This window comes from Arachis hypogaea, chromosome 19 (assembly GCF_003086295.3).
Source record: "Arachis hypogaea cultivar Tifrunner chromosome 19, arahy.Tifrunner.gnm2.J5K5, whole genome shotgun sequence".
Classification (NCBI taxonomy): domain Eukaryota; kingdom Viridiplantae; phylum Streptophyta; class Magnoliopsida; order Fabales; family Fabaceae; genus Arachis; species Arachis hypogaea.
Genome location: NC_092054.1, coordinates 53,308,869 through 53,380,957, shown reverse-complemented (window position 1 = coordinate 53,380,957; position 72,089 = coordinate 53,308,869). Strand labels below are relative to the sequence as shown.

General features: G+C 36.1%; 2 protein-coding genes across 3 annotated transcripts; both read right to left on the bottom strand.

Annotated features, from left to right (window-relative positions):
• Positions 1-19,028: 19,028 nt before the first annotated feature.
• Positions 19,029-22,864, bottom strand: LOC112775834 (cysteine synthase). Of its 2 annotated transcripts, none has more exons than XM_025819729.3 (11): positions 22,690-22,864; positions 22,083-22,139; positions 21,859-21,968; positions 21,525-21,582; positions 20,917-21,180; positions 20,694-20,831; positions 20,555-20,606; positions 20,024-20,103; positions 19,720-19,779; positions 19,504-19,584; positions 19,029-19,337 (listed from the first exon to the last, which is right to left on the bottom strand). In XM_025819729.3, exons 2-11 carry the CDS (start codon positions 22,122-22,124, stop codon positions 19,245-19,247), a joined length of 978 nt encoding a protein of 325 aa, XP_025675514.1. In that variant the 5' UTR covers positions 22,125-22,139; positions 22,690-22,864; the 3' UTR covers positions 19,029-19,244. The 2 variants fall into 2 exon arrangements, with proteins under 2 accessions (XP_025675514.1, XP_025675515.1); XM_025819730.2 differs by having other exon boundaries at positions 22,622-22,841.
• A 34,426-nt stretch (positions 22,865-57,290) lies between these two features.
• Positions 57,291-60,715, bottom strand: LOC112779527 (uncharacterized). The gene is made up of 4 exons (XM_025823826.3): positions 60,428-60,715; positions 60,121-60,330; positions 57,801-58,158; positions 57,291-57,694 (listed from the first exon to the last, which is right to left on the bottom strand). Exons 1-4 carry the CDS (start codon positions 60,449-60,451, stop codon positions 57,489-57,491), a joined length of 798 nt encoding a protein of 265 aa, XP_025679611.1. The 5' UTR covers positions 60,452-60,715; the 3' UTR covers positions 57,291-57,488.
• Positions 60,716-72,089: the final 11,374 nt, after the last annotated feature.

Sequence of the window (72,089 nt, the reverse complement as noted above, 5' to 3'; positions counted from 1 at the left end):
AATACCACAGACAAGGTTTAGCCTTTACCTTACGCACTCAAGCTGTCGCCCAATGATGACATTGAGCTCAGATAGAATGGGAGTGGTTGTCAGACACGCGTTCATAGAGTTGAGAATAATGATGAGTGCATGGATCATCATCTTCTCCAAATTAAACTGCGAGTGAGTATCTTAGAATAGAATCAAGCGTGATTGAATAGAAAACAGTAGTAATTGCATTAATCCATTGAAACACAGCAGAGCTCCTCACCCCCACCTATGGGGTTTAGAGACTCATGCCATCAAAGATACAATATGGAATGTAAAAATTTCATGAGTTTCTAAATGAATCTCTAAAAGTAGTTTTTATACTAAACTAGTAACTTAGGGTTACAGAAAATGAGTAACTAGGTGTAGATAGTGTAGAATTCCACTTCCGGGGCCCACTTGGTGAGTGTTTGGGCTGAGCTTTCAAGCTTCCACGTGCATATGCCTCATATTGGAGTTAAACGCCACCCTGGGTGCCAAAATGGGCGTTTAACGCCGAAAAGTATGCCAGTTCTGGCGTTTTACGCCAGAAAGTTTTTGGCTGGCTTTTAACGCCAGTTTGGGCCATCAAATCTCGAGCAAAGTATGGAATATTATATATTTCTGGAAAGCCCATGATGTCTACTTTCCAACTCAATTAAGAGCATGCCAATTGAGCTTCTGTAGCTCCAAAAAATCCATTTTGAGTACACGAGGGTCAGAATCCAACAGCATCTGCAGTCCTTTCTCAGCCTTTGAATCAGATTTTTGCTCAGGTCCCTCAATTTCAGCCAGAAAATACCTGAAATTACAGAAAATACACAAACTCATAGTAAAGCCTAGAAATGTGATTTTTTAATAAAAACTAATAAAAATATAATAAAAAGTAACTAAAATATACTAAAAACTACCTAAAAATAATGCCAAAAGGGGTATAAATTATCTACTCATCAGGGGCTTAGGATAGCTCTGCACTGGGAGAAATGGTTGAAACACTAAGTGTTGCACCATTATCTCAGAGAGAGAGTTGGGGAGAGGCATCTTAAACAACATGTGATCCTCCCCTAGTTGTAGGATCAGTTCTCCCTTAACTACATCAATGATAGCATTTGCAGTGGCTAAGAAAGATCTTCCAAGGATGATGGATTCATCCTCTCTTCCCCAGTATCCAAGACTATGAAGTTTGCAGGAATGTAGTGGTCTTCAACCTTCACTAAGACATCCTCTACTAAGCCATATGGCTTTTTCATTAACTTGTCTGCCATCTCTAGTGAGATGATTGCAGCTTGTACCTCAAAGATGCCTAGCTTCTCCATTATAGAGAGTGGCATAAGGTTTATGCTTGACCCTAGGTCACACAGAGCCTTCTCAAAGATCATGGTTCCTATGGTGCAAAGAATCAGGAAGCGTCCAGGATCTGGAAGCTTCTGAGGTAGCTTCTGCTGAGCCAAAGTATTGAGCTCTTTAGTAATCAATGGAGGTTCTTCCTCCAAAGGTTTTGTACCAAATAGCTTGGCATTCAGCTTCATGAGAGCTCCTAGGTACTGAGCAACTTGCTCTTTCCTAGTGTCTTCATCCTCATTAGAGGGTGAGTGTTCATCAAAACTCATGCATTACAAAAGTGCATGCAAAGGAACTTCTATGGTCTCTATATGAGCCTTGGCTTCTTAGATAGGGATTTCTTGAGTGGGTATTCAGCACTCAGAGGGTGTGCCTTTGCTGGCGTTTAACGCCAGCTTTGATGGCTCTTTGGACGTTGAACGCCCATCCTGTACACCCTTACTGGCGTTAAATGCCAGTTCCCTTACCATTTTGGGCATTCAACGCCCAGCAAGGATGTTCTGGCTGGCGTTCAACACCAGCTCCCCTGTCTGTTTGGGCGTTGAACGTCCAGTAAGGGGTTCCTCACTGGCGTTCAGCGCCAGCTTTGCTGCTTGTTTGGGCGTTAAACGCCCAGTCGGTGTTTCCTGGCTGGCGTTCAATGCCAGCTCTACTGCCAGGATGGGCGTTGAATGCCCAGTGAAGGCTTCCTCACTGGCGTTCAGCGCCAGGCTCTTAGCCATTTTGGGCGTTGAATTCCCAGAGAGTTCTTCCTCATTGGCATTCAATGCCTTCCTAGTCTCCCCAGATTCAACCTCTACCTCAGTGGTGATGGCCTTGCACTCTTCTCTTGAGTTTACTTCAGTGTTACTAAGAAGAGTGTCAGGAGGAGTCTCAGGGATCCTCTTACTCAGTTGACCAATCTGTACCTACAAATTTCTGATGGAGGATCTTATTTCAGTTATGAAACTATGAGTGGTCTTAAAGAGGCTGGAGACTAGAGTGACCAATTCAGAAAGGCTCTACTTAGGAGTCTCCATATTCCCTTGAGAAGATGGGAATGGTGGTTTGCTGTTGAACCTATTCTGGTTCCTTCCACCTTAATTATTATTGAAACCTTACTGAGGTTTTTGTTAATCCTTCCATGAAAGATTAGGATGATTCCTCCATGAAGGGTTGTAGGTTTTTCCATAGGATTCTCCCATGTAATTCACCTCCTCCATGGTGGGTTGATCAGGATCATAAGCTTCTACTTCAGAAGAAGTTTTCTGAGTACTGCCAGTTGCAGTTTGCATTCCAATCAAATGCTGAGAGATCATATTGACCTGCTGGGTCAAGATCTTTTTCTGATGGATATTGTTGTTTTGCCAACCCCTAGGCGTCTTCCTTTTAGGGCCTTCCTCTTTGGTGGATGGTGTACATCCAACACCAAACTTACGTTTGGTCTTAGGAGGGATTGAGTTGATTTCAATCAAGGGGGGAGGCTTGAATGCTGAATCCTTTATGCAAGTGCCTCCCTTGAGAGCCTTCTTTTCAGAATTGCTGCCTTTTAGACAGGCCACATAGGGGATTTTGTTCTCCAATAACTCTACAAAAGAGATATTGAGTTGCAGCTTCTTGGGGGATGCTAAGAGATAATTCAGTTACTCATCTTCAAGGTCTCTCTGCATGTCAATGAGAAGTGGCTCTTGAGATTCTTTCATCTCTGTAAGCACGTGCTCAATGGCATTCTCAGGATCCTCCTGGTTCTTGATTACCTTCAATCCCTTAGTAGCAGGCTCCTGAGGTTCGCCTCCTTGGTGAAGACTACTGTCTCATCTTCTTTTAAGGTCTCCTTCCCAGAGAGCATCAGGCTCTCTATGAAGGCCCTACAGGGATGCACCTCCTCAAACAACTCAGTGGGAGAAGTATTAACCAGCTCAGGTGTCCACTGGTCGTAAGTGTGAGTGTCTCCTTGAGGGTGGTCACCACCCATAGCACTAGGAGCACTATAACTTTCAGCAGGGGGTGTGGCTACAGTCTCCCTGTCTAAAACCTTTTGTGGGTGTTCAGCGCCCAAAATGGGCGTTCAGCGCCGGGAAGGGGGTATTGGTTCTATCCTTCTTGGGTGCTAAACGCCAGACTCGATGTTTAGCGCCATTTTTGGCAGTGATTCTGGAAGAAAAGCATAGACTATTATATATCGTTAGAAATCTATGAAAGTTGGCTTTCAAACGCCGTTTATACCATTTCAATTAGACCTCTGTAGCCCAAGTTATGATCATTGGAATGCAAGGAGGTCAGAGTTGACAGCATCTGCTATCCTTTCTTCGTTGTTGCACAAAATTCTGCCAAATTCGCCCAAAATTCATTTGAAATCATAAAAACACCACTAAAATTCAAAGTAGCATCCAAAGAGGATTTTCGCACTAAAATATAATAAAACTTAATAAAATCTAACTAAAAATAACTAGAAAATGCTAGGAAAAAGGATATAAGATATTCACTTATCATCAATCTACACTATTTTCACATAATATACACCATATTCAATCACTAGGACTTTATAACATTTTATGAACACATAGGAAAAGGGTCTCTTACCTTTACCTACTGAAATTGGTGATGAACCCAGCAATAGCTCATACTAATTGAGAAGGATTTTGAGACAAATGCGTGGCGATAAATGGTAGTCAATCGAAGCTCGGGATTGCAAGTTATGGTCGAATGAAGATGAAGATGAGTGTTTTAATTTGTATCCTAAATATTTTTACTTTTTTAAATTACAAATTCTAAATTCTTAACTTTATTCACTTATAATTAATTTTCTCACGTGTAGTACTAGACAAATTTAAGCCGGTACAGATATTTTAATCATCGGCACGCGCTTTTTTGCAATTAGTTATGTTTTACACTCAAATTTTATTTCCTAATTTAAATTTCCACAGGCAAGTCTCAAATTTATAAATTATTAATTTCTTATTCCTTATTACTCACATTTAATTTATTAACTAATTATTAATTTATCTTATAACGAGTTTTAAATCCTACATATCTAATTAGAAATTTTTTCCTCAAAATTTAGTTACCTATGGATAACTCCGGATATTCCTTCTTCATATCTCTCTTGATCTCTTTTTTCTTTCCTTATTCAAGACTTCAACAACATTTGTAGCTCCTTATCATCTTGCAGCTTTCCCTTAATCTTAGCCTTAAAGTCACTTATAATTCGTAATTGGTTCAGTCTGACACCTCCAGCCTCTTTCTTAACACCCAATTTAAGACCCGCAAATGTACTTAACAGCTCTTCTCCCTTGAGTATCATCCAAGCCACACACAAAGATTTTCTGCTCAAGATATCCGCCACCACATTCTTTTTTTCCTAGGTGATAGTTCAATTCGAAATCATAATCCTTCAACAATTTCGACCATCTCCACTGATGCATAATCAATGCAATCACAACCGCAGCAAGCTCTAAGTCACGAGTCAAATAGTTCACTTCATGCGACATTAACTGTTGCGAGGCACAAGCCATAACGTTTTGGTGTTGCATCAGCATACATCCTAAACCCTTCAATAATGCATCGCAATAATCTTTGAATGGTTTAATAGGTTCAGGTAATATGAGTACTGACTCTCTAGTTAAGCTCTCCTTCAGAGTTTGAACATTCTCCTCATAGTCGGACGTCCATATAAAAAGTGCATCCTTGTGAGTCAACTTAATTATAGGAAATGCAATCTGTAAGAATCAAAGCATCACAACTCCTCTTGATGTTGCATACTTACACGTTTCATTTTTTGCTTCCACGAGTCATGTTCTAAGGAGCCAACATCTCGAGGATTACATCTAGGAATTGCACGCGATGCCGAACTAAGCTCGAGTTAATTTTGAAAGGATACTAAGCTCAAAAGAAGAACGAACAACATGAATGATAGTCACGAGACGTTTGGAGGATACCTTGCATTGTGATCAAGCGAGGTCGTAGAAAAACAACGAAATACACCAGAAAGAGAATAGTTTGCCATAGGAGTGATAAAACATGTTTTCTCCTAATTCATCCTGTACATTGGAATTTGATTATATCCTGAGTCCGCATCTATAAAGGATAGGTATTTGTAGTCCGAGGCTGAGTCTACCAGAGTATTAAAACTGGGTAGAGGGTAAAGGTCCTTGGCACATGTAACAACCTAGATTTCCAGTAACGGACTTCTCAAGTTTAAAACATTGGGAAGTCATAAAATCTGAGTTACACGGCTAAATTCAGTTTGACGAGTCGATTTCAAATATGTAGAAATATAAATCATAATATTTTTATTATAATAATATTTTAAGATAATAATATTTTAGCATATTAATATTTTATTATAGTGATATTTTATGATAATAATATAATAACCGAGCCCAATAATCTACCAATATATATTAATGCTGGCATTTTTGTTACTAGTATCATTTATACTATTAGCTCATATATTTATTTTCATAATATAATTATTTGTAATCTAATATATCTAGTTTTAGTAAGTATCTCCTTAATGATATTTTATTATTAAATTTTGATAAGTCACCTTATAACTCCTATGGCCTCATCACATCCAACCACCTCTTGCTTGCTTTCCTTTCTTTGTATATAACCTTGAGAGCCACTTCCTATTTTCTTCATTTTCTTTGTACGTTACTTGGAGAAAGGAGAACGAGAGAGAAAAGTTAAAAACTCCATAGTCGTTGAGCTTTTGAGGTTCGACCCTTTTGGTTCTAAAACTCTAATAAAGGTTCTAAACCGATTAAAGTGTTCGTCTCTTCTTTCTCTCTAAAACCATACCCGATTTTTTAAGATGAGGAATCTCTTCTCAACTTTATGACAAAGGCTCATCATCATGAGTTATATGTTTAAAAGTTTTTTTGATATCATCGAGCTAGATATCATCGAGAGAAAATCAATTTTTGTGAGCTAACGCCGAAAGATAAGGTTTGGTAAATTAAACATGAATGACTTGCGTTTTTTTATGATTAAATGTTTGATATTTGAAATTATGTTTACGTGATGTTTTGGTGTTCCCTGGAAGCATAAAATAATTTGGTCATTTGGCGCCCCACGGTTAGAGATTTTGGGCACTGGGCGCCCTCAGTATAGTGTTGGATGCCAACCATGCATGCATTTTGGTGCTGGGCGCCCATTAATTAAACCCTCGAAGGTGCTGGATGTCAAAAGTTGGCGTTAGGTGCTTGTGACACGTAATTAACTTTTCATGAAGGCGTTGGGTGCCAGTTGTGGGTGCTAAGCACCAGACTTTATGAATAATAAAAAGTGAAACGACGTTATGAGAATAATAATAATAGGAAAAATATAATTTATTAAAGTTACAGAGGTAAAAATCTAGTTAAACTATTAAGGAGCTAAGGTAATTAACTAAAATGTCGGTAGGATAAAATATGATTAATCAATGCTTGTGGATTAAAATATAAGTAACTAAAATTTTGAGAATAAATGTAATATGTAGGTGTAATATTAAGATGTTAAAAAATATAAAAAGAAATTAAGTAAAGGTTGAGGTAAATAACGTAACATTTAAGAACATAACGGTAATTATAGTAAAAGACGTAGAAAAGATAATTTAGTAGCCTAAACTCTAAGGATTTCTTCATAAAACACTTAGGGAATAGGCTCGAGAAGAGGTTTATAATTGGCTATAGTGCTAAGGGAGGACTAAGAATACTAAGTAAAAATGTAAACACAAGAGACAAGAGAATTAAAAGTTATAAAGTGAATTATTAAACCCTAAAAGACTAAGAAAAGTGGAATCTATAAATCGGAGTTCGCTTATAGAAACTGGTGATTGTTGTTTAAGCCTTCGGATTGAGTACAAGGGCGGGGACGCCCGTGGGATTGAGTTGCATTTCCAGAGGTATAATGTGCATACTCAGCTAGAGATCTATTCCTGCAAAATAGTTAATTACAGAGGTATTGCCAACATGATTAATTCAATTCTGCTCTTGAAAAGCCTTGCTCGGATCAACTGCTGGGTTACGTTGAGAACGGGTAGAAACTGACATATTACCTCATGACTTGCACTAGGACCAGACATGCATTATACTTGTTTGTTGCATATTTTTCTAATGTGCATTTTGCATGTGTGTGCTTTCTTTGCTGTATTCAGTTTTTTGTATAGGTCATGAGCCCAAATAAACAGCAAACTTGTGGCTGATGAGGCTGGGATGAATTTCAGGCATGTCAGAGGCTTTCCAGGCAAAGAGGTCAGAATTTTCTCGTAGGAGCTTAACGAGCTCTTGTTTCAGTTGTCCTTCTTGGTTGGCCCCCACGTTTGTTGTCTTCTCGACCTCGTCCCTGATTTGGATCTCTTCAATTTTTTACTTCAGGTTGGGGTCTCAATTCCTCCCAAACTCGGACACCTCCGAGCTCTATGGTGTTGACTTTTTTCCCTTTCGCACACCTTTGTAGGTTCAGGCTTTTGTTATAACACCTTCTTACCAATTTCTGATCTTTCCTTACAGTGGCTATTCCCTCAGAAGTAGAGAACTTCATGCAGCAATGGGAAGTTGAGACTACTACCGCAAGTCAATTTAATATTGTCTGACCTATCAAGGCATTGTAAGCAGACGCCACATCCACCACAATATAGTCTATGCTTAGGGTTCTTGCTTTTGTATCCTTACCAAAGGTGGTAGAGAGAGAGAGAGAGAGAGAGAGAGAGAGAGAGAGAGAGAGAGAGAGAGAGAGAGAGAGATGAATCCTAGAGGTCGAATAAGAGTGTCTCCCAAACCGAAGAGGTGTCCAATATGCTTTTATATCATTTTTCTCTAGGCCCAGCTTGTCAAAAACTAGTTTAAATAGAATGTTAGCCAAACTCCCTTGATCTATCAAGGTTCTGTAAAAGTTTGTATTGGCCAAGATTATTGTGATTACCACAGGATCGTCGTGTTTGGGCATTACTCCTCGTGTATCTTTTTTGGTGAAAGTGATTGTAGGCAGGTCGGGTGTTTTGATGGCCTCGTTGACCTGGTAGACCTCTTTTAAGTGCCTTTTGTGGGAGGATTTGATTATCCCTCCTCCTGAAAACCCTCCAACAATCATGTCTACATGCCTTTCAAGAGTTCGTTGAGGTCGGTCTCGCTTGTCTCTATCTTCATCCCTCTTTCTTTTGTTATGATCGTCCAACCTCTCAGCTAGATACCTATCCAATCAATCTTCTCTAGCCAGTTGTTAAATGACATTCTTTAAATCATAGCAATTGTTGGTGGAATAGCCATATATCTTGTGATATTCACAATATTCTGGTTGATTTCCCCATTTCTTACTTTTAATGTGTCTAGGAGAGGTATCTTCTCAGTGTGACAAATTTCTTTATATATATCGACGAGAGAGACTCGTAGTTACTATAAGAGTGGTATCTCCGAAGCCTGTCTGAGTTGTACTTTTATTTTTTCTTTGTCTCTTTTTCTTTGCCCCGGGCTTGATGTTGACTCCTATGTCCAGAGAGGCTCCCTCAATCTTGTCATTTCTTCTATGTTGATATACTTCTCCATTCGCTGTTGCACTTCATATAAAGAGATTGGATGTCTCTTTCATATGCATTGAGGGAACGAGCGTTCTCTTAGGGCATTAACTAGCTCCATAATGACTGCTTCGGTAGGTAGGTTTTGAATCCCCAAATACGCTTTGTTGAACATTTTTATATCGGCTAGCAAAGATTTTTCAACCTCTTGTTTTACCCTCAAGAGACTCGGAGCATGCTTATCCTTATCTTTCTAAATAGAGAATAGGGTAATAAAACTCCTTGTCAAGTCGTCAAAGTAGGTGACCGACCTTGGTGGTAGGTTGTCGAACCACTTCATTACCGCCTTGGTTAACATAGTCGAAAAAGTCTTACAGCGAATTACGTCCAACGCATCAACCAAATACATGAATTTAAACATTTTAATTAATTTATAATCTTATTTAGTTGAATAAATTTATATATAAATTAAACTTATAAATTAATGAGACAAACTCACTCTCTCTGTGCATAGCAAAGGACCTATAAAGCATAAACATTAAGTTGTCATGTCTGCATATTGGATATATTTTGAACACGACACTCATTTGATACTCGTTTGACACGTGTCAATGTGTCCAACTTTATTATTAACCAGTATTGTTGAAATGAGTTTTAAAATATTATATATTATTATTTATTAAAACCAAACATTATTTTACATATTTTATATAGTTAAAAAAATTAAAAACATTAATTTATATTTAAATATTGATAAAATATTAAAAATATTTTATATTTTATATATATATATATATATGTCATATTTTTATATCTTACAACAAATTAAAATTTATGTGTCCTATGTGGTGTCATGTCCATATTAATGTTTGTGCTTGATAGGCACAACATATACTATTAGCTCATAGAAGATAAAATGAAAGGAAGAGAGATAGGATAGTAAGCTTGAGTATCAGAGAGGGGATAAAGTGAGAAGTGGGTACTAGAGAGAGAATGTAGTTGTTTAAGTGTGAGACGATTCTGTCTGATTTTTTTAAATATTATAATTTTTTTTTAAATAATGTCTAAAGTAATTGGCTAATTTTTTTGTTTATGAAAATGAGATGAGTGATGTACTCAAATATTATAATTTTTTATATTTTTTAAAGTTATAGAAGATAGATAAATTAGAGAGTCCAATTTTCGTACCTCAAAATTTTTTATTTTTTTTAAATAGAAATGGATAGTCTAATTTCAAAAATTAAAAGGTCTAATTTTTATATTCTATAAATTAGATGGTCTGATTTTTGTACCTCCTAAAAATGGAGAGTTTGATTTTTTTTATCTCAAATTAAACCTTACTACGTTTAAGATTAATACTCTAATAATTTATAATTCAAACAAATAGCATGTTAATCTAATATCAAAAATAGAAAAATAAAATCAATTTTCAAAAATTTTTTAGTTTTTGGTCTCAATTTTTTTAATTAAAATTTAATTATAAAATTAACTTTCAAAGATTATCTTTGTCAGATAATACAATCGTCATATTAGTTGTGTCTACCCGAGTGCCAGTGGGTAACATTTGTTTATGTAGAGCGTTAACTCTTCACATGCTCATAAAGTATGATGTGTATGATAATTAATAATAGACAAATTAGTTCCTATACATAGTATGAAACTGTGTCCATTTGCAATTATTAGAAGTGTTGATATTCACAAGAATTAATGTCTTTTTCAAATTTTTTAGGTAGCGTTTGTTTTGAGGTACTGAGATAGAGACTGAGAGATTAAGACTCAGTATTGTATTTGTTAGTTCAGAGACTGGTATTAAAATTTCTGTCTCTGTCTCTAAAATTTCAGTATTTCAGTACCTCCAAAAAGTAGGGACACAGGGGACTGAAATTTTTAGAGATAGAGACTGAAACTTTAATAACATTTTATACCTAAAATACTTTCATTTCAATTAATTAATTCCAATTTTACTCTTTGTGCAAATTAAATTAGAGTTTTATTCTTGTTTTAATTCCTGTCTCTCATTTTGCACCAAACAGAATACTGAGATTTATTTCAATTTCTGTCTCTTAATCTCTGTCTCTCAGTCTCAGTCTTTCCGTCTCTATCTCTCCACCAAACGCTACCTTAGGGATTAAGTTTTAAAATTCTTTAGAGACATAGTTGTCTTTTTAATAAGCTAACGGGACTAAAATGTCTAAATTATTATTCTTCTCAGTATTCAAGCAAGGAAAAAATGAACCTATTACCTATAACCAATTTCTTTGTGATTTTTAGATTTTAACGATCACAGATATAATCTAAAAAAGTACTTTTATTTTATTTTGATCAAATTCTATTTTATATTGTATTTAGACTTCACTTCCTTCTTGATTGCTTGAATATTGATAGAATTACAAAATAGATATTTTAATCCCTATTAGATAATTAAAAAGAGAACTAAGTTTCTAAAAAATTATAAAATTCTCAACTTAGTCCTTAAATGACGTACTTTTGCTTGTTATGTATAGGATTAATTAGTTTATTATTATACACCTGGTAAATTGACCTTTCAAGTGGCTGAACGCGAGTTAAATTTTATTTTAGTTTTTAAAATTGACTAGTTCTACTAATTTAGTTCATAATTTTTTAATTTTTATAATTTGGTTTCTATATTTTAAAAGGTATACTAATATAATCTCTTGTGTATTTTCAGTCATCGGAGTTTAACATCGTTAGTAACGTAGCTCAACCCTTATCAAGATGGACATATTAAAATGGCGTCGTATGCATTTTGACACTAAAAAAAACACTAAACGACGTCGTTTTATGATTTCAACAAAACTAAAACATTAAATCCCTCTCTTTTGATTACTTCGTTGCCTCCTTCTCTATATATTGAACTTCAAACAAAAAAAACATTAACTCTTCCATGGGTGAAAAGAATTGAAGATTGTCAGAGAAAAAAGTATTTGTGGTTACCTTGAACCCCTTTTCAACCTCTACAGTGTCAATACACACTTTGTAAAAACCAAAAGGTGACCACAAACACTTTCTACTCCAGCAACCTTTAATTTTTTTTTCACTCGTGGAAGAGTTAAAAATTTTTTTGTTTGAAGTTCAGTCGAAAAGGAGATGACGAAGTGATCAAAAGGGAAGTGTTTAATATTTTAGTTTTGTTGAAACCCTAAAAAGACGTCGTTTAGTGTCTTCTTTAGCGCCAAAACACGGCGACGTCGTTTTAATATGTCCAGCGTGGCAAGGGTTGAGCCACGTCACTAACGGTGTTCTGCTCTAGTGACAAAAAATACACGAGGAACTACATTGGTGTATTTTTTTTAATCTGGAGACCAAATTGTAGCAATTGAAAAGTCATAAACTAAATCAATACAACTTGCCAACCTTAGGGACCAAAGTGGAGATTAACTCGGCTAAATGTCCTTTCACTCAGATGAAACTAACATAAAAATTGTATTATCTAACAAAGATAATAAAAAACAATTTGGTAATTAAATTTTTTTGTAAACTATAAACTACAAAATCTTTGAATACTGATTTAGGACATTGTTCAAATCTTGGCCTAAAAACATAAAGTCAGGTCCAACAAGGATAAAGGCCCACCCAAAAAAGGTGGCCTCATCTGCTTCCCGACCTCATAGAGGTCGGACATGACAAGGGTGACTCAATCCTACTTATCTGAATAAGTAACAACCTAATGAAATATTTCCTACTATCTCTACTTTATCTAGAAGATAGATTCCAACAAACTCCTAAGATAAAGGAAACGATTATCTACCTGCAAAGGTGGAACTACTCTAAAAAGGTGGTTATCTCTCCATTATAAATATAATCACCTACTAAGGTATATTCAAAATCCAATCTACCAAAGAACCTGCTTAAAATCTTTGCTAACTTAAGCATCGGAGTCTCTTACAGGTACCACCCCCACCTCTTCACGAGGAATTCAAATCGCGGTACCTCGGCACCAGCACAAGTCGGACGTTGTCTCATAAGGAGTCTAGACCTCACGTTCAGGCTCAAATCACTATTTCAAATAACACTCGAAACATTGACACCGTTGTTGGGGACCTGGAAGTCTACATCCACGTATGGTGGACAACCAGTATGAAAACGGTCATACAGCGTCTGATGACCCAGCACTGGCATTACCTCCACCCTGAGAGAGAACAAGCGCCCCTACGGAGAAGGAACGTCAGAAAACCCTCATCTGCGGCGGATTCAGTCGGAGGTCCACCCATCTGAAGATGAAGAATCTCTACATCCGACGGAGATACTAGGGTTAGTTCACAACCATCATAGCTGATTAGAACAACTCGAACTGGAGGCTGCACGACAGTGAAAAGTAGAAATAGAATTTCAAAAAGAAGTGCGATGACAGAAAAAGATGGAGAAAAAGCTCTTGAAGTTAAAAGCCGACCTCCGAAGATGGAGCAATCGGACAGATCGGGAGGAAAGCCCTCTTGGAGGTGAAGATCCGTTTGTTAAAGAGATCATGCAAGCCAGGGTTCCTTGAAATTTCAAAACCCCGACATGGATCTTTATGATGGAACGACCGATCTGAGGCATCATGTCAACAATTTTGAAAGTCGGATGTACCTATCTGATGCCTCTGATGCAACTCGTTGCAAGGCTTTCCCAACAACTCTGACTAAAGCAGCAATGAAATGGTTTGATAGCTTACCACCCAGGTCAGTAACTTGTTTTGATGACCTGGTAAGGAAGTTTCGTACCCGATTTTCAATTCAGAAAGACAAAGTGAAGCATGATCCAAGCCTGCTTGGGGTCAAGCAAGAAGTCGGAAAAATACTTTGAGATTATATGGAGAGATTCAATAAAGCCTGCTTGAAAATACAAAACCTACCTCCTGAAGCGGTAATAATAGGGTTGGTTAATGGACTTAAAGAAGGGTCATTCTCCCAATCCATATCCAAACGATACCCGACTTCTTTGTATGAAGCACAAGAGCGGGTAGAAAAATACATCAACATGGAAGAAAATTCCAGACTTCGAGAGCCAACCCGGGGACCGACCTTCCCTACCAAGCTCAGGACAAGGAGAAGAAAGCTAAGAAAAATGATGAGTATAACTTGGAAAAGCCTCAAAGATACTATAACTACACCCCACTCCGAGTTTTCCTCATAGATGTTTATAGGGAGATATGTCACACCAAAAAATTTTCACCTCCTTGGCCCATTAAGCATAAAAAGGGTTGAAGTCGGACAAAATATTGCGAATACCATAAGCTCTATGGACATTGTTATGACTTAAAGAATGTCATAGAAAAGTTGTCCATGGAAGATATGGTACAAAGGTACTTGGCCAAAAGATCGAACAATCAAAGAAAGAGGAAAAGAGATTATCAAGACGGAGGATGGCAAGATCGTCCCCCGCAAACTCCTGAGAGGCACACACATATGATAAATGAAGGGTTTGCAGGAGGAGGAATCCCAAAATCCTCACGTAAAATGAATCTTAAAGAAGTATATCAAGTCGAGAAAAACAACAGAATTCCCAATTTACCTACAATTTCTTTCACCAAAGAGGATACACAAGGCATGACACCTGGCTATGATGACCCAGTAGTTATAACAGTGATCATTGCCAATGCAAGTCTCCATAGAACTTTGGTGACCAAAGGAGTTCGGCAGACATACTGTTTAAGCCCACTTTTGACAAGCTCAGACTAGAGAAAAAGGATCTGAAAGCATATCCAGATAACCTTTTCGGGCTGAGGGACACGCCAATCTAACATCTTGGATTCATCTCGCTATATACCACCTTTGGAAAAGGCACAAGGTCAAGAACGTTAAGTGTCGACTACATCGTGGTCGACATCATGTCTACTTACAATGCCTTAATAAGTCGGGCTACTTTAAACTGACTAGCAGCAGTTGTCTCTACACTTCACTTATGAATGAAGTTTCCAACTACAGAAGAAATCACCACCATAAAGGGAGATCAGAAGTTAGCAAGAAAGTATTACAATGAAAGCCTCAATTTAAGAGGTAGTACAGGTGGTAAAGAAGTCAACACTATTGAGTTCGGCGGTGTCCGAACTTGAGAAGAACTACGTCCCCAACCTGAAGAAAATATAGAAAAGGTGCAAATCGAGGATTGTGCTAAAAAGAGAGCGAGTATAAAGGCCAACTTGGAGGAAGGTCTAAAGGCACAGCTCGTTGATCTCTTACAAAGGAACTCTGACCTCTTCACCTGGAAAGTTTTTTATATGCCTGGTATAGACCCCAACCTCATGTCTCACAAGCTCGCCGTATATTCGGGCTCCCGACTAGTGCACGAAATTGACTCCACAAGTTTCGCACGGTGATGAGTCCATATTTGACGATAATTTTTGCTTGAATTAGATGGATTTCATCACATAAACTCACACTTAACCTAAAAATAGCATACTTTTGTGTTTGATCCCTAAATTGAACCTAAATGTGAAAACATGCATTTTTGTGCTTAAATTAGTGATTTTAATTCCACTTTTATGTCATTCAATGCCGTGATATATTTTGTGAGTGATTTCAGGTCACACAGATAGACTGGCAAGTGCACCGGGTCGTCCAAGTAATACCTCAGGTGAGTGAGGGTCGATCCCACAGAGATTGTTGGTTTGAGCAAGCACTGGATACCTTGCAGATCTTAGTCAGGCAGATAGAAAATATAGTTGTCATGAGAAAACGCATAAGACAGATAAATAAACAAAGTGTTACTAGATAGGTGTGAAATCAATGGTGTGAGAATGGTTGAGGCTTCGGAGATGCTTCTTCCTTCTAGATCAACTTTTCTCACCATCTACTCCAACTTCTGATTGATTCATTCCATGGTAGGCTGTATATGATTAATGCCAGGTCAGCTGTCACTAATCTCCTCTGCTTCAGATCAAACTCCGGTCAGCGGTCATCCAATCTAAACGGGGTAAAGCTCCTGCAGTCCATTTCCTTGGTGATCCTACTCAAAGCGCCACAGGCAAGGTCGAATCTTCTGGATCAGAGAATGTTATGTCTTAGTTCTAGCCTATACCACAAAGGCCCTAATCACCCCGCACCTCGGCTGAACTGATGTCTCAAAAAGTCCCCAAGAAAGCCGTGGATTAGCCGTCTAAGAAATGTATAATCAAGCTTGTGGTTCAGTACTATCCCGTCAAGGACTCGCAAGAACCATGTGAATAGGGATGACGGTCAAGTTACACTCCTAATTCATTAGGATGAAGAACGAAGATACATCTTAGAATAGAAGCAAGCATAAATTGAAATAGAATAGTGATATTATTAATCCATAAGAATCAGCAGAGCTCCTAACCTTAACCTTATGAGGCTAGTGACTCATACTGTACAAAAAAACAATGAAAAACGTGTAAAGTGGGGAAATAAGAAGATCAAAAGTTCTTAAACAAGGGTGATCTCCTCCTATATATACTAATCTGCTAACTAAGGATTACAGAAAATAAGATAGACTAGTCTTGTAGTGAGAAAATCCACTTTTCGGGCCTACTTGGTGAGTGTTTGGGCTGAGCTTGAGGGAATCCATGAGCTAATGCTCCCTTTTGGGCGTCCAACGCCAGCTTTGGACTCCTGAATGGGCGTTGGACGCCAGCTACTCCCCTTTGGGCACTGGACGCCAAGAATGGGGCTGGTAGCTGGCCATGAACGCCAGTTTGGGCCTTCATTTTCAAAGCAAAGTATGGATTATTATATATTTCTAGAAAGCCCTGGATGTTAGCTTTCCATATCCGTTTCGAGTGCGCGATTTGGACTTCTGTAGCTCTAGAAATGCTCCTTCGAGTGCATGGAGGTCAGATCCTGACAGCATCTGCAGTCCTTTCTCTGTCTCTGAATCAGACTTTGCCAAAACTCCTCAATTTCAGCCAGAAAATACCTGAAATCACTATAAAACACACAAAATCAAAGTAGAATCCAAAAATATTAATTTTGCACTAAAACCTATGAAAATATAATAAAACTTAAACAAAACATAATGAAAACTATATGAAAATGATGCCAAAAAGCGTATAAATTATCCGCTCATCACCGACCTATTCAACAAAGGCAGCGGAAGCTCGGTCCCGAAAGAACTCAAGTTGTGGAAAAACAGGTGCAGGCCTTATTAGAAGTCGGATTCATAAAAGAGCTAAAATATCCTATATGGCTAGCTAATGTAGTTTTGGTAAAAAAAGTAAAATGAAAAATGGAGGATGTGTGTTGATTACACTGACCTCAACAAATCCTGTCCTAAGGATCCATGCCCTCTCTTGAGCATCAATGCCCTGGTTGACTCGGCTTCAAGATATCGGTATCTGTCCTTTATGGATGCGTACTCGGAGTACCATCAAATCCCAATGTATAAACCAGACCAGGAAAAGGCTTCTTTCATCATTCCCAAGGATAACTATTTTTATGTAGTAATGTCTTTTGGATTAAAGAACGCTGGAGCCACATACCAATGACTGATGAATAAGGTGTTTTGCTCCCACCTAGGAAAGCTCATGGAAGTATATGTGAATGACATGCTCCTCAAAAGCAAGGACGACTTCACTCTTTTGTCCGACCTCTCTGAGATATTGTCCACAATAAGAAAGCATGAAATGAGATTGAACCCTTGAAAATGCACCTTCATATTGGAGGCCAAAAAATTCTTAGACTTCATGCTCACTCAAAGAGGTATAGAGGTTAACCCAGACAAATGCGTAGCAATATTAGAGATGAAAAGCCCGACTTGTCTCAAAAAGGTCCAACAACTAAATGGAAAGTTGGCAGCATTGTCTAGATTCTTATCAGGATCAACATTGAAGTCTCTACCTTTATACTCAATAATCAAAAAAGGAAACCAATTTGAATAGACCTAGGAATGAGCATGCCTTTCAGAATTTTAAAGCATTTATGGGCCAACCTTCGATATTGACCCGACCTGTTGCTGGAGAAGAGCTCATCCTCTACTTGGCAGTTGCAAGCTAAGCTATAGCCTTAGCCCTGGTCCAAGAAGATGAGAATGGACAGAAACTCATATGCTTTGTTAGCAAGGCCCTATAAGGGGCAGAACTAAACTATCAAAAGATAGAAAATTTTGCATATGCTCTTATTCTCACCTCTAGAAGGCTCCGACCTTACTTTCAGTCTCACACCATAAAAGTCCAAACTAATCAACCCATGAAACACATTCTAAAAATTTAATCACAATTGAATTAAAATTGTAAACTCATACACAATAAAAATTATAGTCAATAATAATCAATCTACCATGTTATCATTTTATCAATATCTTTACTTTTCAAATTTTTTTTCTTTACTTTTCAATTTTTTTCCCTCTAAATACATAAGTTTGTCAATTTTATATTGAAATGCTTTCATTTTTCAATGTTCCGTTTTATTTATTTAAAATGGGGATGACAAAATTTCATGAGGCGCAAGGATTCCTACGAAAACTGCTTCGAATGGGGATCCAACCGTAAAAAAATTTTTCTGCAGAAACAGGAATGGGAAGTAAAATTCTACCGGGACAAGTGCGGAGATCCCCGCTCCCTATTAATCCTCAAAATTTATAAATTTACTTAATTGTCCTTAATAGTTTATTTCTCATGTATGTTTTTTAGCATTTCACATGCCATATAGAGAGACTCTAAATTACTAATCCTCATTTGTATAACCATTCTTCAATTCAAAGATCTCTAGTGCTATCTGTACTCCATCCAACTTTTCTACAGCCACTCCCTCGTCCACTGCTCTATGCTCAATGTCGCCGTCACCCCCCTCCCCCCTCCCAAAACCGTGTCGGCTCGAAAGAAGTCACTATCTGCCATTTAGCATTTTTGTATAAAATCTTCCCGTTTTTGTATATGATGAAAACTTACAGCTCTATTCTTATAAAAATTAATTAGTTAGAACCATTGGAGAAATGGAAAATGGATCCATAGCAAATAGGAATGGGAGGCAATATTCCCCCACGACAAAGGTCAAAGACAGGGACTAATAACAAATCTGGGGGCAAAGATGGGAAATGGGGAGACATCTCCACCCCCACCCCATGCCGTTGCCATCCCTAAAATACACTTATTTGATACCGTCGCAGTTGTCTATGGTGATGAGGCTCATTTACAGAGATTCATACAAGAAATAATGGCATTTTCTGATTTTAGTTTTTGAAACCATTTTGTTAAAGATTATGAAGAACCCCCTACAAAACATAAATATGGATGGTTAACAGATAAATTCCGTGAGGTAACACTGCCTTTTATGAATGAGTTCAAACATCTCAAAAGCACCACCTGAGACGGCATTATTCAATTGAAGTCAATTTACAAGGAATAGGAGAGCTAATCATGTTCCAGATAAATATGGCAAAGGCATATCAAAAGCCAACCAAAAGCTTCAACTTGAAAAGCTCTGACAAAGCCTCCTACTTCAGATTTAAGCACAATTTTCTAAGAAGTTCAGGGCTCGAAGACCATGTTCTCTGTTTCTCGCTTCACGGATTCAAAGAGCACAGACGAAAGATAACGCTCACCAAAGCTTGGGAAGACCACCTATTCAGGCACCCGATGAGTGTGTTAGTTCTCGAATATGGCATATTTAATAATCCTTATTCAATATAATGAGGAAACCAGGAGGTTGATTCAAGAAAACCAATTAAAAAGACAGCTATAATAACTGCATTTTAATACAAGATGAACAGAACGAGTGCAAACTTACAACAATGAGTTTTCCAGCATTTTCAGGCCTCTTTGCAATCCTAATTGCAGCAGCTGCAGCAGCACCAGATGATATCCCCACCTGCAATTCATGTTCATCAAAAACACAGAATAACATTAAAAAATATTCCCTCTAAATCATGCAAGTAGAAAAGGCTAAGCATCTAAACAAATTTGGGGGAGGATCCCCTTTGAAATATCTTTCAGGGGAACTTACCAACAGACCCTCTTTCAACGCTAGAAGTTTCGCAGTTTCAATAGCTTCTTCACTAGAAATCTACAAAAACAAATAATATTATGTGTCACCATCAATCCGAGTGAAAAAAAAAAGTATACAGGACTCTCACATCACATTGCTAGGTCAAATTATCAGAACTCCTGGCCCTGTCTATGCAATGATTTAAGGTCCTTCTGGTCTTCCCAAGGAAAAGTTGCATCAGATTATTACACATAAAAACACAAACACACACACAAACTAAACACACATTATTTAAATTTAAATTAAAAAATAGATGCCTTACTTGGATAACTTCATCAAGTAAATTGACATCCAAAACACCAGGGATGAAGCCAGCACCAATTCCTTGGATCTTATGAGGACCTTGTACACAAACAATGCATTTGTCAGGGGAATGATAACTAGAAAAGGCATTTGATAAGTTTCAATACAACCATACAGATGAATGTAGACTAAAAGGTTAATAATCTTGTCCTCTATCTTGTTTCATCTCTTCTCTCGGTCTTAATGATATTTTTTTTATCAACAAAGAAAAAAATGGAAGTAGTACAACATTTTCTTTTTATTTTATACGAGAGGAGCGCACATGCTGAGCTATACATGAGCTCATGAGTTTACAAGTGTTTAAAATGCTTCTAAAGTGTAAAATAAGAGAAGCAAAGTATATGAACAAGAACTCAACAATAAGATGTATCCCTCTATACAGACTGTGACCAACGATACTCTCCAAAGAACTGTCAAAACACCTATATGTTTATTTGGGAAACAGAGACCAATGGCATAAAATGAAATTCAGAAGAGTTAAGACTCTTACCAGGTTTCCCTCCAGACAATACTGGACTTTCAACTGGTTCGATACCATAGAGCTAAAAACAAGAGAATAGGTGTAAGTCAAACAACGGATAGACTAGAAAAATAAAACTGATAATATGAATGAAAATTAAAAGCCTAACCTTAATATTAGGGTTCTGCTCTTTCAGATATTTCCCAGCACCCGTTACTGTACCTCCAGTCCCAATCCCAGAAACAAGAGCATCAACTTTACCACCAGACCCCTTCCAGATCTCTGGTCCAGTGGTTTCATAGTGGATCTTTGAAGAGGATGAAGAGAGCTAGTTAGTTAATTCTCTTCAACCAATTGATTCTCAGAATACAATACAAGGACAGAATTATTACCTTTGGGTTAGCAGGATTTTCAAACTGCTGAAGAATATAAGCATTTGGGGTCTTTGCTAATATCTCTTCGGCCTTTGAAACAGCTCCTTTCATACCTTTTGCTGGATCTGTGAGAACCAACTCGGCTCCAAAAGCTCGAAGAATGGTTCTTCTTTCAAGGCTCATTGAAGCTGGCATGGTTATAATAAGTTTATAACCCTTGGCAGCAGCCATGAATGCCAAACCAATGCCAGTATTTCCACTGGTAGGCTCAATGAGGATACTCTACAATACAAAAAACAATTTCAAGCCTGTTAATTCTTCTTTTATTCATCCAACATCAAAACAAAAACTTCCCAAGTACGAATTGCTAAGGATGGTTGAACGGCAGCAGTGTATTGATAAATTGATATCAATTCACTGAGTATTTACTGAAAAACTCCAATTTCAACATTTTAAAACTGGAGAGCAACAAAATATCAATTTCAGAAAGAATTACATAAAATCTACCATCTACATATAATAAAGCCTAAACAAAGGGTAGAACGAAGTTTTTATGCGATATGAAGTGTCGGTGATAAATGAATTGAAATATCAGAGCAGGAAAGAAGGTCAAAACCAAAACTTACTTCACCCGGATGAATTAGTCCCTTCTCCTCAGCATCTGCAATCATGCTATATCCTATCCTGCAAAGGAAAAACTTAAACATTAACAATATATGGACAACAATAAGTTCCTTGATGCCAATTAGAATATATCACCTATTAGAACCTCAAAAATTGAACTAAGCAATCTCAACAACACAAAAGACTACAAAATTAACAGCTCGGTAATCTCAACAACACAAAGATCACTATAAAATTAAAAGTTAAGTCACCTCAACAAAACAACATAAAAGGACTAAAAAACCATACATTTGCAGCCCAACACTTTCAGATATAAGAAAGAAGATTTCTATATACCTATCTTTGACACTGGAGCAGGGCTCCATCATTTCCAGCTTAGCAGCGATTTGGGCGACACACCCATCGACAACATGGTTGAGATACACCAACGGAGTCTTCCCAATTAACTGTGATAATAAACAAATAAATAACTAGCAACATTTCCCAATCATATAGATTTCAAGCTAAAATGTTTTGATTATTGAGACAGATAGCAAGGTGCGGTTTAACATTTGACTTACTTCAGTGACATCTTTTGCAATGGTTGACTTCTCTTCCGCCATTTTTGAACAAAATCTCTGCAAAAGAATCATAAAGTAATGTAGAGATCTTAGTAAATACCACTAAACAGATTTATAAAAAAAATCATAATTCATCATTACTCATATTGACAGCCTTGACTACTTGTATTTCTATATCTAAGAATCCTTTGAATTTTCGCGTGAATGAGATTACAATCCATCCATCCTTGCGGTAAAGAAAACAGTAAAACCAATAAAATCTGAGATCGAACAGCCAAGTTAAAAACAAATTAGATCTTTTCAAATTACTGTTGAGTCCACGGAATGATCAATGAAAATGAAAAGAAAATGTGGTAAGTCTAAGCTTAGAAGCCTAAAACGTTGAAACTTCTCATCATCGATTAATTAATCCAAGTAAAGTGCACATGAAATTTTCATTTTCACTAGGGCTTCATGACTTGATTACATGACCAGAAAAAGAAAAAGAAAAAAGCGGCTACATGAGATAGCTAGTAAGAGAGTAGAGAGAAGTGATAAACCTCTAATAGGAACAGAAAATGGTGACGATGAAATTGAGCGATATGAATTTTGATGAATCGGGTCTTACCTAGGTTGAAGGGTCTTTCTACAGAAAGAGGAGATAAGATTGAAAAGAGGAGAAATTGGAAAATCCGAAAATATGAAGATGAAGACTTGGTAAAGTTTTTCTCGGAGACACTATGGTTACCGAGTTAATACTTAAATTTGTCTATAGAACGATTACCTGACGTGTTAGCTAACGTGTTAAATTAGTGATAGGTTTTGTGTCATTTAATATGTAGAAAAATTATTTATAATTAAAATAATTTTAAAAAATTTAAATATAAATCATTTTTATATTAGAAATTTTAGAAATTTCAAAAAAATTAGACTTTCTATAAATTTTTTTATTTTTTTATAATATTAAATTTAAAATATTTTTTAATATTATTAATTTTAATATTATTTTTTAAATCTTAATAAAAGAATTTTCTTGCAAAAAATAATAAAAATTATTAAATTATTATAAAATTATTTTGTTATTTATTTTTTAAAATTTTATATTTTTAAATTATAATTTTTTTTATAGTGTAATTTTTTTATTTAAAAGAATTTATCAAATATTGATTATATATTTAAAAATTTAATATTTTAAATATCACTAAATAATATAGTAGTTATTTTAAAATTTAAATTTTTTAAAATGATAATTTTTATTATTGTTTAATTATATGGTAGAACTCAATAATTAAAAAATTAATTTGTGGGATCACTTTTTGAATTTTAATATTTTAATATAATTTTTTTAAAATAATACTATATTTATTTAGTAAAATCTAAAATATTAAAATTTTTAGTATCTAACTAGTGTTTTTGTCCCTAATAAGAGGATGAAAAAAAATTTATTAATTTTAGAAGAAAATATTTTATATTAATTTTAATGAGAGAGTGTCATATGACATATTTTGGTTGTTAAATTAGTAATATAAATATATAATATAGTTATATTTCAATTTTAATTTTAATATTTTAATTTTAATTTTAATTACAATTAGAGAATATCATGTTACATATTTTAATTGTTAAATTTATAATTAATTATTGACAATAATATATAAATGATATAGAGTGGGTGAAAAATGAGATAGAGAAAAGGAAAGAGAGGAGGAAAGAATTCATTAGTCTTAGAGAAAAAAATTAGTTTTAATTACAAATTTGCAATAAGAGAATGCATGTATCATATTTTAGCTATAAAAATAGTAATATATAATAGATAGATAATAAATTAATAATAGTTTGATACAATTATTTATATAAAAAATTTCACTACAAAAAATTAGAATTTGAAAATAAAAAATCTAAAAATACATATGAGAAATTAATTTTGTAATAATTTAATTATTTTAATTATTTTATTTGAAAAATTCTTTATTAAAGTGTAAAAAAATAAAATTAAAATGGATAGGATTAAGAAATATTACAAATTTAATATTATAAAAATTTATATAAGAATTAATTTGATCAATTTTAAAAATTTTAGGTATAAAAATGATTTATATATGTATTTTTAGTGACTAATTTAATTATAAATAAATTTATAACATGTTAAATGATACGTGGCATGTCGGATGTCACTAATTTGATACGTCAACTAATCGTCTTATGATACGTCGCATTAACCTATCATATCATCATTCAACTAACGGAATGATCAATTTAACTTATATTTTATCTTTAATTATTAACCCTATGATTATGTTTTTAAGAGTACACAATAATTTAATTTATATATATATGTGTGTGTTTTTTTAACCTTAAAATATATTAAAAAGAACATTTTTTCAAGTTAAAAAATTTAATATCACTTTATATATTATTAAATATTTATATTTATTCTTATTTTTTATTTTATATATATATAAAACAATTTCATCAAATATAATTTTGTCATTCATATTTATTAAAATCATTTTTCTATTTTATTATATATAACTATAATTATTTTTAAAAACTAATTTTAGAAAATTATTTTTTAAAATCAAAATTTTAGCAAATTAGATCGAAATCACAAGAGAGAAACAAAGAAAGATTGACATGTGTTGATATCTCCGAATATAATAAGACGAGGTTTGGATTTAATTTATTAGTGAAGTTTGTCCTTAGTATTTACTAATACAACGCCTTCAAATTATAATGTTTTTTTTTTTTAATTGAATTTTAACATTAAATTGGATAAAAATTACAGAGAGAAAAACAAAGAAAGATTAGGAAATGACGAAATGTACACTTCCGTATATAAGGCGAGGTTCGGAATGACGGAATCGGATTTTATAAATTAATTTTGTCCTTAGTTACTACCTTTTTCTTAGGGCAATTTTTTTAAATAAATAATTTAATTATTTTAATGATCAAAATATATAATGTACAGTGTATTTATTAATTTACATTGTATTTATTTCTGTATGGATATCTGGAGGGAGATGTCCAATCGTGCAGAGTACGAACAAAAAAGGGGGAGAGTGCACCTGCAAATGCGCTCTGAAGTTTAAGTTAGTATTGAGAATTCAATGTATATCCTTGGAGTAGAATGCCATACCTTTATATGTGAAGAAAAGTAGGTTGATTATACTTTTGTTGGTCGTGGTATTTGATAAACCCCATTTTTAGGGTTTATCTTGTGCTTAATTTAGTAGATTTTTATCCACTATTCTCACACTTATTCATAGAATTCGCATGTTTTACATTTTCCTTTCTAATTTTGTACCATAATTGAAAACATGCTTCTTTTATCTTAAATTTGCTAATTTTAATCCCCTCTTATTACCATTCGATGTCGTGATATGTTTGTTAAGTGTTTTCAGGATTTACAAGGCATGAATGGCTTAGAGGATGGAAAGGAAGCATGCAAAAGTGGAAGGAATACAAGAAATTGAAGGAATTGCTAAGTTGTCAAGCCTGACCTCTTCGTACTAAATCGATCATAACTTGAGCTACAGAGGTTTGAATGAGTCGGTTCTAGTTGCTTTGGAAAGCTAACATCCGGGACTTCAAAATGATATGCAATTTGCCATAGTTTCCATGTAGTTAGGCAACGTGCACGCGTGGATCACCCGTACGCGTGACCTTGCGAAAGTTCAGCGACGCGTACGTGTGGGCGATGCGTACGTGTGGGCGACGCGTACGCGTGACAGAGCCATGTGCTGCATGTATCAGAAAACGCTGGGGACAATTTTTGGGCTGTTTTTGCCCCAGTTTCAAGCCCAAAAACACTGATTAGAGACTGCAGAGTGAAGGAATCAATTGGACACATCTCATTATTCACACATGAGGTTTTAGATGTAGTTTTCTAAAGAGAAAAGCTCTCTCCTCTCTTTAGGTTTTAGGGTTCTTAGTTTTATTCCTTTTCAAATTCTGAATTCTATCTTATTTTCAATTTAGTTTCTCTTCCACTTTTAATTGTTCTAGCATTCTAGTTTATTTATTTCCTTTGTTGATTACTTTATGTTGCCAATTTAGTTTATGAATTCTCATGTTAGATTTGATTTCCTTTTTTAATGCAATTTGTGGTATTCCATATTTATTGCTCATTTCTTCGTTTGTTATTATTAATGTTTGTAATTGGTTGTTTGAATTTAATATTCTTTGCTAGTTTTCTATGTTTTTTTATGTTGTGCCTTCCAAGTGTTTGATAAAATACTTGGGAGGGTTTTAAGTTAGATTTTTATATTCTTATCTTGAATTGATTAATTGGAGACTCTTGAATCATCAAAGTCTCTTGTTGGTTGGTGATTAAAACTAGCTAGTTGGCTTGAACTTCACTAACTCTAGTCTTTGATTAGGACTTGTGAATTCAAGTTGATTTTCTCACTTGACTTACCTTCAATTATTAGAGGTTAACTAAGTGATAGTAAAAGGCAATTACCATTACAAGTGATTATGATAATGGGGATAGGAATTTCAATTATCAATCCTTGCTAAGACTTTTCTTAATTGTTAGTTTGTTTTCGTGTCATTTAAATTCCTTGTTCAACATTTAAAAAACCTAAAAAGATACTTCCTCATAACCAATTATAAGTACACTTCCCTGCAATTCCTTGAGAGACAACTCGAGGTTTAAATACTTCGGTTGATTTTTATTGGGTTTGCTTAAGTGACAAACAAATTAAATTTGATTGAGGTTTAACTGTCGGTTTAGAACTATACTTGCAACGCGATTTTTTTTTTGTGAAATTCTTTACCGACGATTTTTCCACCATCAAATTTTTGGCGCCGTTGCCGGGGAATTGCAAACGTGTGCCTTATTATTGGTTATTGTACATATTTGCCTTTTGCTTATTTGTTAGTTTTTGTTAGTTTTAGGACTTTGTTGCCTATTTTTATTAGTTTTTATTTCTCTTACTACTATGAATTCTCATCCCTTTGGCTACGAGTTGGGTTTAAATTATGTTGTAGGGAATGGAAGCTATAATGAGAACATGCATCAAGGTTGGGACAATCAAAGATGGGAGGAGCCACAAGGATTTGATCAACCCTATTGGCAACAACCTCCACTCACTTTCTATGAGCAAGAACCATTGCAAGGTGCATATTAATCCAATGGATATGGTAGACTCTCTTGTAGTTACCAACAAGCCCCAGTCCCACCATATGCCTATGAACCCCCTCCTCAACATAGCTTTGAACTACCATACTCACAAGCCACCTACTACCAAACACCCTCATATGATCCTAACCCTTATCCACCATACCAACCACCTTATGAACCATATGAACCATATATAGAACCACTCCAATTCCGATACAATTACTCCCAAGAACCACCACCTCCATATACACCATGTCCATATCCATCAATCCAAGAGCCATATGATCCTAATTATGTTAGCCAAGCGGAACAAGAGTCAAAGGATCATCTCAAGGAAGCAATGGATCGACTTCAAGCAACCATCTGTCAAAAGTTTGACCCATGTGAGAACAAGGAATTGAAGTGTGTTGTGCAACAAGTGGAAAAGATGGAGAGTGTTGAACAACCACACCCTTATTATAATGAACCACCCTCATATCATGAACCTTTCCTCCCAAGCAATGAACCCTCATATCCACCCCAATCTCCAATGGATGACACTCTAAGCATTCTTCTTCAAGAGCAAAGAGAGATGCAAAGGACGACACAAGAGTTCATAGCTACCTTGACCGAGGTAGTAGGTAATTTAGCCTCTCTACGCTTCGACACTCAAAGTACTCCCATAGCTACATGTGGAGAATCAATAGAAGAGCGTAGCATGAAGGAGACACTAGAAACTCTGGTGGACAATGAGGAACGTGACTTTGTATAGTAACAAGTGGAGGAAGCCGTAATAGTTGAAGAGGAAGAAGTGGTTGAAGACTTAGGAGATGTCGAACCTCCATGGGAATCTAGAGTTGTAGAGTATTCCTCCAAGAAGATTGAAATTGATGTCAAGGAGGCTAGTGCACAACCTCCATGGCATATTCCTTATGAAAAGTTGGATGGGATAGATCAAGAAGTAAGTTCCCTTGGTGATGATGATCATGAATCAAGTCTTCCTAGTGATGAAGCTACATCCGCAAATGAACTCCGTGGGTATGAAGAGCCTTCTCTGAGTGAGTTTGAGAATGATGAGGAAGTGGAAGTCCTTTGGAAAGGGTGGACAGGAGTTAAACATGCTTTGTCAAGATCGTTGGAAATTTCTCTACCTAGGATGCCATCTACTCCTTCATTTGTGTGGGTAAAACTTATCTCTATTCTTCTTCCTATCCCACTTGAGTATGGTATTCTTGAAAACGATGGTCAATTTAGGAAGCTATGTGGCATTAAGCGTAAGAGAAGGATGTTTAGTGGTTGGAGTTTCAAATCAAGGCTCATCAAGATTGATACTTCAAGCGCTAGATGCAAGGGTCGAACTAGTGAATATTTGGTTGAATCTAAGAGAAGAGTTTGGTACTACATTGAGATTTCGGACTGCTTGCCACCCGGTTGGGACAATGGTGATCCACTTCAAGACGGATGTAGAAACAAGATTTGGGATTCGGGAATATATGAGGATCAATTTTGGGAGCTCAAAGCTTGTGAAGAACTCCATTAAAACTTGGGAAATTGGTATTGATAGAGCTTATTGGAAGTCCAAGCGTTGGTGGTAGTTTCAAGATGAGTTCAAGCACAAGCGACCATGACAAGGAGCTCACCAAATGTCCAACTTAAGGACAATAACTAAAAGTGCTAAGTGGGAAACAACCCACCATGGTATGATCCTTCTTTTTATTAGTTTTAATTTATTTCTATCATTCTTGATTTCCAGTTCTGCATATTTACTTTTATTTTGCATAAAAAAAAAGAGAGGGAATCGACGCACAAACGTCTACGACGCGCACGCGTCGTATGTGTATGCGCAACATATTAAAAATGAACAGAGAGTTGCGCGAGAGCCGAGTGGGAGGGGTGCCTGGCGCACAGGCCACTCCACGCGTACGCGTGCCTCACGCATACGCGTCCCCTGCAAATTTTTCAATCCACGTGTAAGCGTCAGCAATGCGTACGCGTGGGCAAGCAAATTGGCTTGAAAGAGTGAATTGAACAGAGAGTTATGCGGCCATGGTGCTGGAGTCACGCGAGTAGTCAAGCGTACACGTGACCGACGCTCACGCGTCAGAATGCATTTTTCACCATCCACGCACACGCGTGGGAGACGCTTACGCGTCGCATGGCCGTTTCCATTTTCACACGCACGCGTGATGTATGCGCACACGTCGTGCCCTATTCTTCAATTCTTAATTCTTTCTTCTCTCCTTTCTCCTTCTTTCTTCCTCCTTCCTTACTTTCTTCTTCTTCATTCCTTTGACTTCTCACCCTTATTCTCTTTCATTCTATTCTCCTTATTGCATTTGCATACTTTCACTCATGGCATTTTAATTTTGTGCATGTTTTCATTTTCTTTTCTAAATTTGATACTTTTTTTCTTCGGTGTTGAATTTCTTGCTCAACTGTTGAATATATCTTACATTATTCTGGTACTTCATGACTCGTTTTATTCTGATTGAGTGATATTATTTAAGTCAATGCTAATCTTTTATGATACTTGTATTCCTTTTGCATTGACATGAATTTATATTGTCTTTCATGACCCACTATCTCTTCCCCATTATTACAATTCTTGCACTATTGATATGCCATTCGCCTATATTGCTTTCTCACTTGCATGTTGTAGCTACCAGGTAGTTGAGACCCTCATTATTTGGCATCAACCCACCCATATTCTATTTGTTTTTTATTTTTATTTCTGGGTTACTTTTCTTCCCTTTTCTCTTCTTTCAGGATGGCCATCAAGAAAGAAAACATAAGACTTTTACATGGGGCGACAAACAAGTTCCTACGCACATTCTTTGGAGAAAACGCATCTGTTGGAGCCACCCGCCGACTTGCATATCTTAGTATGCACTGAGGATGGTGCAATCTTTAAGTGTGGGGAGGTCGATACCGACTTCCGTGGGTTAGTTACTTCCTTTTTCAACACCAATGTTTAATTTGTTAGTTGTTGCATTTGCATGTTTGATTGCATGTTTGTTTGATTTTGTGCATATTTTACCATTACTTAGTTGAAGTGATGAATTCTTTTTCAAGAAATTTTTTATAGCATTTCACTAATTTGAATTAAAACTTTTATTGAACTTGTTTGAAAAATTATTATATTGGAACATGGTTTAGAGCTCGAACACACAAAACCAGTGAGATTTTGAGCCTATTAGATTGGTTGCATTTTATCAACTAATATTTTATTTTTGGTGTGTGTTATTCTCTCTAAAATTGTGATCTTTGTCTTGCTTAATTCTATATTTCCATTGTTTGATGTATGTATGCACTAACATGATTGAGGCATTGTTTCACTGAGCTAACATACCCATATGGCCTTAACCTTTTCATTATCCTTTGTAAACCAATGTTGAGCCTTTTAACCCCATTTATTCTTTACTTTAGCTCATCCCTAACTCTAAGAGGAAAATAATAATGTTCCTAATTTGAATCATTTGTTAGCTTAGACCAGTAAGAGTATTCATGATTTAAGTGTGGGAAAGTTGGGTTTGTTTGGTTTGAGAATTGGGTGTTGCATATTCCTGTGAAAATGTGCAAAATAATAGCTGAGGTTGGGAAAAGAGCCACGTGCTGCACGTATCAGAAAACGCTGGGGACAATTTTTGGGCTGTTTTTGCCCCAGTTTCAAGCCCAAAAACACTGATTAGAGACTGCAGAGTGAAGGAATCAATTGGACACATCTCATTATTCACACATGAGGTTTTAGATGTAGTTTTCTAAAGAGAAAAGCTCTCTCCTCTCTTTAGGTTTTAGGGTTCTTAGTTTTATTCCTTTTCAAATTCTGAATTCTATCTTATTTTCAATTTAGTTTCTCTTCCACTTTTAATTGTTCTAGCATTCTAGTTTATTTATTTCCTTTGTTGATTACTTTATGTTGCCAATTTAGTTTATGAATTCTCATGTTAGATTTGATTTCCCTTTTTAATGCAATTTGTGGTATTCCATGTTTATTGCTCATTTCTTCGTTTGTTATTATTAATGTTTGTAATTGGTTGTTTGAATTTAATATTCTTTGCTAGTTTTCTATGTTTTTTTATGTTGTGCCTTCCAAGTGTTTGATAAAATACTTGGGAGGGTTTTAAGTTAGATTTTTATATTCTTATCTTGAATTGATTAATTGGAGACTCTTGAATCATCAAAGTCTCTTGTTGGTTGGTGATTGAAACTAGCTAGTTGGCTTGAACTTCACTAACTCTAGTTTTTTATTAGGACTTGTGAATTCAAGTTGATTTTCTCACTTGACTTACCTTCAATTGTTAGAGGTTAACTAAGTGATAGTAAAAGGTAATTACCATTACAAGTGACTATGATAATGGTGGATAGGAATTCCAATTGTCAATCCTTGCTAAGACTTTTCTTAATTGTTAGTTTATTTCCATGTCATTTAAATTCCTTGTTCAACATTTAAAAAACCCAAAAAGATACTTCCTCATAACCAATTATAAGTACACTTTCCTGCAATTCCTTGAGAGACGACCCGAGGTTTAAATACTTCGGTTGATTTTTATTGGGTTTGCTTAAGTGACAAACAAATTAAATTTTATTGAGGTTTAATTGTCGGTTTAGAACTATACTTGCAACGCGATTATTTTTGTGAAATTCTTTACCGACGATTTTTCTACCATCAGTATTGAATAGCAGTTATTAGAATTTAGTGGGTGGTAATGTTAGGTCGGACATTTCACTTTTAGAAGGCAGTCCGTTGAGCTGAATGTAACGCTTTTTGCCGAGTTATGGTCCATAATGCCGAGTTATGATGTTTGATGCCGAGTTATGACATCGGCCTAGTAATGGTCGGATCATATCCCCGAAGCTTGGCCTGGAAATTGTGTTTAATGAAGCAGGTTGAGATTTTAAATGAACAAGTCGGTCGATGAGTTGGTGCCTAACTCGGCATTTGACGTGATGTTAGAGCCCCCAGTTCAAGATGCTTTGTTAAACAGTTAATAAAGTAATATTAATAAGAGAGAGAAACTGGTGCGTATACTTATTAATGACGTGTGTCTTCCCAATGCACATCATTTCTCTTGGGGCAGTTGAAGTGACGTTTGGAAGTATTGGGAAGCAGTTTTGGGGTTTTGAATTTAACCTTGGAGTTGAAAAGGTTGGGTATTTTGGCATAAGGTTATTTGAGCTTTATCAGAGAAATTTGAAGCAAAACATGAGCAAGAGAGGTATTATCTTGTTTTATTTATGTCATCTGTGACCTCTATTTTTCTTCTCTTTTTTCTGGCTTGTTTTTCTTTCCCTTTTTTCTGTTATTTGTTTGATAATGGGGTTTGAGAAAGAGAAGAAGGAAAAAATTGACTGGTCGCATGATTGGGTGAATGAGGATGTCAGGAAGCATTTGCTATTTTTGGACGAATGTGCCGTGAAGGAGATAGACATCAGTAAAGTAGTGAGGGGTGGGTGTAGGTTGCGATTGGAGTTGCTTCCTTGTGCTGTTAATGATCGGGTGTTCCACAGGGGGGAAGGTTTTGAGTTCTTTTATATGTACAGTAGTGTGTTAGAGGAGTTGGGAGTGAAGCTTCCATTTAGCGATTTCGAGTGTCAGGTGCTGAAACAACTAAACTGTGCACCTTCACAACTCCATCCTAATGGTTGGGCATTCCTTCGTGAGTTTGAGATTCTGATAGAATTTTTGGAGGAGGCGCCTACAGTGGAGTTGTTTTTCTCACTGTTCCAGGCAAAAGGTGTTTGGAAGGGGGGTTGGGTGAATTTGAACAGTTCATCAGGGTTTGCTGTATTTAAGCTTTACAAGTCATCATTCAAAAACTTTAAAGAGATGTATCTAAAGATTAGGAATGTGGAGGGTGACCCTTTTTTATATGGACGAGTTGCTGGGGGAGAAATTTCCTTTGTGGTGGTGTTCGGAACCTCAGAGTATTCTGGGGCCTGAATCAATATGTCCCAGGAATCAGTGTATTATCGAATATTTGGTGGAAGGAATAGATCGGAAGAACTTGTTGTCGGTGTTTGAGTTATTGCAGTGGGATGAAAATAGGCAAGCTGTAGTGGATTACTTAGGTGAGCTGTTTTCCTGGAAAGCATTTAAAAAAGTGAAAATTACTTATAACCGTTTGATTTTTCTTGTGGTAGGTGGAAAATATCCTGGAGTTTCTGCAGCGACCCTAAGAGCTCGGGTGAAGAGCAAAAACCTTGAGAAGGAGAGTTCAACGTCAAAGGCTGATAGAGTGGTCGGGGCTGGTGAGGTGGACTAGCCGAAACTTAGAAGAAGAAAGGTTATTTTGAAAAGAAAGAAGGGCGATCTAGTGGACCTATCTGAGGGTTCTGAGGAGGAAGAGATGCCGGTAGATGATCTTTAGAAATTTATAGGGAATCAAAAGAGGATACATGAACTTGCCGAGCAGAGTGATGGGTCATCGGTGTAGGCCAAAGATTTCCCATATATGGCCGTTGCCGACGAAGTTTGTCAGTCGTCGGTAGACGTGACTTTGGCCGAGGAAGTTGATGACACTGTGATCGACCAATATATGCAGGTAAAGTAAACTGGGTTTGATCATTTTATATGTTTGATATAAGTGGTTAGTGTGATGCTGTTTGTTTGTTTTGGTAAAGGTTATTGGTCTCCGTTTGGCAAGCCTTGGTCCAAGCTAAGAAAAGAAGCATCGCAAGCTGTCCGATCAGAAGTCATTCTTAGTAATGAAGGAAGAGCTCGGCGTAAAGAATGCAAAGGTTGTTGAGTTGGAGGCGAAGTTGTCAAAGAGTGAGAAAGATTTGAAGTTGATGAAAGAAAACTATTCCAAAGAGGTTGAGGATTTGAAGAAGAAGGAGGCCAAACTTTCTTCTATGACTGCTCATGTGGTTGAAGTAACAGCAAAATTAAAGGAGTTCGAGAAAATTAAGGCAACGAAAATATTGGACTCCTTCGTTGAAGGTTTTGAAAGGGCTTCGCTACAGGCAAAGTTTCTGGTTCCTGATGCTGATTTTTCTCAGATGGATCCGGGAAAAATCATTAGAGATAAAGTCATGGTGGAAGATGATGGAGTTTTTGAGGAGGAGGATGAAAATGTTGAATCATGATTGCTGGCTTAATTTATATGTTTCTGCTATTGCATTTGTTGTTATGAACTGTTAGTTCTGTGTTGTACTGGCTTGCTCTTTTGTGAACATTTGAATGTTTTTTGTATATGCCTTTTCTGATAAAAAAGAATAGGCAGTACATATTTTGATAAATAGGTAATTTTGAGTTTGTACCTTTTGATATTTCCGGGCATGTTGGATTAGTTGTGAGTATGTTATGACTGCTGAGATCCTTTTTGAAATTTTTGAATATTGGTTGAATGGTTGGAATGGAGTGATGGTTAGCCAATTGTGTTTGGGGAAGGCAGCTGGTTGTTTGTTCAGTGTTTGTCAGTTATAGAAGGTTGTGAAGAACTGATTTGCTATATCTATGAGAGATACAGATGTAAAGATCGGTTTATCTGATTTGATCGGTAATTGTTTTATGATCGGTGAAGTCTGAATATTCGGATTCGGGATAAAATTTGTTTATTTGATTTATCTATAAGGTCCGATAACTCTGATTTCGAATAGAGTACAGGCATTTATTTGACTGGCTAATTCTGATTAATCGGATTCGTAATGTAGTTTGCTTAGTTTTGATCGGCGAGTTCCGATTGATAGGATTCGGAATGAAATGCAGCACGGTAATAGCCAAAGTTGTGAAAAGAAAGTAAATATGTCCATAGTTTAAATAGAATGGATTAAAAAATTGTTGGACCTTTGATTACAAAGGTGCAGGTAGGCCAGTCTCGTTAAAACCTCTCCAAGCAAAACCCGTTTTTGGGTAAAATCTTGGCAGTAGGAAAAAGAGTACTTGCCTGTCCCTGACTTTTAACTATAGTATAACTTTAAAGATGATTCATTCCAAGTGTTAGATATAATATTACCATCTAGGGTTTGTAGTTGGTAGGCTCCGTTATCAATGACCTCAATAATTCAGAAAGGGCCCTCCCAGTTAGCTGCTAGTTTGCATGGCTTGACGGTTTTCTAGCCTGTTCGGTTCTTCTAAGCACAAGGTCGTCTACTTGGAAGGACCTTGGATGAAGTTTCTGGTTGTATCACTGATGCGCATAAACTTGTTATGCCACGATTTAGGAAATTGCACGATCGGCAAAATTCCTTCCGGCAAGTGCACCGGTTATCGTCAAGTAAAAACTCACAATAGAGTGAGGTCGAATCCCACAAGGATTGGTTGAGTGAGCAATTCGGATTAGAAGTATGTTCTAGTTGAGCGGAATCAAGATTTAGATGAGAATTGCGGAATGTAAAATTGCATGAATTAAAGAGCGAGAAGCTAAATTGCTGAAATTAAAAGGGATGGGGGTGATTGCATGAATTTAATTGCAGAATGTAAAGAGAAAGTGGAAATCGGAGATGGGGAATTCATTGGGTTTTAGGAGATATTGAGATCTCCGAATCAAAACATGTTTATCTCTTCCTCAACCAATGCGTTCATTGAATTTTGCTTGGCAATCTTATATGATTGGATCCCAATCCCTTGGCTCACCAATTCTCTCTAAAAACAAACAAATTCCCAATCCCTTGGTTTAAATGTTTGTAAGAAGAGATGATGCTCGATCACTGATTATACCACACAGTTTCATGAACCACAATTTGGTAGGATTACATGTCACAATATCCATCCAAATCCCAATCCAATTCACTGTGAGAAAGCTTCTCTAGCATGAATCCTCCATTCCTTTCCCAAGGTTCCGAAGGATTCCAATTATGGATAGTCTCTTTCCCAAGACAACTAACCAATGGAATTAGATCGAGAAGCTTTCTAACAAAATTCAAGAGAAAAGATTGAAGAAGAAGAATAAACTATTATTGATTCATTGAATTACAATAGAGCTCCCTAACCCAATGAAAGGGGTTTAGTGAGTCATAGCTCTGAATTCAATTACAAAACTCAAGAAAATGATCCAAAGTTCCCCGATGCCCCCTCAGGGGCTGGATTCCCCTTTTCTCCTGTCCCCTTCAAATGCAGGAACTAAGGCCTTTAAATAGGCTCCCTAAATTACAAAATGAAAATGAAATTCAAAGCAAATTACAATCAAATGAAAATAAACTATTCTAGATGATTCTTGTGGCCTTGATTTGGTGTTGTTGATGGGCCTTGCTTGCTTGAAGGGTAGAGTGACATAATTGATCCAAAAAGGATAATGATCCATTAAACTACACTCAAACGTTGCACCCCCCTTTCTTGAGTCGTCACTTTGTTCTCTTGTCAACCTTGCCAATTTGATGCCAAATATAGACTATTATACCTCGTTGGAAAGCTATGGATGTCAGCTTTCTAACGCAACTGGAAGCACCTCAATTGGATTTCTACAACTCGAGTTATACTCCATGGAAGGTGAAGAGGTCAGCTGGCCTGATTGCATGTTGGTACTATGCTCTTCTATGCACATTACGGGGCTGTTTTCTCCCTCAATTTTTAGTATCCACCATGCATGCCATATATGCTTGGAAAGCTCTAGATGTCTTCTTTCCAATGCATTTTGAATCACCTCATTTGGAGTTTTGTAGCTCAAGTTATTTATGTTTGAAGAAGGCATGGTCAAGCTGTTCCATATAACACGTTTAAGCTCCAGTTTAAGCTTAAACTGGAGCTTAAACGCTGGCACTCCCTGGAGGCACAAGCTCGAGCACGTTTAAGCTTCAGTTTAAGGTTAAACTGAAGCTTAAACGTGGAAATGAGAAAGCAACCCTGGAGGAGAAAAATAGTCGAACACGTTTAAGCTCCAGTTTAAGGTTAAACTGGAGCTTAAACGTGGAATGCTCCTGGTGCCTTTCTTACTTCTGGCGTTTAACCTCCAGTTTTAAGGTTAAACTGGAGGTTAAACATGGAAATGCTCCCCTGGTGAGATTCTCACTTCTGGCGTTTAACCTCCAGTTTAAGGTTAAACTGGAGGTTAAACTTCAATTCCAGCATTATATGGCTTGGTAGTTTAAGTTCCAGTTTAAGCTTAAACTGGAACTTAAACTCCACATGTGATATTCAAGCTTCCTTTATTGATTTTGTTGCTTCCTTGCCTAGCCTCTTCTTCCCTGATATCATCCAAACAATTACATCAAAGTCTTGCAAAATTTCATGAGAAATCTTCCATTCATAGCATTCAAGTAATATAACTAAAAACTCATGGAATTTGCATCAAAATCTTCATGTTGAATGATTTAAGACAAGCATGACTATTTGGCCCAAATGATTACTTAAGGCTCAAGAAAATGCATAAAACAACTAAAATTAAAAGAAAAAGGCTAGTGAAACTAGCCTAAGATGCCTTGGCATCACAACACCAAACTTAATCCTTGCTTGTCCCCAAGCAAGTTCTGAATTATTGAGAAGAAAGAATGAAACAGAAAGTAAATTCATTAGCCATATCAGTAAGTAATTGACATTGATTAATGGGGTGTTCATGCAGAAAGTTGTTGCAGCATCACTTTATTGTTTCTTAGGTAAGAATGTCACTTTTTATGTTTCCACTAAAACACTGCTTATGGCCTCTTGTTATTCACATATCCTTGGCAAGTTTCTTTTCTTTGTTTTTCTTTTTCTTTGAGCTTATTTGCTCCTTGTTGCTCAGTGTCATGTGTTGCTCAAGCCTTTGGCATTTTCTTTTTCTTATTAGTGCACTACACATATCCACTACAGGCATTTTAGTTCACATTTCTTCTTGAGACATTGGTGCCCAGCACCTCTTTGTGTGACTAAATGTTTTGTATTTAGGTTGCTCTTGATAATGGACTTTTGGTTGATAATCCCGGGTTAGTTAACCCAAGTTACCAAGTGTTGAAACACTCCTCAGAACTTATTCATCCAAGCATATCCTTAATACATAAACACCACAGGCATTTGTCTCAGAAGTTCAAACCATTGGTGCCTAGCTTATTTTCTCAATTTTTTTGCTTTTTGGTTGCCCTTTTTCAGTGGCTTTTTCTTCTTCTTTTTCTTTCTTTTTCATGGCCAAAGACATTTATTCATCAAGATCCATAGACAGCATCCTAATTTCCACTAAAAGTGACAATTCTAACTTTATTTCTTAGTGAGCTGACTATTCAATCAAACATGTATACCACCACTTAATCTTATTTGATTTCTTACCAAATGGAATTGAGTTACTTTTGTTCAAACATTTCTTTTATTTTATGGAAACAGAACAAGCATGGCAAGCATTTGTTTAAGAAGATGAAGTTATCCAGACACTTAGACTATCACTTATTTGAAAATTAAACAAACAGACAAACAAAAACTGCAATGACTCAAACTTAAAGCAAGGGTGCATGCAAACTTCAAATATCAGCAATTCAAAGTACAAGCAATTAAGTGACAATACAACCTTTTAGCATCTTCTTTGTTGTTTATCATCCTTCCTAGCCTTGGTGTTCTCTTTGATGATGATGTATATTCCTTCCATGAGATTGATTGTCTTCCTGCAAAGCTATTAGAAGTTGCTTGTTCCCCAAGCACTTTGAGAATTGGTTAGCATGCATGGATGTTTGTAGGCCTCTGAACTTAGATTGGTGTGTGAACACGAAACTTAGTTCCTTGCCATATGCAGCAATTGGGATCATATGCAGAAAACCTCATGTGCTTTTATTAAGAAAATAACTATGAACTAGAAAAAGAAACTATGAACTAGAAATTAAACTATTGTTTAAGTAGTTTCCCTGATTGGTTGGAGCTAGTGACTAGTCATGCTGAGGTAGAAATGTGCTTTTAATGAAGTTTTTTTGGTGGAACACCAAACTTAGAATCTCACATTCACCCTTGAATTGTTTTGGTGTGCAACACCAAACTTAGCTCCTTGCAATACAGATAAATCTACTTAACTCTTTTATTGAAATAACTAGAAAAGAAAAACTACCTTTGGTTGGGTTGCCTCCCAACAAGCGCTTCTTTAACGTCATTAGCTTGACATGTTGTTCCTGACTTTCTTCCTCTTCTTCCAGTTTGTTAAGAGGAATGACTTCAAGTGGATAAAGGAGCTAGTTAGTGCCCCTTGTTGTGAATGCTTCTTTCCAGCAAGCTTTCCCTTGTGATTGGCTTGAGTGAACTTGCTTGTTGGCTCAGGAGTTGGATTGTTCTTCGACCTTCTCTTCTTCATGGATATGATCCTTTGTTTCTCGGTCACAATCCTCATTTTGGTGCTTGTTTCTACTGCCTTCACATCCTTGATCTCAGAACTTGGTTGTTGTTGGACAGTTGGAGTATCCTGTTCATCAAAAGCTTCCTGAATTTGTGGTTCAATGAACCCTTCCTCTTTGCAACTCTCTGTGTCATTGGAGTGTGATCTCCCTTGATTGACTTTCTCCCTTTCTTGTTCTTCTGATTCCTCCCTTGGGTTTGCCATGGTATCACTAGAAGAATTGTGGGTAGGGATTTGCTTTGATAGATATCCAATTTGTGCTTCTAGCTTTTGAATGGCAGCACCATGATTTTGTAAGTTGGATATCACTTCTTCCTTAAAGCTTTTCAAATCGGCCACATCTCTGCCCATAGTTGCAATCATTCCTTCTATCCTGTTTAATTGATCTTGAAATTGTTGGTTCGGATTGGGTTGATGAGGTTGATTATCTTGGCTGTGATATGGTGGCTGGGAGTATGTGTTTTGTGTGGGCTGATAGAGTCTTTGGTTGGAGTGTTGGTAGTGGTATGACTCTTGTGTGTAGTGGAATAAGTCTTGTGGATAGTGAAATGAATTGTATGAATTTGAGAAGAAATTTTGTGCTGAGAAATGCTCAAGTGATGAAGAATTTGGATATGTAAAACTAGGAGGTGAGGTTGGATAATTCAGAGGTGATGGCTCTTGATGAATGGGGTGTGAATAAGTGAAATCTCTTTGGTTTTGATCTTCCCAGCCACAACTTGAGTAGTGATCAAATTCACCAAAACATGGACCATTTTGTGGCTCTGGGAAGTACCCGGTTTCCTGTTCCTGATACTCCCACCCACCATGAGCATAATAACAAGAATCATTCTGTGGTGGTGGAGAGTTTCTCATGAATTTTGATTGACCAAAAGATGATGGATACTCCTTTCTTTTTTGCAATGTGCTCAGTCTCAAACAATACTCATCCAAAGATAGTGGAAATTCCATAGTGAGGCAATATCACAAACAGCTAGTGGTTAGTATGCTAACAAGTGAATAAGCAAAGAAAACAAATTAAAATTTGCAGAAATTAGCAGTAATAAACTGAAACAAAAACTATTAACAAAAGAAAAGAAAAATTGCTCAATCTAGTTAACTTCCAATTGGAGAATTGTCAATCGAAAACCAATCCCCGGCAACGGCGCCATAAACTTGATGCGCATAAACTTGTTATGCCACGATTTAGGAAATTGCACGATCGGCAAAATTCCTTCCGGCAAGTGCACCGGTTATCGTCAAGTAAAAACTCACAATAGAGTGAGGTCGAATCCCACAAGGATTGGTTGAGTGAGCAATTCGGATTAGAAGTATGTTCTAGTTGAGCGGAATCAAGATTTAGATGAGAATTGCGGAATGTAAAATTGCATGAATTAAAGAGCGAGAAGCTAAATTGCTGAAATTAAAAGGGATGGGGGTGATTGCATGAATTTAATTGCAGAATGTAAAGAGAAAGTGGAAATCGGAGATGGGGAATTCATTGGGTTTTAGGAGATATTGAGATCTCCGAATCAAAACATGTTTATCTCTTCCTCAACCAATGCGTTCATTGAATTTTGCTTGGCAATCTTATATGATTGGATCCCAATCCCTTGGCTCACCAATTCTCTCTAAAAACAAACAAATTCCCAATCCCTTGGTTTAAATGTTTGTAAGAAGAGATGATGCTCGATCACTGATTATACCACACAGTTTCATGAACCACAATTTGGTAGGATTACATGTCACAATATCCATCCAAATCCCAATCCAATTCACTGTGAGAAAGCTTCTCTAGCATGAATCCTCCATTCCTTTCCCAAGGTTCCGAAGGATTCCAATTATGGATAGTCTCTTTCCCAAGACAACTAACCAATGGAATTAGATCGAGAAGCTTTCTAACAAAATTCAAGAGAAAAGATTGAAGAAGAAGAATAAACTATTATTGATTCATTGAATTACAATAGAGCTCCCTAACCCAATGAAAGGGGTTTAGTGAGTCATAGCTCTGAATTCAATTACAAAACTCAAGAAAATGATCCAAAGTTCCCCGATGCCCCCTCAGGGGCTGGATTCCCCTTTTCTCCTGTCCCCTTCAAATGCAGGAACTAAGGCCTTTAAATAGGCTCCCTAAATTACAAAATGAAAATGAAATTCAAAGCAAATTACAATCAAATGAAAATAAACTATTCTAGATGATTCTTGTGGCCTTGATTTGGTGTTGTTGATGGGCCTTGCTTGCTTGAAGGGTAGAGTGACATAATTGATCCAAAAAGGATAATGATCCATTAAACTACACTCAAACGTTGCACCCCCCTTTCTTGAGTCGTCACTTTGTTCTCTTGTCAACCTTGCCAATTTGATGCCAAATATAGACTATTATACCTCGTTGGAAAGCTATGGATGTCAGCTTTCTAACGCAACTGGAAGCACCTCAATTGGATTTCTACAACTCGAGTTATACTCCATGGAAGGTGAAGAGGTCAGCTGGCCTGATTGCATGTTGGTACTATGCTCTTCTATGCACATTACGGGGCTGTTTTCTCCCTCAATTTTTAGTATCCACCATGCATGCCATATATGCTTGGAAAGCTCTAGATGTCTTCTTTCCAATGCATTTTGAATCACCTCATTTGGAGTTTTGTAGCTCAAGTTATTTATGTTTGAAGAAGGCATGGTCAAGCTGTTCCATATAACACGTTTAAGCTCCAGTTTAAGCTTAAACTGGAGCTTAAACGCTGGCACTCCCTGGAGGCACAAGCTCGAGCACGTTTAAGCTTCAGTTTAAGGTTAAACTGAAGCTTAAACGTGGAAATGAGAAAGCAACCCTGGAGGAGAAAAATAGTCGAACATGTTTAAGCTCCAGTTTAAGGTTAAACTGGAGCTTAAACGTGGAATGCTCCTGGTGCCTTTCTTACTTCTGGCGTTTAACCTCCAGTTTTAAGGTTAAACTGGAGGTTAAACTGGAGGTTAAACTTCAATTCCAGCATTATATGGCTTGGTAGTTTAAGTTCCAGTTTAAGCTTAAACTGGAACTTAAACTCCACATGTGATATTCAAGCTTCCTTTATTGATTTTGTTGCTTCCTTGCCTAGCCTCTTCTTCCCTGAAATCATCCAAACAATTACATCAAAGTCTTGCAAAATTTCATGAGAAATCTTCCATTCATAGCATTCAAGTAATATAACTAAAAACTCATGGAATTTGCATCAAAATCTTCATGTTGAATGATTTAAGACAAGCATGACTATTTGGCCCAAATGATTACTTAAGGCTCAAGAAAATGCATAAAACAACTAAAAATAAAAGAAAAAGGCTAGTGAAACTAGCCTAAGATGCCTTGGCATCAATCACCGAGCTATATGCTGTTGCATAGCTTGGTGTTTGATTACTGTTGAAGATCGGACTTCTTCAAGGAGGTCCATTTCAAATTGCCGAGATTTATCTCTTGTAGTATGGTCATCCATTTGAGTGCGTAGTAAGGCTTGAGAGACCTCCACAGGTATCATGGCGTCGGAGCCGTATACTAGTCGGAAAGGTTTTTCCTTTGTTGTTGAGTGGATTCTGGTATTATATCCCCATATGATCTCTGGAATGGGTTCGGCCCAAGGTTCTTTGGCGTCGTCGAGTTTCTTTCGTAAGGCATGAAGGATGAACTTATTCGCGGCTTCTGCTAGTCCATTTGTTTGTGGGTGCTCTACCGATGAGAAATGTTGTTTGACCTTTAAGTTCTGCCAAAAGGAGATGAATTTGTGGTTGGCAAACTGGCGGCCATTATCAGTGATAATGTGCCGAGGTATGCCGAATCTATAGAAAATATGTTTCCATAAAAAGGAAATCATTTGTTGTGAGGCGATCTTTGCTAAGGGTTGTGCCTCTATCCATTTTGAAAAGTAATCAATTGCTAGTATTAAAAATTTTACCTGTCTGGCCGCTAAGGGGAAAGGACCGAGGATGTTGAGACCCCATTAGTTTAACAGCCAACTTACCTCAGTGTAGGAGTTCGGCTAGAAGGTGTGTGATCGGACTGTGTTTCTAGCAGTTGTCACAGCTTTTGACTTTTGCTTTACAATCTTGTTGCAATGTCGGCCAATAGAAACTAGCTCGGAGGATTTTGGAACACAGGCTCCTGGCTCCGAGGTGTGTACCACAAATACCTTCGTGCACCTCGGCTAGTGCAAGATCAACTTCTGATCTGCAAAGACATTTTAGTAAAGGACAAGAGAATCCTTGTTTATACAGGCAATTGTTATATATAGTAAAAAACAAAGCTTGTCGACAGAAGTGCCGAATGTTTTCGACTTCGCCTGGCAAGATCCCTTTCCGAAAATAGTTTATGTATGGTGTTCTCCAATCTGCGCCCTGCGTTACACTTAGAACTTCTGTTAATTGTATACAGGGTTGAATTAGCGTAGATTGGTGAAGGGAGGATTTATTTGTTTAAGTGCTGGCGAGCTTAGATAGGATGTCATCTCGGCTATTGTCCTCCCGAGGTATATGTTTAATGTCACATTTATGAAATCTTGAAAGTAAGGTTTGAACAATTGCAAGGTATTTTGATAATAAAGGGTCTTTTACCTGTTATAGCTCGTTTACCTGCTGGACGATGAGCAGGGAGTCACAATATACCTTAAGCTCGACAATGTTGAGATCGGCAGCGAGTCTGAGCCCGGAAATAAGAGCTTCATACTCACTCTAGTTGTTACTTGCCTTGAAGGAAAAGTGTAGCGATTGTTCGATCACATTACCATTTCCGTCGTCTAGTATGATTCCAGCTCCACACCCTTGTGGGTTAGAGGAGCCATTTACATATAAAGACCAGTGGGTTGAATCTTCGGTTGCGTCTGGGACTGTGAATTCGGCAATGAAATCGGCCAAGAATTGAGACTTGATGGATGATCGGCCTTAGTATCTGATATCAAATTCCGAAAGTTCTACCGACCATTTTACTAGTCGGCCAGCTAGTTCTGGTTTTTGAAGGACTTACCGCAGGGGTTGATCTGTTCAAACATAGATGACATGACTTTGGAAGTATGGTCGAAGTCTTCGTGCCGAGAAAACCAGAACCAAAGCTAGCTTCTCAATGCTTGGATAACGAATTTCTGCATTCTGTAGTGTTTTGCTGGTGAAATAGATCGGCAAGTGCTGCTTTTGCCTTTCTGCAATAAGAGTGGAGCTTACAGCCCAGTTAGTCACAGATAAATATAAAAATAGTGGTTCCCTTTGAAGGGGTGTTTGTAAAATTGGTGGTTTTGAAAGAGTTTCTTTGATGGTTGTGAATACACGTTCACATTCATCGGTCCATTGGAAAGCCTTTTCCTTTTTTAAAGTTTGGAAAAAATAGGAAGATTTAGAAGCTAGGCAAGGTAAGAATCTAGAGAGTGCAACAAGTCTTCCTGTTAGCTGTTGGACTTTTTTTATAGTTTGTGGGCTCTTCATATCCAAAACAGATCGGCACTTTTCTGGATTTGCTTCAATACCTCGGCTGGTGAGCATGAAGCCGAGGAATTTGCCACTTTGTACGCCGAATGCGCACTTCTCAAGGTTTAACCGCATGTTGTATTTTCGGATCTGTCCGAAGATTTCTGCGAGGTCATCAAGGTGGTTGTTGCCGGTATTCGTTTTGGCAACCATGTCATCAACGTAGACTTCAATGTTCCTACTGATCTGTTGGGCGAATACTTTGTCCATCCGTCGTTGATATATTGCACCTGAATTCTTAAGGCCAAATGGCATGACCTTATAATAGTAGTTTCCATATTCTGTAATAAAAGCGGTCTTACTTTTATCGGATGGATGCATTTGGATCTAGTTGTAGCCAGAGTATGCATCCATAAAGCTAAGTTTTTCATAACCTGAAGCATTGTCAACTAAAGAATCAATAGATGCTAAGGGATAAGAGTTTTTTGGGCATGCTTTGTTGAGATCAGTGAAATTAACACACATGCGCCATTTACCATTATGCTTTTTTACCATGACGACATTCGCCAACCATGTTGTGAACCTGATTTCTTGAATGAAACCGGCATTGATGAGCTTCTTGGTTTCCTCCAGAGAGGCTTGTTTTCGGTCATGGCTGAGGTTTTACTTTTTCTGTGCTATAGGTCGGACAGACGGATCCAATGCCAGTTTGTGGGATATGATGGATGGGTCAATGCTTGGCATGTCAGCTGGGATCCAAGCAAACAAGTCAGCATTTTGTTGTAGGAATGCTCGGAATAAGTCCTTCTCTTCTGAGCTTAGTGTGGATCTAACGTAAGTGAACTTTTCCGTGCTACCTGCAAAATAGATTTATGCAAGTCCTCGGTCGGGGTTGGTCGTTCGGGGATTCCTGCCCTGGGATCAAGCTCGGCCAGGACTGGTAGCTCGTCTTGGTTGCTGATGTTGTGGACATGAGCTTGTATACTTTGGTTAGGTTTTTAAAACTGTTGTTGTAGCATTCTCTGGCCTCTCGGACATCACTGTGAATAGTTGCAATTGTATTATCCTACAAAGGAAACTTAACACAAAGATGAATTGTAGAAACAATAGCGCTGAACTTATTTAAGAAAGGTCGGCCAAGTATCAAATTGTAAGGACTAAAACAGTCAACGGCTAAGTATTGAATATCTGAAGTTTTTGATAAGGGAACCTCGCCAAGTATGGTTTGGAACCACACGGAGCCCATAACCGGGACCCTCTCACCTGAGAAATCGACCAAGTCTCCGGTGGAAGGTTGGAAGATGTTGTTGCTTAGCTTCATCTTCTAAAATGTAGAGTAAAAAAGAACATCGGCGCTACTCCCAGGGTCCAGTAAAACTTTTTTGACTAGGAGATCTCCGAGCTGGAGGAAAATCACAACGGGGTCGTCTAGATTTGTTATGCTGGTGTTAAGGTTGGAGGTTTGGAATGTTATGTGAGGAAACTGTGGAGGTGTCTGACGTTGATGTTGACCGGCTACTATGGAAAGCATAGCTCAGTAAGATCGCTTTCTTGCCAAGCTTGTGGTGCCTCAACCTACAAAACCTCCAGAAATACAGTTAATGATACGTCTTGGTTGGTCGAGGGGATTGGTGTTCGATCGATCTTTATCTCGGCCATGCTGTGTTGCCAAGCTTTGATCACCAAGGGGAGGTGCACGCTGTTGTAGATGGCCGCCGATGTACTTATCAAGATGACCTTGACGAGCTAACCATTCTAAAAGGTCTTTGGCGATAACACACTCGTCAGTGGTGTGTCCGTGCTTTTGATGAAAAGTACAATATTTTGATCTGTCTGCACCCTTTGAGTTTGGATAGTTGCCGGCTTTTTATGATAGCTTGATCAGCTTTGAATTCAAGATTTCCTTGATAATGTCGTCACATGTGGTGGAAGTTCAGATGGCGTAGGTGAAAGTTGCTCAGCCATGGCTCTAGGTGAGAACATCGAGGCCGATGAAATAAAGAAAGAATTATATTCTCGACCCCACGATGGACGCCAATTGTTCCTATATGGATACCTGGAGGGGAGCTCGGCTGTTGGGAATCGATGTCGAGTTGTTATCTTCAATGCCGATTTATGAGCCTTGGAACAGTCCGAGCATTCCACCTAGGGAGATGTCCAATCGTGCAGAGTACGAACAAAAAAGGGGGAAGTGCACCTGCAATAGCACTCCGAAGCTTAAGTTAGTATTGAGAATTCAATGTATGTCCTTGGGGTAGAAGGTCATACCTTTATATGTGTAGCAAAGTAGGTTTGTTATACTTTTGTTGGTCATCGGTATTAGAGAGTAATTATTAGAATTTAGTGGGTGGTAATGTTAGGTTGGATGTTTCACTTTTAGAAGGCAGTCTGTTGAGCTGAAATGTAATGCTTTATGCCGAGTTATGGTCCATAATGCCAAGTTATGGTGTTTGATGCCGAGTTATGACATCGATCTAGTAACGGTCGGATCAGTATTATTTCAAAATATACTTATTTCGTTTGCAATGTAAACGAGATATATTTATAATTATCTCGTTTATACGATAAACTAGATATGTATATTTGTAAATAAAAAAAATATAATTTTTAAAAATAATAAAAAATATTAATAATTTAAATTAGACCAAACTTTTAAAAATAAAACGTTTCAAATAATAAAAAAGATAGGTGGTTTTAAATAATAAAAAGATCGAATATGAACGGTTTAAAAATAACAGGAGAGATAGAGTTTTACATATATATGTAATTGTATTATCAGTTTTTGGCTTAATCTTAGATTTTATTTTCCCCTCGCCCTTGATATTTTAAAGTGTTGTATTTTTTTACAGAGGGAAGGTTTATATTTGAGTTTTGCATGAATAATTATTATATATTAATAGTAATTATGTGAGTATACGTTTATCTGACATAGTTGAGCTTGAGGTATATACCAAAATAAAAGGAATTTCGTTTTTCTGAAAAACTATTGACAAGTTAACGTGTAGAGGCTCAATATTAAATAGCTAATAAAAACAAAATAAATTAGTAATGCCTTCTTTTTAGTACGATCATGATGTGCTAAAAGTTAGGGTGTTACAACTAGAGTGTCCATGCATAAAAAATTAAATAATAAGATTTTTAGTTATTATTTTCATGTGAAAGAGTTTAATTTATTACTAATAATTAATTTTAATATTCGTTATCTAAAATTTGAAACGATTTAACTTGTATACTTTTGATTAGACGTTAACTTTGTTGTACAAATAGAAATAATTAATTTTTATGTTTGTTTTTTAAAAATAATATTTTTTCTCTTTATATAATTAGATATTCGTATAAAAGATTATATTTATAGTTATAAAATTAGCTCAAAATCAATTTTTTTTAAACAATTGAATCTTGATTTTAATTTTTAATCATAACATTAGTATTCTCTTTAAATTATATTTAATATATATTTGAAAGAAGGAAAATAAAAATATAGATTAAAAAAATAAGTAGTAAAAATTTAAAATTAAATAAAAAATAAAAAATATATATATAATAATAATATTTTTTATTTGAATTATATTATTTTGTTAATTTTATTTTTGTAGAACAAAAAAATAAAGAATGAAAGAAAAGAGAGAGAAAGATAAAGACTAAGAGTGAAAAAGTTTTTTAATTTTATATTAACTATGATAAATATTAAATTTAATTTAAAAATATTTATATTTATTTAAATAAAGACTATATTTAATTAAAAAAATATATATTTAATTAAAAAATATTTATATTTATGTAAAAAAAATTATGAAATAATATATTGACAATGTGAAACTTACATTTTAATTAAAAAATTACCTAAAAAAATTGATAAATTTTATTGAAAAACAAAGTAGTTTAAAATTTTAAGATATAAAATTATATTTTTTAAAAGTTAGATATTAATTAAGAATTTAATTAGAAACCTATTTTTAGCTAATATCAGCTAATTTTAAAGTTATCTTTTGTTCTAAATCATAAATAATTAAAAAAATTAATAGACTTTGACTTTTCATTGGACCAGCCTATATGAATGAAGGCATCAATTCATGCTAAATAATTAGAAATTTAAAAAATTTGTTTTAACAATAAATACAAAGTATGTAATACTTTTGAAATAAATCTTACCAATCGAGATGATACGAAAAGCAAAAGAAATCTTTAAAACTGTTTCTTTTTACGTTAGAGTGCCAGAGGCGTCTAGAAAGCTTCTTTTGAACTGACGCTTCCTAAAACTTACCATGAAAATGGAGATGAAAGTCACTATATATTCAGCGAGAGAAAGAGAGACGGTGAATTTTAACATATGCACATCCAAATGAGGCGTGTAGCACGCCTCATACTTTATGTGATATTGGCAGACGGAGTGTGTGACACGTGTATCAGTATGTCAAATTGATGTGTTAATTGTGACCTTTGATTTGTTCGAACAAGTAATTATGTAATTTTAATTTGCCACTAGTTTTGGGGATCAAACATAAATATGTATGGGGTGTTGGACAAATTTTTAAATGCTCGTTTCATTTAAAATGGGCCATTAATTAGGTTTTTGACGTTGTTCTTGCAAGAATTTTTATTTTTGTTCAGAAGTTGAATGCTAAAAAAATCTTCTGTATTACCAGTGATGTTGGATTTGTACAAAAAAAAAATACACAATTTTTATAATGATTTTCTAAAAAATTGATATTCTATATGATTTTCTACATGTAATTTAATGTTATTAAAAAAAACAGATATTTATTATGTAGACAAATAAACTCATCACTATTTAAAATTTACCAAAATAAATATAACTAAAATTAAATCATTTTTAAAAGTTTTCACGATTTTTCTTTTTCATGACTGGAATCTTTTTATTAAATATTAAAATATAAAGAAGGTATATAGAATATACAATTACTAGTATTTTTACATATGATTACATTATGGGAATATAAATATTTTAAAATTATGTCGATTTTATCCAGACATTATAGATTATGGCACAAAAGATTTATAAAATCAAACTACTTTTATAAAAAGATTGTAGAGGACAAAAGTCCTCATCGACTAAGAAGACCAGGTCTCTATAGATAAAAAATTAAATAATAAGATTTTTAGTTATTATTTTCATGTGAAAGAGTTTAATTTATTACTAATAATTAATTTTAATATTCGTTATCTAAAATTTGAAACGATTTAACTTGTATACTTTTGATTAGGTGTTAAGTCTGTTGCATAAATAGAAATAATTAATTTTTATACTTGCTATTTAAAAATAATATTTTTTTCTCTCTATGTATATAAAAATATAATTAGATATTAGTATAAAAAATTATATTGATAGTTATAAAATTAATTCAAAATCAATATTTTTAAACAATTGAATTTTGATTTTAACTTTTAATCATAACATTAGTATTCTCTTCCAATTATATTTAATAAATATTTGAAAGAAGAGAAATAAAAATATAGATTAAAAGGATAAGTAGTAAAAAATTAAAACTAAAAAAATATGTAAATAATAATAATATTTTTTATTTAAATTATATTATTTTATTAATTTTATTATTTGTAGAACAAAAGATAGAAAAAATAGAGAATGAAAGAAAAGAAAGAGAAAGATAAAGATGAAGACTGAGAGAGAAAGAATCTTTTAATTTTATATTAGCTAACATTTATCATATATATTAAATTTAATTTAAAAATATTTATATTTATATAAAAAAATTTATAAAATAATATATTGGCAACGTGAAACTTACATTTTAAAAAATTACTTGAAAAAAATTGATAAATATCGTTGAAACAAAGTAGTTTAAAATTTTAAGATATAAAATTATATTTTTTAAAAGTTAGATATTAATTAAGAGTTTAATTAAAAACTTATTTTTTAGCTAATATCAGCTAATTTTTAAAGTTATCTTTTATTCTAAATTATAAGTAATTTGAAAAATAAACAGACTTTGACTTTTCACTAGACCGATCTATATGAATGAGGGCATCAATCTATGATAAACAATTAGAAATTTAAAAGATTTGTTTTTGCAATAAATACAAAATATATAGTTACTTTTAAAATAATCCTTACCAATTGAGATAATACCAAAAAGTAAAAAAAAAAAATCCTTAAATATTGTGATAAGGATACTTTATCACACCTCACGTGGATGTCCATTTTCTATGATATATAGTTTCTCAAGGATGACTACATTTAATATGAAGTTAAAAAAGCTACCTCATGTACGTATATAAATAGAGGCTTAAACCTCTAACAATTACACACAGTAATAATAAAAGTAAATACTTTCTCTCTCTCTTATATGCACTACAATATAAAGCAATTTTACTTTCTCTTTTCACATACTACTAATAAAATATTAATATATTATTTTTATAGTAGTATAATAGTATTGGTAAATACTGATAATAGTATTTTTCTATTTATACTTTATTTTATTACCTCTTTCTTTTTATTTTACAACACATTATCAGCACGAGACTCTAATCAAATTTTTAGGAAGACTCAGGTAACAAACTTTCATTATGTCAAAGCTCTCTCATCTTGAATTCAATGCTCTTGATATATCTGAAAACAACTATTTATCATGTATATTAGATGCTGAAATCCATCTTGATTTAATGGATCTTAGAGATACCATTAAGGTTGAAAATAATGCATCCCAAAAGGATAAAGTCAAAGTCATGATTTTTCTTCGTCGTCATCTTGACGAAGGATTAAAAAATAAATATCTCACATTAAAAGATCCTACAGATCTTTGGAAAGACTTTGAAAAAAGGTATAATCATAAAAAAACAGTGATACTTCCTCAAGCCCGATATGAATGGACGCACTTGCGTCTGCAGGATTTTAAATCCATAAATGAATATAATTTTGCAATGTTTCGAATCACCTCACGAATGAAATTATGTGGAAAAAAGATAACTGACAAAGATATGTTGGAGAAAACTTTCTCAACCTTTCATGCCTCGAATGTGCTCCTGCAGCAGCAGTATCGAGAAAAAGGATTTAAAAAAATATTCTGAGCTAATTTCTTACCTTCTTGTTGCTGAACGCAATAATGAGTTGCTCTTAAAAAATCATGAAGTGCGCTCAACTGGCGCCGCCCCATTTTCTGAAGTAAATGCGGTAAATTACCCCAGAAGAGGTAAATGGTAAGGTTTTAATAACAAGAAAAATTATGGAAGGAAAAGAAATTATGTTCAAAAGAGAGGATCTCACCAGAAGTGGGATAAAGAAAGAAATATTGGGCAAAATAAATCAACAGAAGATAAGTGTTTCCGTTGTGGTGGAAAGGGCCATTGGTCACGTACCTGTTGTACCCCAAGGCACCTAGTCGATCTTTATCAGGCATCTTTGAAAAAGGATGACAAAGAAAATGAATCAAATTTTGTTTCAAATGATGCTGAAAATTCCACCACTCATTAAGATGTATTTGATTTCTTTCAAGATTCTGAAGGAAATATTGGTCATTTGATCAATGATGGAATAGTTTAATATGTGGGATTGTTAAGTATCCATGTAAATAAATAATGTAAAGAACTTATTGTTAAGTTTTATTTTCTGTGTATTTAAGTTTCAAATGTGATGTATATAAACAATGAAATATTAATGTTTATGCTTTAAAATCATTAAATGTGTCAAATTTTAAAAAAAAAATAATAATAGTGATAATAATAAAATTTTAATATATGACATTATGTACAGTGTTTCTTGGAAAAATAATTCTAAGCAAGAATTTAATTTGACTGTACATGAATTACTACTCATTTTATTATTATTTGTCTTTGAAGAAAATGGCAAGGATATATAATGAAGATGTATGCCTTGCGGATAGTGCAAGTTCGCACACCATTCTCAAAAGTGATATATATTTTACCCATCTTATGCCAAAAGAAGAATATGTTAATCTATTATTGGCTCAGGCAATTTGATTGAAGGCTCCGGAAGAGCTATAATTTTGTTTCCCGGAGGAAGAAAATTCATAATAAATAATGCACTATTGTCTACTAAGTCTCTTAGAAACTTGTTGAGTTTTAAAGATATTCGCCGAAATAGATATCATATTGAGACTATGAATGAGAAAAATCATGAGTATTTATGTATCACAACTCATGATTCAAATAAGAAAATTATATTAGAAAAATTACCCTCACTTTCATCTGGGTTATATTATACCAAGATTAGTGCAATTGAATCACATGCCACTGTAAACCAGAAGTTTACTAGCCCAAATGAATTCATAACTTGGCACGTCCGATTGGGTCATCCGGGAACAACCATGATACGGAGAATTATTGAAAACTCCCATGGACATTCACTAAAGAACCAGAAGATTCTTAAATCTAGTGAATTTTGTTATGCTGTATGTTCTCAGGGAAAGTTAATTTTAAGGCCATCACCAGTAAGATTGGACTTGAGTCACCTGAATTCCTAGAAAGGATTCAAAGTGATATATGTGGACCTATTCATCCACCATGTGGATCTTTTAGATATTTTATGGTCCTGATAAATGCATCTTCGAGATGGTCACATGTGTGCTTATTGTCTTCTCGCAACCTGGAGTTTGTGAGATTACTGGCTCAAATTATTCGATTAAAAGCACAATTTCCAGAAAATCCATTCAAAGCAATTCGTCTTGATAATGCGGGTGAAGTTACTTCCCAAGCATTTGATGCTTATTGTATGGCTAATGGAATAAGTGTTGAACATCCAGTAGCTCATGTTCACACACAAAATGAGTTAGCAGAATCACTTATTAAACGCCTCCAATTAATTGCGAGACCCTTGCTTATGAGAACAAATCTCCCAACCTCGGTTTGGGGGTATGCTATTTTACATGCCGCAGCACTTATTCGTTTGAAGCTAACGAGTTACCATCAGTTCTCTCCTATGCAATTAGCTTGGCCAGCAGTCAAATGTTTCCATTTAAGAATATTCGGGTGTGCGATATATGTTCCTATTGTACCACCTAATTGCACCAAAATGGGACCCCAAAGAAAATTGGGAATATATGTTGGATATGATTCTCCCTCTATAGTGAAGTATCTTGAGATACAAACGAAAGATGTATTTAAAGCCCGATTTGCAAATTGTCATTTTGATGAATCAAAATTTCCAACATTAGAGGGAGAGAATAAGCTTCCTGAAAAGGAACTTAATTGGAATGCATCATCGTTAATGCATTTAGATCCTCGATCAGGGCAATGTGAACTAGAAGTTCAAAATATTATACATTTGCAAAGAATAACAAATGAATTACTTGATGCATTTTTCGATACAAAGAGGATAACCAAATCTTATATACTAGCGGAAAATGCCCCAATTCGAATTGATGTCCCAGTCGGACAAATAGCCACTGAAGCAAATTCACGCCAGAAGCGTGGCAGGCTTGTCAGTTCCAAAGACAAAAATTCTCGAAAAAGAAAAGAGGTAAATACTATTCCTGTTGAAAAAGACATAGTAAAGACACCTGCAGTTGTCCAAAATTATGATATAATTTTAACGCCAGAAGACGTTCATGTACCTGAAAATTGTGAAAATGACGAGATCTCGATAAATTATGTCTTTACATGAGAGAAATAGGATCGAAATAAGACAATTATCAATGAAATATTTGCATATAATGTGGCATTGAATATCATGCATGAAAGTAAGGATCTTGGGCCAAGATCAGTCGAAGAATGTCGACAAAGAAATGATTGACAAAAATGGGAAGAAGCCATGAAGGCTAAATTAGACTCACTTACAAAACGTGAAGTTTTTGGACCTGTAGTCCATACACCTGAAGATGTAAAAGCTGTTGGATACCGATGGGTATTTGTGAGAAAACGAAATGAGAAAAATGAAGTTGTGCGCTACAAAGCTCGACTTGTAGCACAAGGTTTTTCACATAGACCCGATATAGATTATGAAGAAACGTATTTCCCTGTAGTGGATGCGATGACATTGCGTTATTTGGTCAGTTTATCTGCATATCATAAGGTGCATATGCATTTAATGGATGTGGTAATAGCCTATTTATACGGCTCATTAGATCGGGATATCTATATGAAAGTCCCTGAAGGGCTAAAGATATCTAAACCATCCAATGAATATTCACAAGGGTTATACTCAGTCAAATTGCAAAGATCTTTATATGATCTAAAGCAATCTGGACGAATGTGGTATAATCGTCTTACTGAGTATCTGGCCAAAAATGGATTCAAGAATGATGATATCTGTCCATGTGTTTTCATAAAGAAATCTGCATCTGGGTTCATTATAATTGCTCTGTACGTTGATGATTTAAATATCATTGAAACTCCTGAAGAGATTCCAACAATTATAAAAACTCTAAATGAAGAGTTTGAGATGAAAGATCTTGGAAGGACTAAATTTTGTCTCGGCCTGCAGATCGAACATATAAAAAATGGGATCTTTATTCATCAAACAACATACACAGAGAAAATTTTGAAAAGATTTTATATGGATAAGTCACATCCTTTGAGTATCCCAATGATCGTAAGATCTTTGGATGTGGAGAATGATCAATTCCGTCCTAAAAAAGAGAATGAAGATATCCTTGGTCCTGAAGTACCATATCTTAGTACCATTGGAGCACTAATGTATCTTGCTAATAATACGCGACCTGACATATCATTTGCGGTGAATTTACTAGCAAGGTAGAGTTCCTCTCTAACTAGAAGATATTGGAGTGGAATCAAGCAAATCTTTCGATATCTTCGTGGAACTGTTGATATGGGATTGTTTTATCCCTATGGATCCAAGTCACAACTAGTTGACTATGCAGATGCTGGATACTTATCTGATCCACATAAAGGGAGATCTCAAACAGGATACCTGTTCACATATGGTGGAACAGTTATATCATGGAGGTCCACGAAACAGACGATTGCTACAACATCCTCTAATCATGCCGAAATACTAGCGATACATGAAGCTAGTCGCGAGTGTTTTTGGTTCAAGAGTTTGATCCAATATATCCTGTCATCATGTGGACTGATTGATCATAAGATAGCTCCAACTGTCCTGTTTGAAGATAATACAGCATGCATTGCTCAACTTAAGGGTGGATACATCAAAGGTGATAGAACAAAGCATATTTTTCCCAAATTCTTCTTCACTCATGATCTTCAAAATCAGGGGACAATTGATGTCCAACAGATCTGCTCAAGTGACAATCTGGCAGATTTATTTACAAAATCACTCCCAAAATCCTCCTTTGAAAGATTGGTGCATGAGATTGGGATGCACCGATTTCGAGATATTAAATGATGTCGACAAGAGGGGGAAACTGTACTCTTTTTTTCTTGGTCAAGTTTTTTTTCCATTGGGTTTTTCTTGGCAAGGTTTTTAATGAGACAGTCCCCGTCACAAAGGATATTGTACTCTTTTTCCTTCACTAAGATTTTTTCCCATTGGATTTTTCTTTAGTAAGGTTTTAACGTGGCATAATTCTAAATAGTCATCCAAGGGAGGTGTTATGAAAAGGATACTTTATCACACCTTACGTGGATGCTCATTTTTTATGATATATAGTTTTTCAAGGATGACTACATTTAATACGAAGTTGAAAAAGCTACCTCATATACATATATAAATAGAGACTTAAGCCTCTGATAATTACACACAGCAATAATAAAAACAAATACTTTTTCTCTCTCTCTCTTTCTTATATGCACTACAATATAAAGCAATTTTACTTTCTCTCTTCACATATTACTAATATAATATTAATATATTATCTTTATAATAATATAATAATATTGATAAATATTTATAGTAATATTTTTTTATTTATACTTTATTTTATTATCTCTTCTTTATTTATTTTACAACATTAAAATCGTTTCTTTTTACGTCAGAGTGCTGGAGGCGTATGAAAAATCACTTTTAAAAGGGCGCTCCCTAAAACTTTTTAAGAGACATGTTCTCAATTAAACGGCACCCCTTTCCCACCCCACGCTTGCTCAACATGCATTCAGGGGCGAGGGAAATCACCCTCATTGACATTGTGTCCCCAAAGTTTCTTGAGTTGATTGGATGAAAGTACCCCTGTCTTTCTCTCATGTTTTCCAGCCTTGCCCTTCTTTTTCCTCGAAATCACAAACTCAGCGATTTCGGCCCCTAACCTAGTAATACACCACCATTGGGTCATTCACCTGTGTTTCACCAACATCACACCCATATGGAGAAAGGGAACAAAAAAAAATCGGATTTCGGAATAAGGAAGGAGAGGGCAAATTAGGAGATTTTAATTTACAAAAGAAAGAAGAAAAAAGGGAAAATACATGCATGATATTTTTAACAGAATTAACTATGTAGTTAATGTTTTTTCAAATTTTATCAAATGGCTTTTATTTTTCGGGTATTACATTAGTTTAACTTTTGGTTATTTATATAAGCTCGTAAATCTTTGATGATCCGAAATAGTGATTTACTCTGAAACATATAATAACAAGTAGGAATAAATAATGTAAGAAAAAACACTTGGCATGGTACTAGACATAAGATATTATTGTATATTTAACAATCGACGATAAGTATTAATCATTCTTAAGATCTTCTAACGAGCACAAGCTGATTACTCAAGTATTAATTATACACCAGGTTAGAGACTTATGTGCATACTATGAACAGCATTTACAAAATCCACTACCCTAACCTTGTTTGCATTAATTGACCCTTTCATTTACCAGCATAGTTCTAACTTTAGACATTGAAGCTGGAGGCAGTTCTATTAGCTTCTTCTCCTCTTCTTCTTCATCATCATCATCATCAGAAATCCAGCCATAGCACGGTTTACGCTTTCTACAACCAAAATTCTCCGTAGGTGGTGATACCTCAATCTTAAGAGGAGGAGAATATGCAAGCCTAAAATCTGCAACACAGTAGCAAACAACATAATCAAAACAACAATCACACATTCAGCCTTTGCTTCAAAACCAAGTAAAATGACACAATGAAGACAAAAGAGAGTTGGTTACTAGATTTATTCTCTTCCGGCACCGCATCTTCAGCCTTGACAATGGGAAGTTGATTGATGCTAGCTGGAGTTTCAACAGAATCTACGATAGGAAGATGATTAACAGCAGGTGGAGTTTCAGCAGACTCGACAATGGGAAGTTGATCATGAGTTTCACCGGTTGCTGATGCAGAGTCTACAGCCTTGAAGGAAGGTTGATTATTTGTTTGACTGGATGCTGATACAGTGTCAATGGTCTGATTAATTGTTAATGCACCATCAGTATTTTCAGTGTTAGAGCAAGGTTGAAAGGGGGTTCTGTTTGAGCAAGCAGAAGGAGATGCCTCACTGTGGCCATCTTCTCGGTTCTCCTCTTTGTCCTTCACATAAAACAATACAAGATCACAGAAGACAGTCTTAATAATAATGTTATTAGAATAACTAGCCACAAGGTCAATGAACCAGTACTGAATTTCAAGCTAACAGCAGCCCCAGTTCCCAAAATTAAAAGAAATTTCATTGAATTAGTAGAAAAAGAAAAGGAAAGGAAAACATATAGCCCATCAAACATGGTTAATCTACTATATGAATCTAACAAAACTTAACACGATCTGCCACTAAGGAGCTATTAGACTGAAAAAAGTTAATAAAGGAAAGAATATTGTTCAACTAAGATCAGGACTATAAAGAAGGATCCGCAGAAGAATTAAGTTTACACTGTATAAGCAATGGACTTTGCCAAAGTGTTGAACATCCACACTATAGTTGTTCCCATTGGGTAGGTAAATAACATAAAAGAAATCTTGTAAGAACTATAAAAAATTGATTGCACAAAATAACTCCTTTTTAATATACTCGGTCAAAAAAAATCATCAAACAAAAAATTAATTCAGCAAGAAACATGGATTAATTAAGTGTAAGACAAAGATCCTTGGTAGAGATATAACAGCTGTAGTTAAATATCCATAAAAAACAAGATGATAATTAATTTTTGAACTTTAAGTTACCATCAGTTCATGCCAAGTGAAAACGCAGAAAATGGAGTTAGGTAGAGCTCTTTATCTGATGATTAAGAAGGATCACAAATTTACGAATAATGCCTAGACCAACCATTGCTGTCAAATTACTAGAATACCTTGCAGGCCGGAATTTGTGAAGATCTGTGATTCAATTTCTTTAGAAAATTATCCTTAAGGCATATTCTCTACCCACTTCCCTTCTCTTTCCATTAGGCTATTAGGTAAAACTTTGGTCCTAAAGTCCCACCTTGTAGGTTTGGTCGGATAAAGGAAGCAGGGCAGAAATACAAATGATACAACAGTAACAGAATGGAGAAACATATCATTTTCATCCATAAGGGTAAAAAAAAAATGTAGCTTTCCTGCACAGGCAGAGTTTTGTTAATAATGACAGGAACCAATGCATGAAACCGACCGTTATATATATATATATATATATATATATATATATATTGTTTCTAGATAGAAAATCTCAAGGCTGAACTGAAGATACAACTGAAGTTGTTGTGACCATTGAAACTCCCAAGAGAACAAGTTTTCTTATATTTTCTGCGACAAGGATGCTAGTACTTGATAAAACACTAGCTCAGTTCTTTTTATTGCAAGTGGCAAAATTCAGAGTGTACTCTCTGACTCTCACTCTACATAAGTAACACGTGGATAAATCACAATTATTCACAAATGAACATGAATACAATTAAATCAAACAACAAAAGGAAAGAACCATTGAATCATCACATACAGCTTAGATGGATACATTAAAAAAATCAACACTGAGAAAAAAGAAGAAAAGAAAAAAGGAAATGACATAAAAGAGAGCACAGAGTTAACTATGGTAAAATGAGTAGGTTATTTTGGAAGTTCTAGCATTCTCTTGTGTAAGAATAGAAGAAATGCTTACCTTGTATTCTAACAAATTAAAACACCAAACTCAGCTAAAGGTTTTAGCCACCACACGAAATTAAATTATATTTCTTTGTGAATTATAGTTGTTAAAATCCAATCCAATTATGATACATGATACCATAAAATTGACTAAATATTGTGCATGGCACTAGTAATTTTTTTTTTTTAAAAAAAAAGAAGATTAAAGAGGATTACTTCTTCCATTCCAGCAGTGTAAAACAAGAAAATGTTTCAAATTGCGGCCTATAACCGCAAATTTAGCGGCGGAATCAGCTACATTTTTTTTCAAAATCATCTCCAATCGAACTCCATAGGGTATAAACAACAAAGGTCAAACAAATTCAAACAAAACAAAGACTTGTTAGAAATCAAAGAATAAAACCACAATGCCGAATCAACAAAAGAGAATGAATGTACCTCTGATAAAGCGTTTGGCGGTTGTTGTTGTTCCTGATCAGAAATCAGGCATTCAATGAGCTCTTTGTAACCGTCGGCTTCAATGAAGAGCCATCCATCGGAGCCATAAACATTCTTGATGAGGTGGTTGACGGTTGATCTGACGAGCTTTGATTCGAATCCCATCACTGCCATGGCGTCAATGGCTGCGTCCATTCGCGTCTCTCGCTTCTACAAAAAAAATGCATCATCAATTCAAAAACAGAAACAAGATTGAAGTGAAACGAGTGAGGGAATGGAAGTGAGCATGGAAGGTACACGTGCGCACCTTGTTGGATCGCCTTGGAGCCATGCGCTTAGGGAAGCAATGGAAGGAATTGAGGGTGCAAATAGAAGATGGCGTTTGAAGAAGAAACGTGATAGTTTGTTACGAAGTGATGAGGAGTGACGAGTTTAGTGGGTTTATTAAGCTAGGAACTAGGAAGTACTAGCTACTACGCTGCCGTTTCATTTCTCTATTGTTTTTGCTCTTGCTCTTCCAATTTTCATTTTTCAAAAATCAAAACACACACATAACAAGTGTGAAGTGTGACCATCGTCAAATTCTCCCTCTTTCTTTTCCCCGTTCCCCACCTAGCTACTTGACTTTCTCGGAAAAGAATCTTCTCGATATCTTTTTTTTTTTCTGAATGGTAACGAAAAATACGATTTCTCATTTTATATTTCTTAAAGAAAACTAACAGAAAAAAAATTTGTTAAATAATAAAAAAATTATATTTAATAATATTAATAGAAAGAAAAAATTAAACCTTTTCTAAGGTTTATTACATTTTTAACATTAATAATCTTTTTATATTTTTTCTTTCTTAATACTTATTCTTTTATTATTTTGTTGAATTATTTTTTAGAGCTGATACATAATTGTTTTAACTTATTGGTTAAAAAAACAATTTGTCGGGAATTTTTTTTTTCAACAACAATAATTTTCTATTGAAAAGAAACGTACATTGACTATTGATTAAAAAAAAACTAATTTTTAATTAGTTTTGATTTCTTTTAAGTTTTAACCACAGTCACTCATTAGTTAGATATATGAAGGCTAAGATAATAACTCCTCATTCCAAGTATATAATACATAATATACTATGATCAAGATACAATTAATCAGATTTTTTATTACTAATAATACCCTTATATTAATTGTTATGGATTTGGATTTGAATTTTACTTTAGAGAATAAAATATAATCTTCTATTATTGAATAGTTTCTCTTTCATATTTATTATTGGTCCTACTTATGAAATCAATAATAAAAAATCACACTTTATTCTTTAAAATAAAATTCAAACTTTAGAGAATCTAAATCCAATAGTTATAATTAGATAAGCATTAATTACCGATGTTGACTTATTTAAGGACATCCTTATCAACTTATACGTTATTAAGATCAAGATAAGATATATTTGTTAAGTAGAATTATTTTGTTAAGATAAGATATATTTTGTTAAGAACATATTAAAAGATAAAAAGAACGAAAATGTTTGGTAATTAAATAATATTAGCCAAAAATTATTAAATTTATTCTTTTTGATTTATTTAATGCATCAAGTAATAAATAAATATAAAATAACGCAAATTTGAGTGGTTTTATTTTGTTTTTCTAATATTATTGGTGAGAATAATATAAATATATTAAATAATAACTTTTTTTAAAGTTACTAGCTATTATTATTATAAATTAAAAGAATTATTAAGTTTTTTTTCTAAAATTTTGTAAAAAAATATTTATGAATTTTTTATATTAGAAGGTTGGAAGAAAAGTTACCGACATTCTAGCAATAAAGATGTCTTTTGCATGCGTGATAGAAGTTTGCATAGCGAAATTCTATATACAAAAAAAAGTACCGCATGCAAAAGAGTAAATTACGAAGGTAAGCCAATTAGAGAGATCTTGTATATGCACTGGATAGCTACGTACGAAACAAAAAACGAGAAAAAATCTACGTACGTGAAAAATATTCACGTACATAAAAGATAGTTGGCTATCCGATACTCTACATTTATAGAAATAGGTTAATTTGGTATGATCATATCATTTAAAATATTCACCTAAAATCTAAAAACAATCATGTTGACAAAACTGAAAATACAAAATAGACAATATCCTTAATTATATAAAGAACTTAGTTATAATCAATTGTATAAAACTTTTGATCAAACTATTTTAATTTTTGTTAGTTTATATGTATATCTTTGATAAAAATTTAGTGTTTTAATAATAATTAGAAGAAAAATAAAAAGAATATATTAAAATATAAAAATAATATAGATATATTAAATAATAATTTTTCTTAAAGTTACTAGCTACAATTATTATAAATAAAGAAATTATTAAATTCTTTTTCAATATGTTATAGAAAATATATGAATTTCTCATATTAGAAAGTTGGAAGGGAAGTTATAAGAATTCTGGTGATGAATATGTTTCTGCATGTGTGATAGAAGTTTGCATAGCAAATCCTACATGTATGAAAAGGGCAGCGTGTGCGAGAAAATAAATTATGAAGACAACCCAATTAGGAAGATTCTATATATAGTTCAGGTATGCGAAAAACATCCGCGTATAAAAGGGATGAATGGCTATCCAACATACTTTATTTATGGAAATAGGTTAATTTGGTGGGACCATACAATTTGAAACATTCACCAAAAGTCTAAAAAAGTCATGTTGATAAAATTTAAAATACAAAATAGACATCTTTTATTGGATGAACCAAATTATTACAACTTTTGATTAAAAAAAAAAACTCCAATCATAACTAATTGTATAAACCTTTTGATCAAACAATGTAAGTTTTTGTTAGTTTATATGTATATGTATGTATACGAAAATTTATAAAAATTTAGTGTATCAGTAATAAACCATTAGAAGAAAAATGAAAAGAATATATCAAAAGTCAAGAAAAATATAGATATATTATATAATAATCTATCTTAAAGTTATTAGCTACTATCATTGTAAATTAGAAAAATTATTAAATTCTTTTGTAATATGTTGTAAAAAAAATATGAATTTCTGATATTTGGAGGTTGAAAAGAAAGTTACAAAAAGTTACGGTGATAGAAATGTTTTCGCATGCGTGATAAAAGTTTGCGTGACAAGGATTACATGCATAGAAAGGGTGACGTATGTGAGAGAATAAATTATGAATGCAAGCCAATAAGGGAGATTTTGTATACATGATGGATGGCTATGCACGCGATAAACAACAATATGCAAAAGTTCACGTATGCGAAAAATGTAAGACCCGGTTAATTAACGGCTAATTAACCCATATATGAGAATTTATTCTAGAAAGCCAAAAATGATATTTTTATGGCTTAATATGATAGAGGAAATTGAGACGAGAATTTCGGTACCAATTTTATAGAATTCGGACCAAGATTGGACCGAACGGGCCAAACCGGGCCAACCGGACCCAAAGTGGGCCCTTGGCCCAACATAACTAAACCAAAACCCTAGTTTTCAGCACTCTCTCTCCTCACAACACACTCAAACACGCTGAAATTGAAGAGAGGGGAGGAAGAACACTCTCTCAAGTTCTTTCTCTCACTTGATCTTCAAACCACCATAACTTTTGATCTAGAGCTCCGATTGCCGCTCCGTTTGCGGCCACGCGTTCACCGCGGAGAGCTCTACAAAACCCATACAACTAATCTTGAGGTAAGCCACGTGTTTCTGTTCGAAATTCCAGCCCTTATTTTCGAGTTTCATGGGTAAAATGTTGAGATTTTGGGTTCTTTGATGTTATAGGACCCAACTCTCTTGAAGGAGAAGGTTAATGTTGTCTCCTTGGACCTTGGGTGTGGTAAGATTCTCAACCCTAGTGTGATTTTGTTGTTCTATGATGTTTGGGTTTTGAGATGTTGTGTATGGGTATGATGATTGTGGCTTAGGTTGTGTATATGTGAATATTGGAGCTTGATTGGTGATTTTGGAAAGCTTGGAAGAGGGTTTTGTGTGATAAAATCTGTTCTTGGAGGTGTTGATACCTTGAGAGCTTGTGGACAAGTGGTTTGGAAGTGCTCCGGTTGAGCTTGGGGAATCGGCTAAGGTATGGTTTTAGTTTCCCGTATCTAATATGTAATGTGGTAGGAAATACTTAGGCTAGAGGCCCTAAGATAGGCATTGAATTGTTGGTGTTGTTGAATGGTTGAAATATATGATGTGTTCATATATGTGATTATGAATATTGATGCCTTGATTGTGTGAAATATGAGAAATGCATGTTGTGATATATGCTTGATGGATGATTGAGGTTGAATTGATGGGTGGTACCATGTTGATGGTGAGTATGATGTTGATTATGTATAATGATGGTTAATTGGAAATGGTATTATTGGAAATTGGGATGAGGAAGGATGTATGACATGATATTGTGTTTGTCCTTTAGCCATTTGATTGAGAAGTGTTAAAATGGTTGGATGTGGTTTTGGAAACCTTGGTAAAGTGTCAATGTGTGAGTTGAGGATGGCTTGTTGTTGATTTTGGTACATTTTGAATGATTTCAAAGAGAAGGATTGAAATTGGCATGTTTGATTGATTTTGAAAAGAGTTGAAAGTGGCTTGTTTTGAAAATGGCACCTTGTGGTTTTGTATGAAAACATGGTTTTTGGGCATACTTTGACGGGACATAACTTGGACTACGGATCTCTGATTTGTGCCAAATCTGTTTAGAAATGAAATTGGATCCAGGATGTCCATGCCGTTCGAAGAACGAGTGAAAAACGATTTAAAATGAGGAAGTTATGTCCGTCGGAAGATTGGGGTTTGAATCTGTAAATTCTGCAGCTTTTAACTTAGAAAATTTTTAGCAGAATGACCCCTCGCGCATAGGCGCACTTGGTGCGTACGCGCCGTTCTTCGAGAAAGCGCCATCCACGCGTGCGCGTGGAGTGCGCGTACGCGTGGACCTGTTTTCATCCCAAAGTTGATTTTTGAGTTTTAAAAGCCAAATTTCATACTTCTAAGCCTCCGATCTCACCACTTATGTCTTAAATCATTATGATATGCCTAGCATGAGAAAAAGGGCTAGTGAATGTGGTAACTTGCGAGTGAAGCAAGGGAAAAAAATGAATGATCATTGAGGATCAAAGATGATTATGTGAGATGCGGAGAATGGCGGTGGAAGTGCTTGTTGTGCCATGGGCCGAAGGGCCGTAATTGTTAATGAATTGGCTGGTTATGGATTTAACCGTGAGCCGGATGGCTAGATTATTGCCGTGTTACGGCGGAGCCATGTTTATGGCCAAGTATAAATGCATATATGATGTTGATTGAATTGTGAAGGTTTGCACTTCCACCATTGGAGATGAGGGTTTCCCTGGGTAGTAGCAATGGCTAGCCACCATGTGCTCCAGGTTGAGACTCGAAGCTCTTTTGACCCTATGTCGTAAGTGTGGCCGGGCACTGTGAAAGGCCCGGATGAGCTCGCCCCCATAAATATTCACCAGTGATGGTGATGGATAAATATTCACCAGTGAGGGTGATGGATATGGATCATGATTATGATCAAGTTTATGATGAGTATAACTCGAGTTGGGGATGCACGACAGAGGGACAGTCCAATGGTTAGCTACCAGGACTTGTCGGGTTGGCTCTATAACCGACAGATGATATCATCAGCCACTAGGGACAGGCATTCATCATATGCATACTATGTGAATTGTTTGAGATTGCCTATTTGACTGCATATTACTTGCTAATTGTCTAAATGTCTTAACTGCTCCTATTTGTATATTCTTTGTCTGATATAACTGTGTTTGCTATAAAATACTCCTGCTGGTGGTTGGGAGGTTTGAAGGAATTGGAAAGGGAAGTATTAGTTAGACTGAAGAATCTTTAGTCAGATACCCTTATATGGTTTAGCTTGTTTATAAGCTTTGATATTATCTGGAGGAAGTTCTAGAATTGCCTTTGGCTTTCCTCTATTATTATGTATTATATATGTGGAAGCTGTTACCGTGCTGGGGACCTCTGGTTCTCACCCATGCGGATTTTGTGGTTTTCAGATGCAGGACGCGAGGTTTCTCGTTGAGGCATGCTGGAGACTTCTGGATTAGCGAAGATCCTTTGTTCTTGGGACTCTGTTTTGGTTTATATATCTTGTTTAGATACTTTTATCTCCATTAAATAATACAAACTGTGATGACTCCTTCTAGAGGGGATTTTGGAGAATAGGTTGTATGTATTTGTGTCCCTTTGGGTTTCCTTTGGGGTTTCCTTATTTTATTATATGTATATATTATTATGCTCGGACCGGTTATCTTCGCAGCCGGATTTCGAGTCTTGATATTCCCGTTTTTGACACTCTTTATATATATGATCTTGCGTTAGCTTATCCTTTGCTCGTTACGTTATCGATCGGAGTGTTGCGCGTTCGAGTTACGGTTTTTGTTTACCCCTTTTTCTACAAAGGCTCCTAGTTATAATCAATTATTCATACTACTATACGTACTAAATTTTTGTTTTAGAGGTCGTAATACCTTGCCATCTCTGAATTATGACTTAAGCATAAGACTCTGTATGGTAGGGTGTTACATTATGGTATCAGAGCAGTTCGTTCCTATAGAGCCTGAGGGATGGACTGACTATGCTTCTGTGCATTCTCTGTGTGTGTGTTATGTGCTATTAGTATATCTGCTTGATATAATTGGCATAAACGTTCATGAGCATGCATTTGGGACTTTGAAGCACTAGACTTCCGATATTGAGACTGATCAACTTAATATCGATTGTTGGGTGTGTATAGGAACCAGATGGCGCCTCGTGGACGCGGTAGAGGTAGTGCGAGAGGTCGTACGAATGCTCGTGCACCGGAGAATAATTCTAATGACCCGGTGAACTTTATGGCTGCGTTGGAGAACATGGCTGCTGCTATGCAAGCCACTGCTGAGGCTCTTGGTCAACAGATGAACAACCATGGTAATGATGGAGGTGGAGTTCAGGGTCCGATGACCTTGGCAAACTTTTTGAAGGTTAATCCGCCTAAGTTCAAGGGAACTACTAGCCCGACTGAGGCTGATACATGGTTTCAGGCTATAGAGCGAGCATTACAAGCACAAGTGGTACCTGAAGGACAGCGTGTCGAGTTTGCCACTTATATGCTCACCGGTGAGGCGTCGCATTGGTGGCAAGGCATCCGACGTCTTCTGCAGCAGGGTGATGACTATATCACCTGGAATGTCTTTCAAGAAGAGTTCTATAAGAAGTACTTTCCGACTTCTGCTAGGACGGCTAAGGAACTTGAATTGTTACAGCTGAAGCAGGGTACTATGTCCATATCAGAGTATACTGACAAGTTTGAGGAGCTGTTCAGGTTCTCTCGTATGTGCTAAGGGACTCCGGTGGAATATGAGGAATGGAAGTGTGTTAAGTATGAAGGAGGACTCCGGAGTGATATCTTCAGTTCAGTAGGACCAATGGAGATTAGGACTTTCTCCGAATTAGTGAACAAGTGTAGGGTTGCTGAGGAGTGTGTGAAAAGGGCAACCGCTGAGAAAGGGAGTCACAAAGGTTCATTTCCACAGAACCGAGGGAAGGGCTTTGCACCTAGAGGTCCGTCTTTCAAGAGGGGGAGCTCTTTCAGGAGGCCCAACAACAACAACAATTTCCAAGGGAAGAAGTTTGGGAAGCAACCTCAGAATGAACAAGCTTGTACTAGGTGTGGGAGTCACCATCCGGGAGTACCATGCAAGGCCGGATGGGGTTTGTGCTACAATTGCGGAAAGGCGGGGCATAAAGCCGCAAGTTGTCCAGAGAAGCAAAAGCAAGGTGCTGGGAAAGCACAACAGACGGGTCGGGTGTTCACCACCTCAGCTGTGGGTGCAGAGGGATCCGAGACACTCATTCGAGGTAACTGTGAAATGGCTGGTCAAACTTTAAATGCTTTATTTGATTCGGGAGCATCGCATTCATTCGTTGCATTTGAGAAAGCCCATGAGTTAGGGTTGAAGATCGTAACCTTAGGTTATGACTTAAAAGTGTATAATGCTACCCATGAAGCTATGGTAACTAGACTAGGATGCCCGAAAGTTTCGTTTAGGTTCAAGCAGCGTGATTTTGTCCATAATCTAATCTGCTTACCGATGATCGGTCTTGATCTTATCTTGGGATTGGACTGGTTATCCGAAAACCATGTCCTGCTTGATTGTTCTACCAAGTCGGTGTACTTTATGCCGGAGGATACAGAAGGGCCGGTTGTGGTGAATAATTATTACTTGAATTCAATGATGGTGAACTGTTCTGGAACCGAATGTCAGGGTATCCTGTTGTTAACCGCGGGTGTTTCGGGTGATGATCAAAGGTTGGATCAGATTCCGGTAGTGTGTGAGTTTCCGGAAGTGTTTCCCGATGATATTGAGGAATTTCCACCTAACCGAGAGGTCGAGTTTGCTATTGAATTGATGCCTGGGGCGGGACCAATCTCAAGTGCTCCTTATAGGATGTCACCGTTAGAGATGGCCGAGCTAAAGTCTCAGTTAGAGGAATTGTTGGGTAAGAACTTTATCCGACCAAGTGTTTCCCCGTGGGGAGCTCCAGTGTTACTGGTAAAGAAGAAAGATGGAAGTATGCGACTCTGTGTGGATTACAGGCAGCTGAACAAGGTCACCATAAAGAATAAGTACCCATTGCCGAGGATTGATGATCTCATGGATCAGTTACAAGGAGCTGGGGTTTTCTCTAAGATTGATTTGCGATCCGGTTATCACCAGATAAGGGTGAGGGGTGAGGATATCCCTAAGACCGCTTTCAGGACTCGTTATGGTCATTACGAGTACACTGTAATGTCCTTTGGGTTGACGAACGCTCCTGCAGTATTCATGGATTACATGAATAGAGTATTCCGTCCGTTTTTGGATAAATTCGTTGTTGTCTTCATTGACGACATACTGATTTACTCCAAGACTGAAGAAGAGCATGCGGAACACCTGAGGACCGTGTTGCAGATTCTAAAGGAGAAGAAACTCTATGCGAAACTGTCTAAGTGTGAGTTTTGGAAGGATAAGGTGAAGTTTTTGGGTCACGTGGTGAGTAAGAAGGGAATAGCCGTAGATCCAACCAAGGTAGAAGCTGTGATGGATTGGAAGCAACCAACCACAGTAACTGAGATAAGGAGTTTTCTGGGTTTAGCTGGCTATTACCGAAGGTTCATCAAAGGCTTTTCGCAATTAGCTTTGCCGTTGACAAAGTTAACTCGCAAAGACACTCCGTTTGTTTGGACTCCTGAGTGCGAGAAGAGCTTTCAGACATTGAAGAAAAAGTTGACCACTGCACCTGTGTTAGTGTTACCTGAGCCGAACGAGCCTTTTGAGGTGTACTGTGATGCATCGTTAAAGGGCCTAGGGTGCGTGCTGATGCAGCACCATAATGTGGTGGCGTATGCCTCACGACAGTTGAGACCTCATGAAGTTAGTTACCCTACGCACGATTTGGAACTCGCTGCGGTTGTGTTTGCCTTGAAGGTGTGGAGGCATTATCTCTATGGGGTTAAGTTCCAAGTTTTCTCTGATCATAAGAGCTTGAAGTATCTCTTTGATCAGAAAGAGCTTAATATGAGGCAGAGAAGGTGGATGGAATTGTTGAAGGACTACGACTTTGAGTTAAATTACCATCCTGGAAAGGCGAATATAGTGGCGGATGCGTTAAGTCGAAAGTCGTTATATGCGTCTTGGATGATGCTTCAAGAGGAGAAGTTGCTCAAGGGATTCGAGAGTCTAAAAATTGGTGCTCGAGAAGTATCTGGAACCTTGTGTTTGAGCCGATTAGAAATCTCGAGCGACTTTAAGTCCGAACTCCTAAAGGCTCATGAAAATGATGAAGCGTTATGGAAGGTGTTACCGGCTATCGAGCAAGGAAAACAGTGGAGAGTGTCGGAAGAGAAAGATGGGTTATGGAGATTCAAGGGTAGGATCATGGTGCCGGATGTTGGCACTTTGAGGCAAGATATCTTAAAGGAGGCACATAAAAGCGGATTCTCCATTCACCCGGGAAGTACTAAGATGTACCATGATTTAAAGGCGATGTTTTGGTGGCCGGGTATGAAGAATGATGTGGCGGAATATGTTTCAAAGTGCTTAACTTGTCAAAAGGTAAAGATTGAACATCAAAGACCTTCCGGGATGTTGCAACCCTTAGAGGTTCCGCAATGGAAGTGGGAAAGTATTGCAATGGACTTTGTGTCGGGATTGCCAAGGACTAGGACTGGTTTTGATGCTATCTGGGTGATCTGGACCGACTGACGAAGTCAGCTCACTTTTTACCCGTTCGGATGACTTACACCCTTGAGGAGCTAGCTCGGTTATACATAAAGGAGATTGTGAGACTCCATGGTGTACCTGCTACTATAATCTCTGATAGAGATCATCGTTTCACTTCGAGGTTCTGGGGTGCATTTCAGAAAGCTTTTGGAACTCGATTAAGCTTGAGTACAGCGTACCATCCTCAAACAGATGGTCAATCCGAGAGGACGATCCAAACACTAGAGGATATGTTGAGAGCTTGTGTTTTGGACCAACCAGCGAGTTGGGATCGGTATATGCCGTTAGTAGAGTTTGCATACAATAATAGTTACCATGCGAGCATCGGAATGGCTCCGTATGAGGCTTTGTATGGGAGAAAATGTCAATCTCCACTATGTTGGTATGAAGCTGGAGAGAAAGGCTTGTTGGGGCCAGAAATGATAGCTGAAATCACTGAACAAGTCAAGAAAATCCGAGACAGGATGTTTACGGCGCAAAGTCGCCAAAAGAGTTACGCCGATCAGAGGCGGAAGCCCTTGGAATTTGAGGAAGGAGATCATGTTTTCCTGAAAGTTACTCCGACCACAGGAGTAGGTAGAGCGATTAAAGAAAAGAAGTTGAATCCTCGATACATTGGTCCATTTCAGACCTTGGAGAGGATTGGGCCAGTGGCGTATCGGGTGGCTTTACCACCCCATCTTTCAAACCTGCACGACGTATTTCACGTGTCGCAGCTTCGAAAGTACACTCCTGATGCTAGCCATATGTTAGAACCTGAATCGGTTCAGTTAAGAGAAGATTTGACGCTTCCAGTGGCTCCAGTCAGAACTGATGATACTAGTATCAAACGGTTGCGTGGAAAAGAGGTTTCATTAGTCAAAGTGGCTTGGAGTCGAGGCGGTGTTGAGGAACACACTTGGGAACTTGAGTCGGAGATGCGAACGGATTATCCGCACTTATTCTCAGGTAATTGAATTTGAATTTGAATTTTGTGGGCAAAATTCCCAATTAGGTGGGTAGAATGTAAGACCCGGTTAATTAACGGCTAATTAACCCATATATGAGAATTTATTCTAGAAAGCCAAAAATGATATTTTTATGGCTTAATATGATAGAGGAAATTGAGACGAGAATTTCGGTACCAATTTTATAGAATTCGGACCAAGATTGGACCGAACGGGCCAAACCGGGCCAACCGGACCCAAAGTGGGCCCTTGGCCCAACATAACTAAACCAAAACCCTAGTTTTCAGCACTCTCTCTCCTCACAACACACTCAAACACGCTGAAATTGAAGAGAGGGGAGGAAGAACACTCTCTCAAGTTCTTTCTCTCACTTGATCTTCAAACCACCATAACTTTTGATCTAGAGCTCCGATTGCCGCTCCGTTTGCGGCCACGCGTTCACCGCGGAGAGCTCTACAAAACCCATACAACTAATCTTGAGGTAAGCTACGTGTTTTTGTTCGAAATTCCAGCCCTTATTTTCGAGTTTCATGGGTAAAATGTTGAGATTTTGGGTTCTTTGATGTTATAGGACCCAACTCTCTTGAAGGAGAAGGTTAATGTTGTCTCCTTGGACCTTGGGTGTGGTAAGATTCTCAACCCTAGTGTGATTTTGTTGTTCTATGATGTTTGGGTTTTGAGATGTTGTGTATGGGTATGATGATTGTGGCTTAGGTTATGTAT

Bases quoted from the DNA above. Each gene is read 5' to 3' on its own strand.
- LOC112779527 (XM_025823826.3), bottom strand. From the start codon at position 60,451: ATGGCTCCAAGGCGATCCAACAAG. The intron at 58,159-60,120 runs GTACATTCATTC...TTTTATGTGAAG, and splicing joins CGCCAAACGCTTTATCAGAG to GACAAAGAGGAGAACCGAGA. The intron at 57,695-57,800 runs GTAACCAACTCT...ACTGTGTTGCAG, and splicing joins GCCGGAAGAGAATAAATCTA to ATTTTAGGCTTGCATATTCT.
- LOC112775834 (XM_025819729.3), bottom strand. From the start codon at position 22,124: ATGGCGGAAGAGAAGTCAACCATTGCAAAAGATGTCACTGAA. The intron at 21,181-21,524 runs GTAAGTTTTGGT...TTTGTATTGTAG, and splicing joins GACTAATTCATCCGGGTGAA to AGTATCCTCATTGAGCCTAC. The intron at 19,338-19,503 runs GTAAGTTTGCAC...GTGCCTGAATAG, and splicing joins ATGCTGGAAAACTCATTGTT to GTGGTCTTCCCAAGCTTTGG.